At 37.3% G+C, this 72,089-nt stretch overlaps 1 protein-coding gene and 1 long non-coding RNA gene across 2 annotated transcripts; one reads left to right on the top strand and one right to left on the bottom strand.

Annotated features, from left to right (window-relative positions):
- Nucleotides 1-49,705: 49,705 nt before the first annotated feature.
- LOC128317680 (uncharacterized) lies at nucleotides 49,706-54,463 on the bottom strand. Its single transcript, XR_008301220.1, has 2 exons — nucleotides 53,406-54,463; nucleotides 49,706-50,108 (listed from the first exon to the last, which is right to left on the bottom strand). It is a non-coding gene; the product is annotated as an uncharacterized LOC128317680 (long non-coding RNA).
- Nucleotides 54,464-62,956: 8,493 nt separating this feature from the next.
- Nucleotides 62,957-66,461, top strand: sox4a (SRY-box transcription factor 4a). The gene has a single exon (XM_026942102.3). The coding sequence runs from the start codon at nucleotides 63,403-63,405 to the stop codon at nucleotides 64,408-64,410; it is 1,008 nt and encodes a 335-aa protein (XP_026797903.1). The 5' UTR covers nucleotides 62,957-63,402; the 3' UTR covers nucleotides 64,411-66,461.
- The last annotated feature ends 5,628 nt before the right edge of the window (nucleotides 66,462-72,089 follow it).

Genomic DNA, 72,089 nt, shown 5'->3' with positions numbered 1-72,089 from the left:
TGAAGTTATGGTCATTTGGAGCTTATTTGTCAGGAGGAAAATTAACGACTTTTAGGCACTCAAGCTAAAGTGTAAATTAATTATGAATTTATGTTAGTGTACATGTGTCACATTTGCACACTTCATCTTTCATCATCATCTTTTTTTTCTTTTCTTTTCCTTCTCCCATGGTCTTCATCCCCCAAACTCACAAGATCTCTAAAGACTATTAACACTCACTTGTTCACAGTCACACTACTCCCTTTAAATAACCCAGACTCTCAGAATTGTTTTGTGAAATCTTGCTTCACAAAACAATTTTTGTGTCCGTGATGAGTCCAAGCCTTCGTTATCTGCCTGTCTTGATTAGTGTTTTGACCATAGCATGCTTCCTGCTTCCTTTTTACTGATTTAGTGTTGTCTGGTTTATTTCTGTTTGTTAATTTCCTGACCATTTGCATGCATCATGTTTGTGAGTATTGCTTATCCCTTTAGTTTGCCTGCTACATTAGTTTTAATAAAACCAGAAACCCTGCACTTGTTGAAGCACCATGTATACCATATATGAGCTTAATGTATATAAATGAAAGAGATGCTTTGTAAAAGACATCTCATATTTTCACAAATGTGCTACCAATTGGTCACATCTTATTATATTTAACAACAAAAGAAAAGACCAAAATCTTTTTTTTTTCTTGAGTCTGCATTTTCTATCCCTTATTTTTTTTTTCAGGCTTAAAGGTAAGTTCTTGTGCTCAGATCAGTAGTTGTCAAAGTGGATATGATTTTTATTTTCTTGCAATGACTATTATCAAAGTTCATATTTATGATTGAGTTCTTATAGTTTTTAGCCTGTTTGACTGGTCAGTTGAATTAAATGGGTTTAATCCAAACTTCAATAACTCAAAACGCAAGTAGGCCTAAAATAATGTCAGCTTCCTGTATGTGACCTAATGAGTTCTGATGGTGGAAAGTGCTGGATTCAAAATATAGGCATATACGAGTTGGAATGTATTTTTACAGTTAAAGCAGAATGGACTACCTAGAAAATCAACTCAAGCACATGCTTAACCCAACTCTGAATACTTTCTCTGAGTAACTTTCCCTGAATAAACTTTTGCACATAAGTATGGCCTAAACTAATCACTTTCAAAAGAAGGTTAACAGTTTCAAAAATGATCCAGAATCTATTCATAAATGATTTGTACAATGCTAAGAATGTGTAATGCATACACTTTAAATTAAGGGTTACCAAAAGACTTGCAGTTTATGCACTAAACCCAAAAGCTGGTGGCTGACCAAAACTCAACCCTTACAACACAAAGTTAACTGGAGGCAAGTCCAACTTAATCAATATTAAACATGATACAAAATCCAAGATGCATTTCAATGCAGTATCTTTATTTGTCCAGAAAGCTCGGTCAGTAAGAGTGTTTTTATTCACGATTCGAGTGTTATGTATCAGACAGTTTGTTCTGCTGACGGAGTGTTTGGTGTGTGCTGACGGAGTGTTGTGTCTGAGTCTGTTCTGCCCACCTGCCACATGGATGACTCCGATGTTGACATTCTCCATGGATAAACTGTGTTCCCATGGGTTTGGGGACTTGACAGTGTGTGTGTGGGTGTGTGTGTGGGCAGGACGCTTGCATGTGGTAAAGGTTGGCTTTTTATCTCTGTAAAAGCATGATGTAGCTGGAGAGTTGCATTGCATAATGCTTTAACTCACATACCACAATGTGTGGCTGATATTTCATTTTTCCCACAGTTTCTTGGTTGCCATCAGCTGGATAAACTAACGCCTAATCCCCAATTAAGTACTGTAATGTATATATATATACATCTCTCCATCTGAGTGAGTAATCATGCAGGTGTTACCATAATTGGGGTGCCACTTGTGTCCCACTGATATTACATTTATAAATATGTATGCATTCACAACAACCTATGCACATGTTTCAGATAAACAGCTTAAAATATTAATGGAATCTCTACAGCACAGCATTCTGCCTGTCTAAGCCCACTACAACTACACTTCACCTTGAAATAATAATCATTATAATACTTCAAAAATAATGCTATTTTTTACATAAATGTGAAAATCCATTACCACCTTGTGCTTAAAACATCATTTTCAACAACCCAGACATTATATTATGAAAAAAATGTACATTTTAGTTTCACAATATTCACTGAACCCTGTTACCTTAACACATGCACTCTTATGAAATATTTGGAATATTCCACAAGTCACATGTTTAACCTGAAGTTTCATCATCTGAATTTCCTAAAGCTCATGAGAAAGAAGAAAAGTAAATTATCTCATTCTTTATTTGTAATTTTAATGGTATTTTGTTTACTCTTTAATATCCTCATGCCATTATACAGCCATTGTTGTCAATTAGGTTGTTGTCTGAGATGGGTTAAGACAGTTTTGAATGGCTAAATACATATTTTAAGATCGAAAATTGAAAAATTCTAAAAAAAAAAAAAACCCATATAATTACTTGTTGGAGTTACAAGGGCTAAATGGCACTGCAATGGTGGAATCACTTAACAGAATGAGTTTTAATGAGATATCACTTGAGCCAAATCGTCCTAAGCCTTAATTACCAGAATTCATTTGAAGGATGGTTTTTATTTATAAATTAACTACCAATTGAAGCAGTACACATCCCAAGCACATAGTTGAGCAGTTAAGGGTTAAATGTAAAGCAGAGTGAGTCAGAAGCAGATGGATTAGAAAAGTTGTTTATTAAGGGATCAGTAAGTTACAGGAAGAATTAACATAGCTGATCCCTTCGCTAGGTCAAAACGAGGCAGGCTTAAACAAGTTACATAGAAGACTTTGTAAAAAAAAAAATGCAAAGACAAACGAGACTTTACAAGATTAATTAAAAGGAACAGGTAGGAACAAGCTAGAAACAGGCACTAATGTGGATAGGAAGGAACACAGGCAAGAACTAGAAATAAAGGAAGTAGACAAGAAGCATTTAGGGCCTGAAGATAAAACATTAAAAATCAATGTAAGCTGCGATGAAGAGTGAAAACAATCTATGAATAAATTATGAAATTGTGAGTGTGTGTTACATGACTAGTAAGGTATGTACCTGCTCCAGTTTAGAATATTCACATTGTAGAAATACCAAAACACACTGAAGACTGAATAAAATTGCTCTGAAGTTGCCATAAAATCCAGTATTAATGGAGACGAAAGCTTTAATGGCTCCAAACGCACCTGAATCAGTTAGTTAGCTGGCCATCATTAAATACTGTATATTTAAATAATTAAAATCTGAGGATGATTAAATAATTAAAATCTTTTAAAATTAAACTGACACTATGATGGCTGTCTTTCAGAAAATTATGACAACATATCTATGTTACTTTTCTCTTGTATTATAAAGATGTTTAAGTGTGTGAGGGGGAGTAATTATAATCGATATAATCTAAAATATGGTAATATAAACTTGTCAGACAAAAAAATTAGTGATGGCTGCTCATGGTATTTAATGGGAAGGCTATAAATATTCACCTACCCAGCAAAACTCTGTGTTACATTATGAAACCATTATGATTTAGTCTTATAGGACAGAGTCTTATCATAAGTATAAAACTATTACGCTTACACAGAGGAAAAAAAAAAAACACTGAAAGACAGATACACAATACCATTATCATTATAAAGCTATTTTTTAAAGTCAAGCCTGTAATCAGGCCATGGCTGTGAATAGCAAGCACAGTAAACAGAAAAGCTACACTCGTCATTAACCAGCTACTGCGTTCAAAACACACAAAACTGTCATTGTTCAAGAAAGTAATCCACCTTGGGCATGTTTAATACACCCACTATTGCATTTTCAATGAATCCTATAGTCTGGGCTAGAAAGAAATCAGCCCCGAATACCATTCTATGTATTTTTTCTTTTTAATTTCTTGCTTCCAGAAAAGTAAAAATTAATCCATTTAAAGCCATTTATTAACAGCAAATATAATTATGTATGTGTCAAAAAAATTGCATTATTTTTAATCTTCCTTCAAATAGAGAGAGAGGGCTTAGGCCTGCTAGCGCATTTGTACTGTACTATTATTTAATGATTACTTTATATGATTTTCTTATATTCTGCTTTAAATTTGTAAAACATGGCTGTAAAACATAACCTTTTCTCCCCAGCCTTGGTGGGTCAGTACTGGAGCTGTGTCTCAGCCCTCAGAGCAGATTTATGTCTCAGATTCATTAGAGTAATGAGTCCTTTTTTCCAGCGTGAGTGTGAATGGACTCTTTTTTTTCCATCCATTAAGCAAATATGACATCTGGTGACCTCAATAGTGGAAGACTGACATTGTTTTTAATGTGGTGTTTAATCATCAACCTCATGGAGTTTGTTACTAGTCACTAACAAGTCACTGGGATGAAAGACATTTCTCCACGAAGGCAGCCCACTTATGAAGATTTGTAGATTTCATGCAAATGTCATGTTGATTATGATAAAGGCATTATCATCAAATTCCATAATGCTTGAACGCATGCTTAAGTATGCTTTTTTATTCAATCTAGACGCTGATGTCTGCTGTATGTTGCTCGGTCTGCACTCTCTGTGGCCTACTGTGACATTTTAGCATGTGATTTTTCACAGTAAAACTTAACCTTGGTCACCAGCTTTCCCCTTCAGTGTTTAATAGGCGTCCCTCACAGCTAACTGTGTGATTAGGCTGAGTTGGTGTGTGTGTGCGTGTGTGTGTGTTTCTTAGTTGCCTCTTACACCTCAAAGGGAGCACAAGCAGCAATCAGTGATGTGTGTTTTTGATGGATGGAGCAATCATAAGGCACAAAGGACTTCATTACCATCGGACGCACGGCTCCTTAGAAGCAATCATAAATACACACGTTAGCGAGTGGGCCGGAGGATCTGAGGCAGGTTTTCACATCATGGCAGTTATCACAAAGTCGCCAGAAATTAGGCAGATGCTTTATCAGCTGGACATGGCTATATGGAGGTCATATGGGTCTGCTTCAACTTTGTGGGCTTCGAAGCAAAAGAAAAAAAAAAAACCAACAATCTGCAAATCTGTCATGCGGCTTTCTTACACTCTACAAACACACATTACTCAATGTTTAGACTTCAGTTTAGTACTATCCATATAACATGACAGTAGAAAACCTAGAGAAAAATATGGTCCAATTTTATATTAAGTATGGAATAAAACATGATGGGGCATGCTGCTATAGGAAAATAATCAATGGTGAGGTGGTGTGATGCAGCCCAAAGCACATCCTGAAGTGTGTAATTTACCTTACACAACAGTAATTTGTCAACAATTACAATTTTTGTATTTATTTAAAGATGGCATGTCATACATCTATCAATATATAGGTACATTTAAAGTTGAGGAACATCCGTGCAACAAGTGTGCTGCAGGGGGTGGCTCCACATGGACGGCCTGAAGATCATTGGGATTGCTGGGGATGGTGCCACTTGGGGACTGTGGAGCTGGCTTTCGACTGCGGTTCATATAAGCAGTTGTACTGTGATGGTTTGGGGCTACGATTGCTGTGGTAGCTTTGGGGCTGCAGTTGCTGCGAGCAGTTTTGTACTCGGGTCTCCATCAGCGGACAGTGGATAGGTTCAACAAAACAGACTTCATGTGAAAACTGTGATGAATTTACTGGTTGCACAATTGCACTATTTGTCCACGTAGTACACAGTTATAGAAGGGATTTATTTTTAATTGCACTATCCGTTATCACCCAGATGAGGACGGGTTCCCTTTTGAGTCTAGTTCCTCTTCAAGTTTTTCCTCGCCACTGTCGCCTCTGGCTTGCTCATTAGGGATAAATTCATACATTTACAATTTATATCCTGAATGTATTTATTTCTGTAAAGCTGCTATGTGAAGATGTCCATTGTTAAAAGCACTATACAAATAAAATTGAATTGAATTGTGTTCTTGTTATCATTTATGTTATAGCAGCTATAGACAATTGTTCCCTTATCAGACTCTCTTTCTTTCTCTGTCATGAAGTTAATAAGAAAAAATACAGAAAAGCAGCTTCAGATAGTATGTACCGCCCTCTGTTCTGAAACCTTTCCCATGTTAGAAAACTTAAAGGAACAGCTTCAGCTCTGACTGTTACAAAGCACGGACACTGGAAACTCCTTCCTAAAAGGCTACGTAAACATCTCCGCAAAGAAAACTTAATCATACCAACAGCTGCACATTTTTATGCTGTTTATGTAGAGCATTGACCATACAAGTCCCTGTGTAAGTTGTTACTGTTGAAACAATCACATATTACTCATTATTTGCCTTACAGTGACTGTAAATATGCCCCTGGTCAATTATTGCCAAATGAGAAAAGATGCTCAGATGTTTTGAAATAGAAGAAGAAAGCTTTAATGCCATGCCAGACATTTAAAAAATACATGAAGGGGTCAGCTATCTAGCTAGTCTTGTGTTTAAATTTAGTACTGGTTGTCTTGCTTTTCAAATCAATTTCCAATTATTTCTGAAAGTTGTTGATAATAATGATGTCACATAGCATTAATCTAAATGGCTTGGGGAAAAAAAAGAATGGCAGTTTTACAAGCGGGATTATATTGAGGACTGCATTTCAGAAAATTGTGACTACATTTCACTTTTACTTCTCAGTTGTCTTGTAAAGGGGTTTAGAGGGTAAAAATTAATTACATGTTAAGAGAGAAATGAAGTTCTAAAGTGCAAAATTACATAAAATAATGGTCTACATTACAAAACATGACATGTTGAAGGAAGGGATGAAAAGATTAAAAACCTACACGTTTATCATCTCTTTGATCTTTTGCAGTATAATAATATAAACTATAGTCTCTGTGGAATATTCTTAAGAATACCATATTCTTTTTCCTGTTTTGAAAGCCCTTCATTTCTTTGACCCATAATCTGACATATATGATGTATGTTCTCATTAGGTTGATAAGAATGTGCTGTTTAATCTGTCATGGTATTCATTATTAATTGTAATTATCATACTTCTGAATCATCATATTATCTGCATCCCTGAGCAGCGCTTACTGTTATTTCAGTGAGAATAATTAATGTTGTCCTGTCAGTGTGTCGGCTCAGGCTGTGATCTGGGGGGTATGATGAGGATGATGATGACTGTGTATGTGTTTGTGTGTGTGTGTGTGTGTGTTGGATGTTTCATGGCTGTTGTGCGTGTTTCATCACTGCTAACTGAAGTAGGCGGATTAGACTTCGTGATGAGGACTACAGCGTGTAATTTACTGTGAAAGGGCTCACATTTGGTACACACAAACTTACACATGCTAAGATAACGAAGAAACTCTTGCATACACACTTCGACATAGGCGCTTCATATTGTCCTCTGTCTCCCTGTCTTTCTCCCTCCCTCCCTCTACCCGTCAGCAAGAGTGCAGCCAGGATGGATGCGATAATTGTGATAAAGCCTGTCTGTAATGGGCTGTGTTGGCCAGGCTTTTGTTATGCTAATGCCGAGCGATTAGAGGCCTGCTGCCGAGCTGCTCGGTCTAATCTATTCTCCGTCTCCTGGGGGGAACACACACTGGGGATATTACACCCAAGCCACGAGGTCAGAAGCGCTCCTACACTCTTCTATTCCACACACGCACCAGTGCTGTGTGTGTGCCAAGGCAGCTTGCCGTGTGTTAAGATTCAGAGCCAGAATGTCTTCTTAATGCATTTCTCCTATGGAACAAATTTTTGCTTTAATCTGCTCATATTAGCTTTTCATTTGGAAATCTTAGTGGGACTTACTAACTCTGAGGTAGTTTAAAGCGTTGCTGGGGGTCAAGTTCACTGAGATTGGAATTGGTCAATATTAATGGTGTTTTCTTGCGATTGTGCTGCATACTGTGTGCATTACTGTTGTCTTTGTAGTGTTTTATTGGTTATGTATGAATTCTGTTTTGATACCCAGGCTGGGATGAGAAAAAGATCAGATCTGATCCCCTACATTGAGAAAGCTATTTATTTTAACAGACTGTGTATATGCACCTGGGAATTAGCTGCAGAGATTGCAACTGTATGATAAATAAATAAATAAATAAATAAAGAGAAGAAGTGTTCTTGTGCGTTTCAATTGCCACATACTGATTTTGATGAGTGGTGGAAGTCTCTGAATCAAAAAAGGCGGAGTTTAAGCTAAATTAATTCAGTCAATCAGGGTTGCCAGGTCTGTGGATTTCTTCCTGAGTTACCATTTGACTCGCTGCCATGGGCTGTTTCTTTTTTTTTTATTGGTTGGAGGCTTGACAATTTGCATATATTAAAATTTGCATATATGTTTTATAAGCCAAATAGGTAAGATGGAAGTGTTTTAAAGCAAACAATTAAATATTCTCTACTGTGTATTGTGTGTATGTGATTATAATTAAAAATGTAGTGAATTAACAGGTTGAATGATAAATCGTAACAAATAAGTAGAAGGTGTTGCAACTATGATAGTGCTGTTATAGTCAGTGAATTGGTTTACTAACTATCATCTATATTCTTTATTTATGATACACTATATGTCCAAAAGTATGGGGACACCTGACCATCACACCCATATGTGGTTCTTCCCCAAACTGATGGCACAAAGTTGAAAGCACAAAATTGTATAGAATGACTTTGTATGGTGTAGCATTGCAATTTCCCTTCACTGGAACTAAGAGGCCTAAACATGTTCCAGCCAGACAATGCCGCTGTGCACACAGCAAGGTCCATGAAGGTTTGTTAAGGTTGGAGTGGAAGAACTCGAGTCTCCTACAGAGCCCTGACCTCAACCCCACTGAGCACCTTTGGGATGAACTGAAACACTGACTGCACCCCAGGCCTCCTCACCCGAAATCAGCGCCTGACCTCACTAATGCTCTTGTGGCTGAATGAACACAAATCCCCACAGCCACGCTCCAAAATCTAGTGGAAAGCCTTCCCAGAAGGGCGTGATGGTCAGGTGCCATATAGTGCATGTGTAATAATACAGGAGCATTTTAAAACACATGAAAATAATTCATGCACCAAAAGAGCAAGGCTATTGTATGAGGTTGCTTTGTAAATATTACAATATATTTTGGCAATAGTAGTCATGATTTTGGATTTTATTTACTGCTGGGTAAGTAGTACTTGTAACTGTATGTTCAAAATGACCTTATCAGTCAATATCATAATGTCATTGAAAATAATGAAATAGAATGAGAGAACTTTTTTCTTCATATGACCTTCAAGGAATTCAGCTGCATCTTCCTGGACTTTCCAAATATTTCGTAGGAGTGAATGTGTTCATGTAACAGGGTCGAGTGAATGTTGTACATTTCATAACCTATAAAGGACGGCTCATGGAAAAAGAATGAAATGAATTTTAAATTGATTCACAAAGTATTTTAATGATTATTTAATGACTTGACTCAACTACTGATATTTTGGTTAGCCTGCTTCCAATGCACAGAACCTCTCATTGACAAATTTGTGTAACTCTCCAGAGCAGCTAGGAGTTGTATAATCACAGGCTTCCCCACATAACACACTTACAAGGTGGGCCGGTGCAGTTTGTCTCCTGACACCTTTGAATGACTACGTTCTCCATCAGCCCCTAGGAGAGTGTAGTGCTCCTGTCACAGCTCGCCAAGCCAAACACACACAGTTAGTGTTGGAGAGGCTGGCTGGACACACTCCACCAAGAAACAGCCAAGAGAAACTGGCATCAAGCTGTGCTCTGCCCTGCCTCAGAGGTCATCACAGCTCACTGCTGAGGTGTGTGTGTGTGTGTGTGTGTAGATAGTAGGCATGTGTGTTATTATGTACATTTAGGTTTTGTGCTTGCAAAAAAAAAAATTTGTGAAATAAATGCAAGCCAATTCACACATCAACCATTATTCCAGGCTCTATATTTACCAGCCTGCTAATGCCTTTTTTTTCTTTTTTCTTTGTATTATACTCGTTATTTACTTATTATGACTCATTTTCTACTTGTGACTCACATTCTTCTGTTGTGGACGAGCCCACATGAACACCATAAAGATTTGCACTTCCCAAAAACAGTATAAGTCTCATCATTGCTTCAGCGGATAATTAGGGGCCAAGCACCAAAGGTACACCAGCACCCTACTGTAATTATATGTTTTCCTCTTCTTGTTCTTGTTATTATTAGTATTATTATACTCCCATGTAGACCCGTAAAACACTTTATACTTTTTTAATGAAATTTCGCGCAGTGATAAAGGCCAGTCTCAGCTACCTACAGAGCACTGTAGTTCCATCAACAGGGCAAAACTGGACATTCATTTGTAAAAATAACTCCATGATATTGCCATAACATCATAGAAGTGCGATTTCACTTTCCTCTCTGAGTTTCTTTGAGTCATGCCAAGTTCAGTGATATTTGCACTACATTTGAAATTAAAAAAAAAAAAATCTTCTCCTATGAATTTTGTCCAATCATAACAAAATTTGGACCACAGTTTTGTGAGACCAACCCGAAAAAAACAAACACTCCACTTTGTGAATGAGTGAAAGACCAGGACCCAGGATGCTGAGAATTTTTCTCTAAATTTACTTTAATTCACAAATTAGTAAAACTGCTTATAACTTTTGAACCACTCAACATCCCATCATGATTCTTCTTTCTGATGATTCCCTGACAGGTTCTTGATGTAACAAACTGTCATCATGAGATAAACTTGTTTCTTGGATTTTTGATATGCATGACTGTTCATCCATAATATGCAAACAAATATAATGGTGAAGTCGCCAAACAGGATTTGAGGCCATTTCAGAGCAAAGCCTTTATGTATTGACAGCAAACTTGGCACATATGCTTAACTACATGACCTAACATCAACAATCAAGCTTCACATTCATTGGCCACTTGGGAGGGCTACTGAAAACAGGAAGTGAGGCAATATCTCAGCACCAGCTTACAGTACAGTATTGCCATCAAATGTAGTATATCTCCTTGGGGAAAGGTGCTTATGGTACCAATGGTTTCTCGTTTTACTCCACCAGTAACGGACGGGGCCAGAAAATGCTTGGCCCCTTAATTCCTTTTAAGGTTTCTTATTGATGATGTTTCAGGGAGTTTTTCTTTGCCACTATTGCCTCTTTCTTGCCTATTGAAGATCTAAATCAACAATATCCGGTTTTATCTACTGCACTATACAAATAAAGTTGAATTGAGTATTTTCAAAAATCTACAAAATATCTACATTTATTTATTTATTTTAAAAAAAATTGTTATGTTTGCTTATCCCTCAGTGATGTCCATGTGTCAGTGGGTGAGATTGATCATCATGTGTGTTCGGTGTGTTTGTGCTGTCTGGAGCAGCAGAAATTGATCTTGTGTCCCAGTGAGCAAGTAAACAAAGTAAAAGATGTAATTCCTCCTCAAACAGTGCTGTGATATCTTCAGTGTCTAATGCTCTGTCCAGTAATTAGCATTCGCTGTCCCATTGATCTGATCACTTTTGATTTTATAGTGGTACAGTTGAAATACCCAATATATCCCACCCTTATTTTATTTCTTGTAATAGTGAAATGAAGCCCTTATCATGGGGATCATTCGGGTGGCAGGTGGGAGTGTGAATAACAGATGGAATGAATGTATGTTTAGGAGTACAAAAACCTGCAGTTTTATAATTTATATTTGAATTTGTCACAATCACCTCAAGATTATATAAGCATGTACTACGTACATTGTGTACTGTACGCAGGTCAGAAGACGCAGTGTAAAATGCAACTTGACGGGACCATGAAATGCATTTACATTGTGTCTGCATTTGCAGTTTCCTATGGCTGTAACTCATCATGCAAGCCACTTCTATTAAATACAGTCTTCATTAAATACAACTTATAGCATAAAAATTGCTGTAAAGTGGTCTAGTCATCTGACAAAAAGCTTGGGACTAACGATAATTTCAGTAACAAAGATAATATGCTAATTAATAAAGTTCTTATTAAGTAAAGACTCTAATGGCAGAAGAAGTTAAGTGTGGCAGTAATGCCGCTGGTATGTTATTTAAAATTCTATAACATTTGGAAAATTAGCAATGTGGCAAAAGTACTGTGTAATGTGTTGAATTTTTTTATTAGACATGAGGAAATTAATGTATATGTTTGTGACATATGATCAGATCTGAGTGACAAAATCTTAAAAGATGTAGTTTAATGAGAATTTATATAAACATATATATATATATATATATATATATATATATATATATATATATATATATATATAAAACAACCTGTGCTATAATTTACATAAGCGTCATATGTAAAGCATGCAATCGGAAAGATTGAATAAACAACTTATTTGTATTATAGTATATTATTCAGTAGTGTAGTTATGAGACTGGCCACACTTTTAACCACAAATCTAAGAATTTAAAGGGTTAACTTCTCTATTTATGTTACTTCCAACTAGGTTCCCAGTGCAGACAGACTGTGACCACTCCATTTTTATTTTTTTTTTTGGGCAAATAATTCATCTTATTAACATCTTAATAGGGGGAAGGTGTAAGCTTTACGTTATAACTTAATACTATATTGAAACTGTGTTATACTGCGCAGTCAAAAAATTTTAATAGCATGTAAACTCATATGTAGTGCCAGTTAACTTTCAAGCTAGGCTATGTCAAAATTCAACTGGTGCAACAGACTATTGTGAGGGGATGAGTTAGCGAAACATCAGCTAATGCTTGAGATGTAGCTTATTCTATCCAGCTATTATTAGCTAAAAGTTAACCTCATTGGCTTCTCGCAAAAACAAAACCCAAAATAAGCTTCTGAAAAGTAAAGATTTGACAGTGTCAAGAACCCATGTTTATTAAATAATCAAAAGTATTATGTTAGAAAAATGATGTTTAATATCAATTTGAGTGGTTCAGTTTGACGTAATTGGACCATAATGGTTAAATCTGACACTAGCCATGCTTAATGGTCCTCACTGCTAACGTTAAACAAGGACAGATCTGCTCTCTCAGACTCAATCGCATCTATGATCCTGATGTGATATAACTGTGAAGATTTTGCTTAGTAAATAATTCATTATTTTTCCCTTGTGCTCCCGTCTTCCTCCATCTTTCTCTAGCTCAACATAAAAGAGTCATCTTCTGCTATCTAGTTGCATTTTTATCTATCATTCTATCAAAGCCTTGAAAGAGAGGAGTAGGAACTGGGAGGGAGCGAGGGGGCCCTCGCCAAAAAAAAAAAAAAAAAAAAAAAAACTATTTTGCCAGACGGTCCCTTTTGGCAAACGCACATTAAGTTGATTTCAATGGACCAGATGCTCCCTTCCTCTTAAAGCAATTTGGATTCACAGAGCTTCGCTGGCCTTGCTGAAGAGTAGGCTCTTCGTATTTGATTTGTAAGTGGCTCAAATCGAAGCTTTCATTCGAATGTGTGTGCATATGGAGTGGCCGTGTGCCTCAGCCTGCAAGCTTCGCACTGTGGGCTCCCCTTTTCCCCAGACAAAACCCTCATACAGCTCTTTCAGGGTGCCTAATGGATGTGGATTTGAAGAGGCTTTGGCAGAGACTTCACACTGATTCATGTGCTTCACTTCCTTCATTTTGTACCTTTGTGTTTTTTAAAGCTTTTAGACATGACTTCTTTTTGGGTGCGCCAATGGATATTAATTAGCGATTCACTTCTATTCGAATGATAAAACATGCAAAAACATGTGTGATGGTCATGTCATCATTGGAACCCTCATTTTTTGTATTCTGTAGAACAGGAAGTTGGCATTATTTTTACATTCTGCTTTTTGATAAATATGTGTCTTGTTTCATACAACAAGAGTATGAGGCATAATTGTTTGGCTGAACTCTACCTATCTGCACTATCTGCAGTGGTCTGGCCAAGCCTATTTTTTACTCTGAAAACACAAAGTTGTATAATAAATAGCTGATAATAAATAGCTGATGCTTTACCTTTCCATTTAACACGTTATTTTAACACATTAGTTAACACATTAGTTAACACATTAGTTAACATAAAAAAACCATGAACTTCAGCATTAATATACCATAAACAACATTAACTAAGTAACACTTATATTACTATAATTTTTTAATAAGCCAAATAATCAACACCTGCATTAATGAGTTAAATTAAATCCACAATGGCCAATTTATATGGTCTTATTTTTAGTCAAGGATTGAATAAATATTATTCAATGCAAGTGTATTTAGTTAACATTTAAACAAATGTTATTAATGTATGTGTTAGCTTACTTTATTATATTGTTTCACAGTACTTACTCTATTATACCACAGCACTGTTTGGTATTACAGAAGTGGGTTAAAGAATTGTGTAATTCTTCATATGTTTTTCTATCAGGAGGTTTATTTTGCATTTTTGAAGGAGTCTCCAGTGTCAGCACTTTGGAACAGTCAGAGCTAAAGCAATAACATTAATGTTTCAGACTTACAGAGCTTTTTGGACGAGCTTGTTTATAGTTGCTATAATGTAAGTGAGAACAGGAACTAACTTGTTCTGCAACTTCCACAAGAGTAAATGTAAGTTTAAATGGATAAAAAGTATGACACATCATTCAAATCTTAAATAAATAATCAATTGTTAATGTTGCCAAATTGTTGTGGTATAAGAGGAATAAAACACTTCAGAATGTGCTGTTATTGGAAAATGATCGACTTTGGGGTAATAACAGTAACATCACTTCTCATCAGGCCACATCACACCACCCTGTTGTTGATTACTTTTCTATAAGAGCATACCCTCGAGTGTTTTATTACTTACTTAATGTTGAGGTTTATCATGTGTTTCCATTTCCTAATGGAAAATATGAATGCTGGGAACATAATCTTGGAGTTCCCAGGCCTCCTTTTGGGAAATTGTTTCTCACTAATCTGATGCTTAGTGGGGTTTTTCTACGAAATGAGTCAATTTGTGTACATTTAAACTATGCTAGCATGTAGCATGCTATAGTGAACACTAATGTATTGTTTGTAACCAGGTTCTCAGTATATTGAGAAATGTACAATGAAATATTTGTCCAATTGATGCCATTTTTCAAAATATTTTAATATTTTAAACGTTTTAATATTAGGCTTTAAGGATTTAAATTGAATTGTATCTGGGAATAAACTTGTGTTTTGTTGCTGAACTAGTTATAAACCATTAGTTAAGATTAAATTTCTTTTTCAGTTTGAAAAGAAGGTAAAAAACACAAATAATGTATCCTGATAAACACATGCATATTTAAGCAGTCTAGCACTTAAAGCCATATGCTGTGATCCATTTGAGAGCTGTTTTGAGTGAAATGACAACTCTCACCCAACTCCCAGTGGCGCAGAGTGGCAGAAAACAGCAGGCTGGGAGACAAGGTGAGATATGAAAAGATAAATGTGGTGTGAGGGAGACGGCGGGTAGCCGTACCTGTCAGTTACATGAGTCCAGTGATCATATTACTGCCTTCATCGACAAGAAATAAATAATAAAAAAAAACAGACAAACACTTCAAAAAAAAAAAAAAGCTACATTAACTGTATATGCTGCTTATGCGTGAATGTATGGTGTCCCCCATGCTGAGAGTAAAGTGTGCATCTTGATTGGTGCTGTAATTAGACCATGAGAGGATTATGAAGATAAAAAGCAATTTGCGAAGAAATGGAAGCGAATCTATTTCCCCGTGAACCATTATTACAACCCAATATTGCAATATTGCACATTGGTACCTGTTTATATTTAGCAGCCGGCTGAATACTTATTTAACTCATATTAGCTCACAGATTTTAATCTGCCTTCCAACAATTCACTGGTAACATTTCCAAAACATCACTAGACACAGAGATCCAATTACTTTACATGTGTCTAGAGTGTTTTTTTTTTTTCTTTTTCTTTCTTTCTTACTTTCACCTGAAACACAGCATGACTTTATGCTCTTAAAAGCTCTCAGTCTAATAGCAGAGGTTAAGAATGTAGTATTTTTGGAGAATGGATCCAAAGCCTTTTATTTTAGGAGTCCAGGGAGGCCAAGGTGTAACTACAGGCTTGTGAGTGTTTTATAGCCAAGCCTTTTAAAAGGAACCTTTGGGGGTAAGTAAGCAGCAGAAAAAAAATGTATTGAAAAGTTATTTTCAGTAGCTACTTGCAGTGAGGAGAGACTTAAAGCTTAGAGTGGCTGCTTCAAGCTGCATGGAAATCTCTACGTTAGTGGTGAAACACAGTGCAACTATCTGTATCTCTGTCCGTTTAGCGCTCCAGATATCTGTATCTGTATTTAAGTTGAAACCTGTTTAATTAAATATGAACCACTATCCCCCTGGAATCACTGGAACAAGCCCAGAGGTAGAAATGCCGACTGTCAGCAGTGAACTCTGTTGTTGTCCACAGGAATGTCCCTTGAGTTATGTCTTTCAGTCATGATTCACTCATTTATTGTTCAACAGTTCAGTTAAATCAAAATATCTCTTGGTCATGAGTGACATTCCCTCCTCTGGTGTTCAGAGGATCAGCGTTTGAGTCAGTGAATCCTTTTGGTGATGATTCAGATTCGCTTATCTTTCATTTAGCAGATCAATGTTTGAGTCAGTGAATCCTTTCAGTCATGACCAAGACTTGCTCATCCTTTGTTCAACAGATCAGTGGTTAAATAAGCAGATCTCTTGGTCCCGAGTGAGATTCCCTTCAGTGGATCAGTGTTCGAGTCAGTGAATCCTTTCAGTCATGTCCAAGATTCACTCTTCTGTCATTCAGCAGATCAGTGGTTATATCAGCGAATGTCTTGCTCATAAGTGAGATTCTCTCCTCTAGTGTTCAGTGTGTCAATGTTTCAGTCTTTGAATCCTTTCAGTCACCAACATTTGCCCATCTATCTTTCAGCGAATCTCGTGATCATAAGTGAGATTCCTTCCTCTAGCATTCAGTGGGTCAGTCATTGAGTCAGTGAATACTTTTGGTCATGTCCAAGATTTGCTCATCTATTTTTCAGTGATTAAATCAGCGAATGTCTTCCTCCTGAGTCTGTGAACCCTTTTGGCTCATGACCAATTCTCATCAAATGGATATATACGTATGAAGAATAATTTTATTTTTCTAAACACTGCCTTAACTGATTTGAGTCACTGAAAAGATTCAGAAGATTCATCAATATTTTTGAATAGCCAATTCTGGTACCAGCATGTTTTTGGGAGACAAGATTGATCCCTGGACCAGGGAGTTCGGCTGGGCCAAAGCTACACTCTGGGACACCCTATTATTATTATTATTATTATTAGTAGTAGTAGTAGTAGTATTATATACTAATGCTGGTGTTCTAGAATGACAAATACACAACAAGTCATAATTTACTTCCTGTGTTTTATTTATATATATATATATTTATTTATTTGTCGCTTTGATAATTGAGTCGAAATTAAAAGCCTCACATTGTTTGTCTGTTAGTATTGACATGCTCTCATTATCAGATATTAATTATGAAGTGCTAATCCAAATAAAGATTGTGCTGAGAATGTGTGTGTGTGTGTGTGTGTGTGTGTGCTTTGCATCTTTTGAATTTGTGCTCTATAAAAATGCAGGTGTTACTGAGAACGCTCTTTATGTGTTTGGATTTAATTAGAGCAATGAAGTCACTCTTTCTACCATCATCATCTCCAGGCCTCTATATTCACCCTTTTACAGATTTCCACAAAACCACATTTTATGGGCTTGTTTCTGCTTTAGTCCACTGGGTCATCCAAAGTTAACATTTTTCCCTGTTTTTGTAGCCACTATAAAAGTGCCACCTCGTTTATTACTCGCCTCATTTCTATGAGATGTCTTTACCTATAATTGGAATTCCAGTGGTGAGGTGTATGAAAAACCAGTGTAAGGCTTAAAGTCCATATATGAATATTCAGTGTGTCACATTTATTGGAGGACTTGCAGATGTGAACAATGTGCGCTATTTGGTTTTGCAGCTCAGTCATGACAATTTCAGAGGCTCTCTCCATATCCCAGCACACCCAATTTAATAAGGTCTCCATTAAAGGAAAAGCATCACTGATGCACATCCCGCCCGAGACACAGGACACAACTGAATGAATATTGTCTTATGTGTTAACGATAATACTAATAATTAGGGATGCATCAATACCGATACTGGTATCGAGGATCTATCTAATACTGTGCTCATTTACTCACACATGAACTCGTAAAAATAAATAAATAAATAAAAAATCTGATACCACGTGATACTGTGTGACATATGTGACGTCACGCTAATGAACATTTGAGACAAAATGACAGAGATCTGGCCATATTTCATGATTAATGATGTCATTCAAAGCAAAACAGGCTGCAAATAGTTTTCTACCAAAAATATCAAGAGGAGGAACTATAGCATCTTTCTACAACAACCTGAAAAACATCTTAAACATAAAACTCAGCACAAGGAGCTCAGAGCTAGAAGCAAAAAACTATTTCACATTTTTACAAGAGCCCCATTGTACCAAAATGACTGTTCTCATAGCAAAGTCTCAGCATGAACATCTTTAAAAATATCAGTGAAGTTATTGAAATTAGTCTTATATATATATATTGAGTTGATGATTTTTTAAATCCAACAGTTGTAATTTAATTTAATAATATAGCGTCCATGCTCATTTTTCAGCAGCATATAAAAATCCAGCACATCCTATAATTATGTCCAACTGTTATGCAGAATGTAGATTTTTTGATTCATTGTTTTATGTTGCTAAATTAATAATTATTAACAATGATTATTTTATTTTTTATTATTAACAATGAATACATTAATCACTTGGCAAAGCATTTTATAAGTGAAATTGGAATTGTCACTTTATACATCACATGGCTGCTTCTGAAAACTTCACCACTTCCAAAGTAAAATGCCTTTCCTCGTCCCTGCACTACCACTTTGTCCCGAAGCTCTCACACTCCTGAAACCTGTCAGAATGACAACACCAGGCTTGATCATCTCTTATCAAAGAGAGCCTCCTTCTTCTCGCTTTATGCCTTGAGGTGGTGAAGAGGGGAAAGAGAAGAACTGTCAAGCAACTAAAGAAATGTACAGAGAAGGACAATGAACACAAATCTGATCATAAATAGAGGAAATGATGGGATTTTTTTTTTATCATTATCCTCATATGGAATAATAGAATAATATTATCCAGATTAAGATGGGATATTTTTTGAGAGATCAGAATTGTGCCTGATTGGGTCCTTGGATACTTGTCATTTCATTTATTTGAGATGTCTTTATATAAAATCTATACAGTGTATGAAATTCATTGGATGAGGTGGTGATGTGGACTATGGCATTTTTCATTTTGTCAATTACTGCGACCACCGATCCCAAAATTCCCTTCACAATATACATTTCTACCGTGGTGCACTTTGGAGCATGATCAGCTCCACGTTCATATCCATAAGCATACCTTTTGTGTCCTTTCCTACCTTCTGTTGCTTGACAGTTCTCTTATCCCTCACTATCACCCCGAGGCATATTGAAAAAGTAACGAGGTCCCCTTTGATTGCAGTGATCAAGACAGGCGTTGACATCCTGACAGCTTTCACCATAGTGAAAGAAACGGGGGGCTACAGAAACACCCATTGCCTGACTGATGAGAGCCAATCTAACCGGGCAGTGCTGAGTACAGAGCAGCTAAAAGCAGTGTCTGTGCTGAACAAGGTGCTCAAGAAGACCAACAAACAGCACACCATTCTCTGCCGTTTTATCATTGGTGAGAATGCCAAATTAGTTCTCTTCGGGTTCAAAATGGTCCTAATAGCCTCTTTAATGAACTTAGAAATAATAAAATAATTAAAGATATAACAGTGTTAATTTTTACCTTGCAAGTTAACACCAAACCTACCACAGGAAGCTTATCTCACGAATCATTAATATGAACTTGAATATATAACAAGCAATGTGGATGGATTTCATTCAATTTCATCTAAATTGAATCATGTGACTTGTTACCTGGTGGTACACACTTACCTGCAATCATGAGGACCAGGACAGCATTTGTGTGTTTATTTCCACCTGCATAGTTTCTAAACCGAAGAATTTCTATGTATTTGAAAATTAACTTTGCAACTGTTCTGTTCTTAAAAAAAGAAAAGAAACTGCGTAACATATTAGAGGCTTGAAGCTTGCAGCAGGAACTATGGTCTGAGCTGCTGGTAGAGAAAAATAAATCAACACCTTCTGACCAATCAGAATCAACAATACAACAGCGCTATGGTATAAATGTTTGTATGCCTGTGTTGTATGTTGTATTTTGTTACATATTTTGTTATGCAGCATTTTGCGTAGTTACTTCCTGTATATTTCCTACATATGGTGAATAAAAGGTTTTTTTTTTTTTTCTGATGTCTGGTTCTTCAATTTGAAGGAGGTACTCTTCAATGATGAAAGCTATCAGGCTGGAAAGAGTAGAAAAGGGAAGAGTGGACGACGAGTGAAAAGCAGCAGACAACAGAACAAAAGGACATGGAGTGCTGACTGGACAAGGCATCATGAGACCAAAAGGAAAGTGAACGATGGCAAACATGTGGTCTAAAAAGCATCTGAGAACATAAGTGCAATGGACATGCACACATAAGCAGGCTAGAGACGCTGATATAGGCTCTAAAAAAAACAGAGGCAGCTCTGACTGTAATTGCGGCCATGAAATATTGCGCTCATAAAGCGGTCAGTCGGGCCACTTTTTCATCAGCCGTTTTTGAGAGATGGTCCCTCTGTAAGTGCACACCATATTGAGGCAAATATAACACTTTATTATCCCATTTCTTCTCCTTTCACTTGCTGTTTATTGTTGTTCTTACAAAACATATTTGTCTCCATCTCCATCGGTTGTCGAAAGATGGAAGTAACTGGAAGTGTAATCAAGAAATTCAAAGTGGAGGAAAAAAGCTTCTTTAGTTTGAGTTAGATTTTTTTTTTTCAATCTGGTTTCAATTTTCACTTTAATGTGCTTTATGTCCTCTATTTTCATGAATGTTTTAAATGTAATTGCCAAGGCGATTGCACTTGAATTATAATTACATTAGTAATTACAGAACAGCAGTAACAGTGTGACAATGGCTTAATATAAAAAATAACAACAGTATTTTTATCATATGCAATTATAAGTGCTGTGGTTGGTAATGTGTAGTTATTGCGTTTGCTAAATTTTATTTCTACTCATAAAACTAGCCATGAGAAGCAGAAAAACCACACCTAAGCAGCAAGAAATGTGAAAATTAATTTCAGTTAGAAAGCATTTGTTCTGATTCGTCCTGAAACACATTAAATCACTGACTACAAAATATTGAGTGAATTATTTATTCCTCTACTGACAGTCTGAGTCATCTTTTCCTTTGTTCATTGCATTGGAGTAATTTTATATTAATGATTTGTTCTCTGTGTATTGAGGACGATGTATAGAGGCGTGCTATAGACTATTATTTAATAAGACTCAACAAAAAGCTGATGTGTATCCCTCAAACTGTGTTCTATGTTTGTGTGTTCAGTGCCAGAAGTAACTGTATGTGTACTAGCGATCAGCGTCACATATCCCTTTACGACTAGCAGACCCATGTTATTTTTCTAAACATCCAGTTATTGGTTATAACACAGTGTTGTTGAATTCTGTGTTGTTTCTGATTGGTTGAAAGGTGATTAATTTTCTGTAAAAGCAGCTCTGCAAGGCCAATCATAGGATTACATTAATGTTCACTATTTTTCTATAGCGACTTGTGTGGTGGACTCTCCACATAATCAAATTTAAAAATGTGTGTAATTGCTGATATGATGAGGTTTTATGTGAGGAGATGTTTATTTAACACTTATAGGAAGAGCTTTGCACTTTGTGGTTTCTCAGTAACAAGCTTGACAAGCTGCATTTTTTTTGTTGTCTTACTAACTTCAAGAAAGTTTGAATCCAGCTTGTTTTGCAGCTGTAACTGTCGTAACTATTACTAAACATGGCCTAAGTTAAGCTAAAAGTCTAGAAATGTGTCCTGTGCAATGTATTATAATCCATAAATCCATTGTTAGGTCCTTTATCTGGTATATATGCAGAGTTTATGGTAGTCATAAGGTTTTCAGGGAAAATTAGTTGCAGTTTGGTGTAATGTGGCAATGCACTTTCCCACCACTAAAAAGGAAAAAGTATTTACTCAAATAACCTTAGCCAAGCAGGAGATAAGTGCTTTATTCCCCATAACAGTGTGATAGTGAATCAGTTTTCATGAGCTAGCACTCTGTACTGCTGAGCTTAAAGCTCTCAGATATATGCACTGTGTGCTGTATTCAAATTGAAGGATTTAATACAGAAACTGACCTATGGACTTAACTTCTATTCAGAAGCTGCGTGAGAGTTGTGTATGTGGGATGGAGTTTGAGTAAAACAGAGGACTGACTCAGTTATGTGTGATTCTGAACCTGGACTCATTTCAGCTCAAATGAGGAGCAGTATTAAGTCCAGCGTTACTGTGTCACATTTTGAACCACAATAACTGTTGGCGCACAATATGCAAAAATAAAACGCAAAATAATACTAGGTGCTGGATCAAGTGCTATTTTATAAGGTGCTAAATAGTGAGGGTGGAAGTCATACTGTTAAATTAAACCAAATCTGCAGTGATTAATGTGATAATTACAACTACGGCTAATCATGCAGCAATATATTGACAATATACTAGATTCCAGTTAGAGGTTTATTTCAATGCTTGCCATCTTCTCATTCATACATCACTCTAATAGTCTTTTTTTTCATTTTGACATCTTATTTTCATATTTGACAGAAAAAGAAATAAAAACACTATTACTTTCTTCATCTGCATCTTCATCAGTTTCTATCCCTGATTTTTATTTATTATTTATTTATTTTTAAGGCAGGTGGTTGCGTTTAAAGGCAGTAGACTAGACTCTACTGAAAAACCCAGTTTCAGACAAATATGGCAACCCTGGAGGTGGAAACTATACTGAGGTAATTTGCATAATATAAACAGGGAGCCCAGAAAATTGTCTTGACAAGGTGTGTAACTCAACTCTGAATACACAGATATACAGATTCCCTTGTGTAAATATTGTCATAACTTTTGAACTTAATTTCCCAAATCTGCCTGCAGCCTTTACTGTATATCTATATGCATCATGACGATATCATTCAGTACATTGATGTTAGGAATGTTTACAGTGATCATAACGCAGCTGCAAAAAAACAAGGCATATGACTGCACTGTTGGTGTTTGGTATTTTCAGGAGCAGCAGAATTGTAAAAAAAAAAAAAAAAAAAAATGGTTTGAATTAATATTCTATTAAATTATTTTATTAATTTTTTATTAAAATTGCATGACATGTTACAGCTGTTAAGGTTAGGATGAAGGGTTTATCACTCAAGTACTCATGCTTTGGATTTTCCTGAAATCCAATGAAATCTGGCAAAACTGCTCTATCTTACTAGATCTCAGAATTTTAGCTCGAATTTTGGGCACAAGTAGGAGATGGTGAGGAAGGTGAACTTTAGATAAAGGTGAAAAAAATAAAAGAGAGAGAGAAGAGCAATAGAGAGAGTGAGAGTTATAGAGTAGAAGAGCCAGAGCGCAACATAGGATTGCACTCCGATTGCATCAGTCCTCAGTAACGAGATGAGGAGATGCCAGGCTTAGGTGCACTAATAGGTTTTATGCCTGCTGGCTGGATCAGAGGAGGAGGAGGAGGAGGAGGAGGAGGAAGAAGGGAGCAGACGCATTTGTCCCTGTGACATTCCATAGTCCAATCTTTTTCTCGGTACCTTTACTGCACTCTTTCACTCCTTTCCCCCCGACTAACAACACCTCCCACCATTCCCTCCCACCCGTCCTATTAGTCTTTTGTACATGTGTGTGCTTCCTCTCTGACCTGTTCCTTTTGCATTTTATCCATCACCAGCTCCCTGGAAATAAGACCAATTAATAAGAAGCGGCAATCTCGCCTAGTAAACAGAGAAATCTGGGATGTCAAAGCCAAACACAAATATGAGGGTGCACAAAGGAGATGGAGGCCAGTGAATAGGCGAATCAGCCAAGCGAATCTGCGCCAAGGCCATTCTGAATACATGTTTGTTTGGGCTGAATGGTGCAGCACATTGTGAGCTTCAGAGGCACGTTCCTTTCATTTCATAAAAAGCCAGCAGTAAGAATTTATTATAGTGAAAAAAACAGAATTACATCTCCTTTAATGTGTCAGGGAAACAGTACGTGTCTCCTGTGCGAGACAGATTGGAAGTGGAGCGCTTGCTGTGCCGTCGGTTCGTGATTTATTATTTTTCTGTCATAACGGGACGCCCCGTTCAGATCATCTGCCAGAGTCGCTCGAAACCCCGGCAACAGCAGGAGTTGCTGGAGCGTTGCAGCATCCTCCATCAATTAAGAGCAACATTTCCCTGCCCATTTTTCATAAACTGGCAAAAATTACGTAAACATGCATCATTAGAGTGAAAGCTGACCTAATCCTGTACAGCTATTGATCCACTGAACAGCAGCTGGTCTTTCTGAGTCCACAGTCTTCTCAGGCTTTCTCAGAGGTCCCTTGTAGTTGTTTTTTTCCTGCTTCAATAAAAGGCATACGTCACATGTTCCATGATGAGAAAGCCAGCGGTTTGCGTTATGCATTTACTGCTCCATTGTAATATCATGAAATAACCTGTTGGCAATTTATTTGACCCACATATAATCATAATCTATATAAGCACATTTCTTGTCTCTTAGGCAACAGTTTAAACAGTATACTATGCAGAACGTTGATGTAATGTACTTAGGTCATTTGTTTTAGCATTGTGGTGAGCAGTACAGTAAATTGACCATGCTATATTAGCCCATGTGAGGGACTTGTTTATGGTTATGCAAAAGCTCTTCATTCGTCTAATGAAAACCTGCAAAATGAGAAGAACTTTTGGCACTGACAGATTATTCTGCTAATTTATCAGCCAATTTGTGTGTGTGTACTGTATATCTATGTAATATATAGTCTATATATTTACTCCTAGTCTTCTCAGCTACTTCTCCTGCCAGTTATCTTATATAGTGACTTGATATAATAGTTATATTAAGCTTTAACTATTCTCATCTGTTAGTCGGTGTAATTAGTATAATTAATATGAATAGTTTTCCCCCACCGGCTTCTCACTTTTTCTTTCTTGATGTTAATAAGACAAAGAAATACAGCTTGTCACTTTGCTGAGAAACCTCAAGGTCTAAATATAACCATGAAAAGAATATCTATCAGTCTACAAACACACATACAGATGTTGATCAAGACAAATAAAGTAAAGAAAAGGTTAGCTATGAGATAGATAGTTGAGATAGATAGCTTACATCTGGTAAACAGAATAATCGCAATTACTAACTCTGCATGCTATATGCAAGAGTTATTGCTGCATGCAATATTTTGTTGAAATTCAGCCAAAATGATGCACTTTAGAAAACAATTATATTAGAAATGGGCAGACTTTACCTCGGACCCTTACAAATCCTAAAATGACTAAACGTAACCAATACTTGTACTGAAATAACAGTATATGGTAGCTTATTGAGAAATATGTCAAGTAAAAGTTAAAGTAACTCACAAGAAAGCTGCTTGAATAGAAGTTTTAAATTATCTGATATTATGTATACTTAAATATCTAGCTAGTTAACTTGGGTACTTATTTAATTTTCTTTACATATAACAATGTTTAGCCAAATATGTCACTGGAAAACTAGCTTACATTTTAGATGAGACATTACATGTCGAAATTTTTACGATTTTGGTCATGTCAATCATTTTTCAGATTTTTTAAAATAAGTTACATCTATAATGTCTTCTGTTACAACATTGTAAAAACTCAACATAAATATGTTTATTTCAGCATCTTGTCTACTCCACTACTTGCATTTTCTAGAAGTTAGAGACTTTTTGACAAAGTTTTCACTCTGCACATTCACATCATATCATATAATCCCTGAAAAGCGTGACTCCTGCTGCATGTGCCAATTTACGTCATTATAATTCCCTCAAAATTATTGTTGTTTGATATTCAGAATCACAAATTCCTATATGACCTGCATTCGTTACATTTGACATGTTCAGAAGGTGTCTGACAAAATTTGCTGCAAAGTTATGAAATTTAAGTGAGTTGTGAGTAAAGTGATCACATGAGTTGTGAAATTAAAGTTAAAGCAATACTGTATATACATAGGGAGTTTCTTGAAGGGTGTTTTAACAGATAAGCTGGAACATACTTACTTAGCTTCCTAAAACCCTACAACAGTGTTTTGCTAGCATATATGAGTTCAAGTAGAAGACTTTTTGGAAGCTAAGAACCTTTAATTTTAAGAGTAAAGTGCAAAATAGAAATATTCCCAAAGCATACAGTAACAAAGGATTTCTAGCTAGTTTCTAGTTAGTGCACCACTGCTATATTCCTCTTGAATTCTAGACAGTGGATTTCAGAGAAATGCCTTTTCGTCCTGTCTCTTGTGTTCTACCGGGCGCTACATGCTTAAGTGTTTGACGAGAGGTGTCTGCCCTGCACCCAAATGCACTCAGGGCCATGACCTTTGTCAGCATTTGGGGCAGAGGGGAAGTCTGATCTGTACATTACTATTCCAAGCGCCTCCTCACTGGCATTTGATCAAATGCATGTCCGTTTCAGGATGCAGCTCTGGGGTCCTGTGTCAAAATGTCAACTCCTTTATCTATTTGGAGACTGCTGTGTGCTAATGCTAGCAATATTTATCGCACATTCGTTAAAAGGACATTGCATTTCTGCTCACTGCAACTGAAATGATAGGAACGGCTCCTGTAGAAGTAGTGTCTTTAAAGCTAATAACTTTCCCAGGCTAAGCTTCCACATGATTTAAGCAAATAGCCTCTCACAGAACCCACCTTACTCCTTATTTAGGACACAAGGAGAAAAGACTGACATACCAAACCATTTCTCCATTACAGGGATAGATGAATCTATCTTCTCATGTCCACATTCATTCACATCACAAAGTATATTATTCATTTCTGGTCAGTGGGATCATGGTAAATGAAGTTGGACTGGGTTGAATAGAAAAAGTCCTTATCCATTGGGAAGTGTCCATGAAAGAGTGGAAGAGGTAGTGACTGATGGCTATGTGTCTGTCCTGTATATATACACTGGATTGGTTTACTAAGGAACAACATGATTAGGAACCTGCCAAGAGAACAGAAATTCATTATTCCAATTCAAATGTAGTTCAATGTTATTTGTATAGTGCTTTTAACAATAGACATTGTCACAAGACTGCTTTCTAGAAATCCGGATTTAAATTTAGATTGAAAACTCCCTGAGAGGAATCAGACTCAGTATAGCTCTCCCACTCACATCACAGTTGCTGGTCATACGAGTTGAGAGAGTAGGTTCATTTGATACACCACCAGTGAGTAGAGTCTGACTAAGACTGTGCTCATGTAAGCTGATGTTCCCAAAGACCAATCACTGATCACTATTGTTCCCAATGACCAATAACTGATCATTACTGTTCCCAATGACCAATAACTGATCATTATTGTTCCCAAAGACCAATCACTGATCACTATTTTTCCCAAAGACCAATCACTGATCATTATTGTTCCCAGTGACCAATAACTGATCACTACTGTTCCCAATGACCAATAACTGATCACTACTGTTCCCAAAGACCAATCACTGTTCACCATTGTTCCAAAGACCAATCACTGATAACTATTTTTTTCAATGATCAATCACTGATAACTATTGTTCCCAGTTACCAATCACTGATCTCTATTGTTCCCAAAGACCAATCACTGACCACTATTGTTCTCAATGACCAATCACTGATCAATATTGTTTCCAACAACCAATAACTGATCACCATTCCTTCCAAAGAACTGTTCCCAACAGTTAATCACTATTGTTTTCCAATGACTAATCACTGATCACCATTGGTCTCAATGACTAATCACTGATCACTGTTGTTTATCCAACACATGCACTTCTTTGTTCTTCATTTTAAACTCTGTTTTTTGGTAATATTTAAATAATAAATACTAATAGGGAGCAGTTATTCTATCCATAACTGTTTCCTTTGTGTCTATTTCCCAATTACGCACTGTCACTCCATCTTTATGTATTATGTAAATAAACAGGCAGATTGTTTGGTTCTATGACCAAAGACAACTTCTTTATATAAGAACTATGTAATAATCTATTATTTTCTATGCTTATAAAATGTAATTTTATTCCATTCTATTTTTCAGAAAATCTTTCTTCATTTTGTAACATTTTTTTTGCTGTGCATATGATCACGATGCAAATAACAAATGCACAAATTAGTCTGTGGCGACTTCTAATGACTTTTTCAGTCTGCATTAGCTCCCTTCCCCTGTGAAGATTTGGCAATACTGGTTGTGAATAAGTTCTAGGATGAAAACAGGGATGTCTTTATGATTGCAGCTGCAGTTCTACAATATCCAGGTGAGATTATCCACCGGATAAGAACGAGACTTTGGACATAAAGTGTTTTTGAGTATTGTAAATCTCTAAGTTTTCCATGAGGGACCATCCACAAGAACTGAAGGTAAGACACGAGTGCAGAAGCTCCAAGCAGAAATAGAGCATCAGCATGATTCATTATATGCTCAAACTGACACATACACATGCCTCAGAGAGATAAAGAAGCTTTTTCAGCTGTTTCTTAAAAGCACCACTTACGCACCATCCTCCATATTGATCATGGGATATTTTTTCTGAATTATGTTCTGGGATGGTAAGTGGAGTGGACCAGTCCATAGCATGCTCCCCCTGCTGAGTTTGCACTTTCTCACTGCACTTTCGTCTGTTTTGATTTGCTAGCATTATTTTCATTTTCATTCAGATGAAATCAGAATTGGTCCCTTATTTCCACCCATATCTGAGCACTTATGTTATTTCTGCTCCGTGTATATGTGAAAATTGCCAGTGACCTCTACTTCAAGCTTTTTTTCCCCACATCCTAGTCGTCTGTTTCGTGGAGATGTGAGCTTTCAGAGCTTTTGACAATGGCTATGTAGTTTGGTGTGTAATGAGCTGTAGAAAGACATTACCTCTGTCTTTCAGGATGACAGATTAATGTCACTTTTGCTCAATTAAACACGAGGAGAGTTCAAGAGCACTGGGGACTCAAAGCACATGCTTTCTGAAGGTACAGATTTACACACAACTTGTAAAATGGTACAGGTTCCATACTGCTAGTTTAATATAGCATAATTGGCTTCATTATGGTGTAAACAATTAGTTTGAGAAGACAAAGCTAATTTGTTTATGAAAAAGTCACATACATTTCATGTGATAATATGTTTTTCTACATATGATTATGAGAGTAATATGTGAATAGATGATAGAATAGAAATTTGCATGGGAAAAATAAATTAATCATGTGTAAAAATAAATAAATAAATAAATAAATAAACAAATAAAAATATGCATCCCCATGTCAAGTCCCCATCTTAAAATATATGAAACATAACATGGTGTGTAAACACCATGTGAAAAATTGACATTTACATGATATTTACACGGGAAGTTCATGTGACATTTCTCTAAAGGTTTTTCTGCATAAATGGAAAATATCTTGAATATGCTGATTTTTTTTAACTTAGGAAAGTGTTTTTAGCTTCAGAAAACTTCTTTGACTAATTAAGTGTTCTTAGATTCATAAAGTATTTTTAGCTTCATTAGGTATTTACATATTCTTAGCTTCTTTGAATAGTTATTTGTTCTTAGCCTCAGAAAGTGTTTTTAGCTTCAGAAAGTATTTTTAGCTTCTTTGGATAGTTAGCCATTCTTAGCTTCAGAAAGCATTGTTAGCTTCTTTGGGTAGTTAATATTCTTAGCTTCTCTGAATAAAGTGTTCTTAGTTTCAGAAAGCATTGCTAGCTTCTTTGGATAGTTTAGATTTCTTAGCTTCAGAAAGTGTTTTTAGCTTCAGAATGTATTTTTAGCTTCTTTGGATAGTTTGCATTTCCATTTGTATTTTTACATCCTTTTTGTGTGTGTGTGTGTGTGTGTGTTATCTGTATGCACCTAGGGTCTGAGAGTAACATAATTTCAATTCTCTGTATGTGCTGAACATGTGGCAGAATTGACAATAAAGTTGACTTTGACTTGACTTTGACTTTGACTAGTTAGCCATTCTTAGCTTCAGAAAGCATTGTTAGCATCTTTGGTTAGTTAAATATTCTTAGCTTCTTTGAATAAAGTGTTTTAGCTTCAGAAAGTATTGCTAGCTTCTTTGGATAGTTTAGATTTCTTAGCTTCAGAAAGCGTTCATAGCTTCTTTGCATAATCAATTGTTCTTAGCTTCAGAAAGTATATTTTAGCTGCTTTGGAGGGTTAAGCATTCCTAGCTTCAGAAAGTGTTCTTAGCTTCAGAAAACTTTCTTAGCGAGTGCGATTGAATAATCAAACCCATGCATTGTTTATCTGAATCCATGTTTTCTATAGTGTTATAGAAATAGGTATAGGTTAGCAGTCTTTTCTGTTCTTTTCATAACAGGAAGCCATTTTCACTGATGATTTCTGTGATTGCATCATGTGAAACACTGAGGTTTTACCTGCTGTAGCAGCTGGCCTCCTCTCACAACGTGTCAAAAAAAAAGCTGAGGATTTTTTTTTTTCTTTTTTCTGAACTTGAAGATTCTCTCTTTTTTGCACTCCATATGCTGACCTGATGCATGCAAAAAAAAACCAAAAAAAAAGCATATGGTTATGAATTTGGGAAATTTCCATGAATATGTTTTAGTATACAGCAGCTGGAAGTAAGAATGCAGTTAATTATTGCATTTCAACTGGAAACTATTTTGTTCAGGAACTTGCTAATTGTGTTTCTTTGTATACACTGAAAGCTGGCTGGTGGAGGACACGGCGTTGAGACACATGGCTCAAAGTAATGAGTTACGGTAGTAATTTCATCAGAAAATTGAGTTTTACCAAGTGATTAGTAACTCTGCTCCCTTGCCTTAACCATAACCATTCTTAACCATTCACAACTTTTCATATATAGTGGCTTTGTACTAATTTTCCAATGATGAGGCCATGTTACTGTGAAGCATGGTGGTGGTGTACACAACAGAAAACAAAATGAAGATTCATCTGAAGAATACACGTCTCACGACTACCTTTCCTGAAAATAAATTCCATACTTTTACAAAAAGAGTTTATACCCCAATGCTGTTGAATTCTCAAATCTGATTGGTCAGAAGGTGTTGATTAATTTTCTATAACAGCAGCTATGATAGATGTGTTGGCTGCAAGGCAAATTACATGTTTATGTTAGTTTTGGGACAGAAGAGCTTGTGGTTTCTTAGTAACATGACAATATGTTGTTGATTATTTTTCTATAAAAGCATGTCTCCTTATACAGGTTATGAATGTTATCTATCTAATGTTCCTGAAACAGCTGTTGCCAAAGTGCATCTGTATTTATATGTATCTGTGTCTGATGTAGTGTTCCTCAGCCCTACTGATTGCAAACCTGAAGGGACTGATTTACTAGCATTAGCTCTGTTTGTTAGCATTAGCGTTAGCATTACACTGCTCTCCAGGGCCTGCTGCATGTGCTCGAGCCGTGTTTGATGTGCAGGTTGGCGTTCGCTGCCTCGATGTCCCTGGAGCCCCATGCTGGATGGATGTAGAGGCTGGGCAAGATGCCAGCAGGTGTGATTAGCTTGTCCTCTCACATCAGTGTGAACAGGCCTCCTCATCATGCGCAAGTGTGCCAGGGGAGGCGTACGCCATCTGCTGCCATCTCCGCCGCCAGGAGGGTGCCAGTCGTACACACAGGCATCACACCCTGGTGCCCGGCAGGCAAAGAGATTGGGATGGCGACCAAGATTGAAAGTTTTCACCTGAGAGCAGCCTCAGATAACTCTTAAGCTCAGGTCATCAAAAATAAAACATTTTTTCCCCAACATGACACCAAAAGTGTTGTGTTGGGTTAAAGTAAAAAATAGTTAATAGTCTCAAAATATTTCTTGTATTTTATAAAATATGTAACAAAAAGGTTAGGTTGGTTGTTCTTTACATTCTCCTCAGCCATTACCAGAATCTCCAGTCTGGGAGGAACATCTGTGTCTGTTTGTTTTGTTTTTTCCATTATTTGCTTATATTGTTAATAAATGATATAAAGGAATAATAAAGTGAGTAGTGTATGGTTATTAAATCTAAAATGATCAATAATATACCAAAGTAGTGAACAGAAAAGAGGGTTAAGAGTCCAAAGTGTCTGAAAGTTTAGCTATGACCTTGGATGTCCCCTGGTCCCTTTGTCTGTTTCCTTGACTGAGTTAAGCATGTGTGTGTGTGTGTGTGTGTGTGTGTGTTTGTGTGTCGTCTGTCTGATTGAGAGAGCAAGCGTCTCCTGAGGTCTTGAGCTAAAGTCCAGTATGGCAAAGGGCATGCTGAATTAGGTTTGCTCAACAGCCAGGCAGCCTTGGCCTTTTCAAGTGCTGTTACATTGAAAAGAGATTCTTTCACTTAAAAGCATCTATGGGAGGCCATGCTGGGACTTTCAGTATGTGTGTGTGTGTTTGTGTGTGTGTGGGTGTGGGTGTGTGGGAGGGTGGGATCTACTTTCATTTGTCTTCTCAAGCCTTCTGAGGTGTATTGATTACAGCATGTCTGAGCTTGTGTGTCTGGGTTGGTGTGTGTCCTGCTTGTGCTTGCAGGCACTGTCTCCCATGCTGAGGCAAGAGTGTGTCTCCTCCTAGGTGGTGTGCTTGGACTACAGATCATCAACATCAAAAGTATTGTGCTTTGTGCATGTGTGTGTGTGTGAGACAGAGACGGGGGGGATATGGAGATGAGATTCCGCTCCATGAGATTTCCTTATTCCACACATACCCTTTAATCTTGGCCTCCATGTAAATCCTCAGTGCCTCTAACGACTTGGCCTGCACTGATGAACAGAAATTAATCAAAGGTAATGCTGTCTCTGTGCACGGATTTTTCATGTAAACATGCCAGATACAAGCGGTAATGCTCTACAGAGGATTTGTTAAATTCCAATTACAGTAATGGTCAACCTCATTCTGAAAGTAAGATCCATTATAGATCACTGTTTTTTATGTCTTTAAATGCTCGGCTTGTTTACGGAGCTTATGCTTTAAAATATTCTCTGTTATGGGTTATGTTTCTATCCAAATTAATATTCATCAATCTGGCACCAGCTAAGCCATTCATGAAACAGTCATGAAAGAACTTAAGATTCACCTCCACAATAAATGAAATGAAATAAAATAAAATAAAAACACCCCCTTTGTAAAACAATGCTTTTTTCCAATTACCTTCGGATTAACGTCATTATTGATATTGATATTATTGATGTATTAATTCAATCCGTATATGAGATTTTTCAGGATGTCTCCCTGTTCAGGTAGACCCCTGAAAGAATATTTGCCTCGGATTCTTTGACCATTTTCTAAAGTTTGATTATTCATGTTCATCTCTGACTCACTAGTTTTAGGGTTAAATGTGACATGTCTCTGAATATGTTGTATTTCTTATTCCCTGTGTTTAGGTATGGTGGTTCACCAATGCTACCATCATTTAAATCTATTTAAACCTCTTTTTTTTCTGCACAATTTCTTCACCATTTTCCGTATATTTGATCTTTCCATTTCTAATTGTGAATACATGATGGACAAGTATTAAATACCAGGTGTTGTAATCAGTACAGAAATCAAGAACATTAAATTTATTTTACCTTTAAACTAAAGGCTATACTTATACATATGTGCAGACAGAAAGAAAGCATTCAGGGCTTCTATCTATTCACAGCATCCAAGCCTTTCAATATAACATTCAAGTTTATATATATATATATATATATATATATATATATATATATATATATATATATATATATATATATATATATGTACACAATATGGCCAAACAATTGTGTAACATCTGACCATCACCCCATATTTCATTCCACAAATTTGGAAGCACACACTTGTATAGAGTGTCTTTGTATACTGTAGCATTAAGATTTCCCTTCACTGCAACTAAGAGGTCAAAACCTGTTCCAGCATGATAATGCACCTGTGCACAAATCCAGCTCCATGGAGACATTGCTTGCCAAGTTTGGAGTGGAAGAACTTGAGTGTCCTGCACAGAGCCCTGAACTCAACCACACTGAACACCTTTGGGATGAACTGGAACACTGACTGCACCCCAGACCTCCTCACCAACATCAGTGCCTGATCTCACTAATGCTCTTGTAGCTAAATGAACACAAATCCCCACAGCCACACTCCACAATCTAGTAGAAAGCCTTCCCAGAAGAGTGGAGCTTATTATAACAAATAGCAAAGGGGGACTAAATCTGGAATGGGATGTTCAATAAGCACATGGGTGTGATGGTCAGGTCTCTACATACTTTTGGCCATATAGTGTATAGAGTATGTGAGCAACAGTCTGGGGAAACTTGTCTGCTGGCAAACTAAATGAATGCCACTCTTTGATCAACTTGTTTGATATGTGCCATAGTGAAATGGACATAATTGTAATCAACTGAGTTTATAATCAGATATAAGAAGTCAGAATGTCCGAGATGCTTCTGTGCGAGTCAGAGTTTTGCGGGTAACCAGATTTTAGAACTTGTGTGATACATGCAAAATTATATATAGTATAAAATAGATATAGTAGAAAATGTCATACTTTTACCACGGGAAGGGTTTTATATATATTTTATTTTTTATATATTTTATATATATACATATATATCTATATCTATATCTATATATATATATATATATATATATATATATCCCAATTATCCAGCCCAGGCTGTCCACATATTATATCCCCCATTCTTGTGATATGCCACATATCATCGACTCCTCTTTTTTTAATGAGACCTTTATATGTTGTGTGTGTGTCTGTGTGTGTGTGTGTGCTCATGGGAAGGGGTCTGTATTTATCACCACTCTCACCACAGACGGTCAGAAACAAACAAGGCCAATTAGTCCAACTGCTACACACTAGAGAGGGATGAGAACTGTCCCCAGAGCCCAGAGCCACTGCGGCTGTGATTTCCCATGGTGCCTCTGTAGCAAGTCCACCTGAAGTACACTGATGCAGTAATGGGCCTGCGAAGACGTGTAATGAGGTAATGATGATAACAGGCTGGCACGCCAATATTGTCATTCCGAGCTGTGTGCTAACAGACATTTTTTTATTATTATTATTGTTTAGAGGAGAAAACGGGGAGTATGTTTAATGCTAGCTAGCTAACATGAGCAAACTTAGCGGGATACTGAGAGGATTTTAAAACTATATTCAGAAAAGTACAGTATATAACATTAGCATTATGGCCAAACAGACATTGTGTTTAGTCTGTTGTTATTGAATATTGAATTAGCTTGACATTGAATTTCAAGGCCTCACTTCCTGCTATCTGTTAGCAAGATAACACAGGTGTCAAAGTGTAGCTTCTGTATTTCTATTCTGTATTTCTATTTTTCTGTATTTCTGTATTTTGAATTTCCTTTGCAATTTTGAAGATCAGCATGGTGTGTATGTGTGTGTTGGTGTATGTGGAGTAGTGTAGTGCAGTGTTCCTCATTGCTTTTCCTGTTTGTGCCAAGTAAATGCTACTGGGACTGTACATGAGATTAAATGAGATTTGCTGTATGAACACACTGACATTAGGTTTGAACTTGAGACCTATGTGTGAAATACACAGTGAAAGCTCAGTATTGATGTTTTTTTGCCCTTGGCCTAAATCACTGATGCTTCAAATGTCCATAAATGTACTTAAATGTCCTTGTCTAAAATCAATAACAGTGCATGGAAGCATGGCGGATATTTCCATGTGCTTCAAATGTCAATACATTCTTCAATCAGAGGCAGGACGGAGACGTCATTAGAATGGCTTAAGCTGTGTGGCTACAGTAAACATCATGTCATGCCTTACTGATGTGTGGGGATTTAAAATGTCAATATATTCTACTGGAATCCATTTGATTGCATGTCCAAACTGTTTAAGACTTTGCTATATGGTGTGTGTGTGTGTGTGTGTGTAGTTATTACCGCTCATTAAAGCAGTTATTGTGCTCATTATTTTTGTAAAGATCTGAAATTATTGCTTACTATAAATGTGCCAAGTAAGGAATAAAACACAATGGGGCATAGGAAAATAATCAATGACGGATTTACTTTTACCGCCCCAAAGTTGATTATTTTCCAATAACAACATATCCAGATGTCTTTTATTCCTCTTATGCCACAACAACTTTTCAACGGCAGCAATCTTTTAATAATTAAAGGACAACACGTCATACTTTTTTAGCCGTTAACAGTTACATTAATGTTGTGGAATGAAGCAAGTTAGTTCCTGTTATCACTAATGTTATACAGACTACAGATAGGTGTTCCATCATCATTCTCAATCTTGAAATTAATAATACAAAAAATAAAATCAGCAACCAGAAAGTGCAAAGCTTTCCATCCTGAAGACATTTCCCCATGGCGGAAAAAATTCTGACCATTACAAAGCATTGATACTGAGACATGTGCGCCATTCAAGAGCCTGTCAGTGAGGTAAGATTGTTACTTTAGAAACGCTAACATATTTGAACAGTGCTTTAATATGAACCTGTGATTTGAATTACAACCAGAACTATTGTCAGAGCTGCTGATATAGAAAATTAACTAACCCACTATGACCAATCTACATGATAAAGCCTGTCCCATTCAGAAGGACAACCGTGTTTTAAGGGTCCTGGACAAATTGGAGCATTGCATGTGTTATTCTTTTGCTAAAACTGAGTATTTTTTGTGATCTACTAACATTTTAAATATTACCATAAACAATGATAAAGCGTTATTATTTATTATGATATAAAAATTGTACATGGGCACATGTCTAGTTTACAGTGTAATATAAAGTCTTTATATTTCATATTTACATTTTATGTTTCCCCATTCATCAATCTAATGAGATGTTTTATAATCCAAGCTGCTGTGGTCCTTTTGAGACGAAGCAACCAGCAAGTAGATGTCAGGCGGTGGAGATGGGGGCAGTGACAGTTGCAGGTTAAGGCAAACAAATCCATAATAAGAAGCAGGGTCAACGTCAACAAACAGGCAGAAGTCAGGCGATGTGCAGACAGAGTTACTTGGGCAAGAGACGAAGACATAAACCAGAAACCAGGAATGTAGTCGTAACCATAAACACTACAGCACAGAGATTTAAGGCTTGGTATAGACAGGTACATGACACTGAGCATATACTTCGCAATGAACTGTTGAAGTGAGAGTTTTTAAGTAGTGGAACTGTGATTGAGTCCCGCTGTGCGTTCTCAGATTGATGGTGAACGTGAGTGTGACAGACGACGTGAATGGGTGTTGGAGTCTGCGGCGGCCATGTTTGTAGGTCGCTTTGCATTCTGGGAGTTGTGGTTGGCAGCCCTGTTTGTAGGCCACTCTGTGTTACGTGACCTGAAGAGCAACAACGCTTCTGGCATTGATGTGACAATAGAAAAACCATAAATTACTCCGTCTCCAGTGTTCCAATATTTCACATATTTAACACATATTTCAAAAATGTATTCAAAATGCAAAATATTGCAGTAATGTCCTTAGTAAGGATTTAGGGGCAACTATTAAAACTTTTTAAAGGTTTTAGGAGATTGCTGTTCATCCATAGTTTTGTATGTGTAATAAGAGCAGGTGGTGGTATATATGGTAAATTCTGTGCATACATACATCTGAGTATCCTCAGCACAACAGTGTAAACTGAAACTGTGATTCTGTATAACGTAACTCAAGGGTAATGTAAATGGTGAAAAGAAAGGGGGCTAAGAACTCATCCCTAGGGAACACCTTGAGCTACAGTAGCAGTGGTGGATTTGTGATTGATTGCAACAAAATGATCTATGTTAGTGATCTGAACCTTGCAATAGTCAAGCTTGTACCCTCAATAACTGAGAGACAGGAAATAAGTATGTCATAATAAGTAAGGAATAAAACATGACGGGACATGAGGTTATAAGAAAATAATCAACTTTTTAGACTTTTTTTGCTGAAAAAAATCTCCATTGGGCAGACCCTTCTGTTATTTGCGGAGAAATACCCCTTGAACCACACAGATCACAGCTCCTCTGCCACCGCCTGTTTAGCATTAGCAGGTTAGCCTGGGAATACAGCTCTCTGCAACACTGCTATGCTAACAAGATTTAACGGGTGATTGTCAGAGGTGTTGAACAAATAACATGGCTTGCTAAGCTCATGGCTAATGTAACTAGCTAGCATTATTTGTGGTAGGGACTGAATTTGAGTGTCAGTGGGACTGCCTCTGTTTTGATGTGCATTCCTGATTGGACTTTCAGAAAATAAGAAAAACACAGTGCTGTCATGGAAGTCAAGCATACATAAGGTTGTGGCTGGTCAGAATTACACTACAATCTGTCAGTTACTCCAATTGACTAAATTTTTTTACACACTATAAAAATATATGCATATATTTTTTTTCTGCATGGGAGCATCATCAGATACAGCTTTGAGAGAACAGGGCATGTCATACTTTTTACCCATTTATAGTGGAATATCCACAAAACAAGATTTGCGTATTGCAGTTTTTTGTTCATAATAGTATAGTTTGTACTTAAAGCACATAATCCTCACAGGTTTTTCATGCTCACTCTGTCTACCATTATTCAAACAGTCTTTTTGTAAGTAGAGTCAGAATTCATTAAATGTGTGATGAGTCAATGTCTTGACCATTTGTTCATTTCATACCCATTTTTTTAAGTATTCCTACATATCAAAATAAGATCTGATAAAAAACTTTATTAATCCTAAAACAATGAGTATTTTTGGTAAACAATAAAAATAGATATATTCATATAAATACTTTGGATTCATACAATGATCAACTCCTTTTTTTGTTACTGTATTTTGTAGTATGTTTTGGTAGATTTTCATTTGGAGTAGTGTGTATTTTTGCCCATCTGTGGCTAAAGAGATCAGTGATTTTTTCTCACTAACAGTCCATGACATTTATGATAATAACCAATGAGTGGATCAAGTGTGTTAAATTGGAATGAATGCTAAGCTTTACAATACTGGAGTCTGAATGCATGCAATAGCACTTGTCGAGACACTTATACAATACTGTATATGCTATATTGTATTAGGTTGTTTTAGCAGTGCTTGCACACATATATAACAGTGTTGCTGCTGAAAATTAATGCCTTCTATTGATCTCCTAATGAACATAAGCAAAAGGAGAACATCAGCGCATATGTGATGAAGGAATTCAATGAAAGGTTCAGGGTTGAATGAGAAGAGGCTTCTGGCTAAATGTATTCATAAAGAAAATGTGAAAGGATTTTTTTTTTTTTGCTGCTGCAGTCTTAATAACATTGCATGCTTTCTATTGTTATTCATGTTTTAATAAAGCTGCTCCTTTCATACATTTTCCTGAGACATCAAGTGGAGGGCTGGAGGGATTCCGATGAATACGAACAAAAGTCAGAGTACAATTTTTATTTGATTAATTATATATAAATATATTTTTTTCCTGTCAAGTAGTTCTGATTGACTTAAATTGAAAGTAGAAAAGTTAACACAACAATGTATGTGTGTAAGCTAAAAAATGTAGTGTTCTTTTTAGGTTTTTTTGTTCTCTTTTGGCCCAAAAAGTGCAATTTTTGACTACTTGCTGCCAAAACTTTCAGTGTCATCTTTAATAAATATAGCTAACTTATGTTTAGTATATACTTGTCTAATGTTAACTACGTTGTACATATGTTGATAGATTTTATTTTACATTCATAAACCTAAAACATTCTCTGTTTACCTTGACAGAAAGCAAGGCTTCTGCATCAGTGCGTCTTTCAAGCAGGAAAATCGAAAGATTATTAATGTGAGATAGTAGAAGGGGGAGGGGCTTCCAGGGTGTCTGTCAATATTAGTGGGTTCAAAACACCTGAGCAACTGTCAATCATTCTAGATTCACGTGTCAATTGGCACATCTGCAATTTTTTATTGGAGAAAAAAAGAAAAATGATCTTTATGCCTATTTTTGAGTGATAATTCATAGCAGTGTTATAATGACAGCGTTCCTAAGCAAAATGTGTAAAGTTTAGCAGGGGTAGAAATGAAAATCACTATATAATACTATGATTTAGGATCATCTACTACCTTTTGAAATGCAGTACCCTAGAATGCAACATAAAACTTAAATACGTTTTAAATACAGAAACATGACTGACTTGTCGCTTGATAGTGTGAATGTAGGGATAGTAAGGTGTTGAGCCACCACAGGTTCAATATGCCTTGACTTAGAAGTCTTGGGAACTGTACTGGAGGGATGTTAAAATATTCCCTCAGTTGGTGTCTGAAAGATGGTGGTGGAGATCGCTGTCTAACACTGTCTAAGTACTGCCATAGATGTTCAAATGGGTTGAGATCTGGTGACCGTGAAGGCCATTCCATGTCATTTACATTAGTTTCATCCTCATCAATCCATTCCACAGTATAACAGAGCGTCAGGTTTTTTTTCCTTTAATTTGTCACCTATCTATAGAAGTATCTAGTATACTTATGAGGATTTTATATGAGGATTTCATATTATATATTCGCAGACAACTAAAAAAATATTGTATTCTTGAATAATGAGAGTGAATTTTGTATTAGTCTTTGATATGCAATAAAATAAAAACAGACATCTATAGACCCTAAGGAACTCTTTTCCCAGCCTTTGAAATGCCACAGGATCAACACATGCAATCAGGTTAAGAAGCTGCATTTATTACTTCAGGATTTCAGGCTTAAATGAGAAAACACTCCTGTCGACGAAATACAGTAGCAGGAAAGAAATTATATATGTGATTGGATTGTATTGGATTCCAGACTGCATACGGAAACACTGCTATATTGTTCATATTCTGTGACAAAAAGACAGGGAATTTAAAGTAATGATGACTTTTTTTATTTAATTTTATTCCTGTGCACAATAGGTAGCACAGTTAACGCTGGCAATATTGGCAACAAATTGGCTAGAGATGATGTTCTCTATGGAAATGTAAAGCAGCGAGAGAGGCTTAGCTCAGATCGAAGGACATGCTTTTCATTATTGCTCAGATGAGGAGACAAGGCAAATGTCTGAGAAGGAGAAAACTCAATCATCAAGGCCTACTGATGGATATACCATAAACAACAACAAGGCAGATATAAGACATAAAGCGTCTCATTTTTAAACATCAATATTCCTGGCCATGAATGCTTCTCTGACAGGATAAATCCCCATGCTGCCGTGCGTCTGTCTTGAGGTTGTCTGATTTAGATTTATAGCAGCACTCATGGCAATGAAACACTGATTAGTGTATGTGTATATAAGACATTTGAACACACACCTGACTTGGAGTTCAAATCTTCTCTCCATAACACTCAATACACAGACAAATGGCTCAAGACAGATTTACCACAGTGACTAAAAGCCCAGCGATAACACTAAAGAGTGACGGTAACCTTGACTTGCCTACTGAGAGTTTCAAAAGTCACTCAAAGCATTGTAGGATGTGCTGAGCTGCGGCAACCATCCAATTAGACGTAAGGGTCTCCTTCTGGTGTCCCGGACCCGATCTGCTCCCTCTGGGATCTCTCCTTCCTTCCTCCCGATCCTTCACCTCCCACTGAAGTACATTTTGGCTCCGTCTCCTGAACTCCATTAAATCAGCCTCATTTTCCGCCTGTTCTTTATGACAGAGAGAGAGAGGTTGAGTCAAGTTGAGCCGATAAGGCTGGAGAGAAGAAACTTTTTTTTTCCCCTTTCCATCTCGTTTCAAAAGGTCTTTGTGCAAAGCGAGACTCTTTGAAATGCTGATTCAGTGGCCTCGGCAGACGTAACATTCCCTCGTGGGTAATGGTAGCAGAAGTTCAAAATGAGAGAAATGTTTGACTAGGAAAAGGCCGACTTTCAAGTGTACATCAGCGGATGTCTGCAATACAGGCAATCAGCCAGAGAGTACAAACCATCGGGAGAGATATTTCAATAAAGTCTGAAACATAAGCATGTCCTACATATTCTTTTATTTGATGAAAAGTAACCCAGATAGAAAAAGCTCAAAAATGTTTAGAACCTCCTGCTGTGTTATTCAGTTAAGAAGCATATTAGATAACATTTCCTGTATGACTCTTGTGTCCATAATGCATTATAAATACTTTAATGCACATTATACAGCTTACATACTATCTTGTATGAATAATACTCGTACAAAAACCTTCATAATTGCCCATCAGCAGTTACATACTTACACTTGCATAAAGAAAATCTGTTAAGCAAAGATTTATATTAATAAATAATAAGATTTATATTAATAACAGAGTGAGAGAATCTCTCTGTTAAAAGATTTATATTAATAAATCTTTATAAATAGCAGTGGAAAGTAAAAAAAAAACATTAATGACAGAAAAAAATCTCTTCTTTATGTTAAATAAATGTTTTAAAACATGTAAATTCTGTTCTTTTCTACTGACAAACTAATACAAGTGCAAAATAAATATTTACAGTATGACAAAATGTTTTAAAATAATTAATGGATGTCTAAGACTTTTGCACAGTACTGTACATGTTCAGAAGAGTATTATACACGCTAAAGTGCATTATAACACTATGGTATAGTATCTGTATTGCATATTATATATATTATATTTTCTTTTCTTTTATAGCACATTACAAAATGTTCTATGTTATGAACATGTATTATATTGCATTATGTAACCTAACTTAATATTATCATGTAATTATATCTGTAAAGTCTTATGTACTGCATGTAACTGTAACTACTTACGAGCTGTTATACACAATTATTCTAGGCATTATAGGGTATCTTCTATATGCTATGAAGTATGGAATTGTCATTTATGTAAGGAATGAAACACGACAAGAATGATTATTTTCCAATAACAGCACATCCCAAAGTGTTTTATTCCTCTTATACCGCAACAGGTTGGCAAAGCAAACAATTTTTTTTATTTATTAAAGAATGACACTTAAGTTTAGTGGTGCTATATGCTATAACGATCATTCCCTCACCAGCCTCTCTTTTTCCTTACTCTTGAAGTTAATAAGACAGAAAATGTAGCTTCTCATGTTACTGCAAAACTGCAAAGTACAGTGTCCTCTGTGTTGAAGACTTTCCCATGGTGGAAAACCTAAAGTTAAAAGCTTTATCTCTGACTGTTACAAAGCACTGGCACTGGAGACTCCTTCCATAAATGCCCTTACAGAAAACATCACCATATCAACAATTATACACTTTCTTATCTGTTAATAGCTGATATTCAATTCACTATACAGTACTGTAGTGCCCAGGCATATACAGCAACTATGTAATGTCATATTGTTTACATAGGCAAGGACTGAAAGAAATAGAAAACATTATGTTTTATATGTATGTGTCATATTCCCCAGTTTTATGAGTGCAGAGAACTGCAGACAGGCTAACATTAAAATACCCTTTTTTTTCTCTTTCTTTACCTTTTTCTAAAGGCATTGTTTAAAGGCCCATCAATGGCTCTCCAGAAGTGCTGGGATTTAAATAATTATCCCTTCACTACCTCACTAGCTCTTAAACATTTTAATGGGGTTTAATGGGTTTATTTGCATGACTGTTATAGATGCAGTGTTTAGAAAGCAATTACAAGGTGAGGGGTAAAATTCAAAATAATAACACAGGCATAACAGCACATTAATATATAAACATCATTAAACAGCAAATGTATGATATATTAGCATCATATAAACATATATAAACAAAATCATCTCTTTTTTATGGTTTTGTGCTTTGTGTGTTTACGTAAAAAATATCTTGGTGTGTACATTACAAGTTGCACGACTAGTCATTGACAACTAGTTGTCTTTTCCATAGTTTTCCACTGATTCAGGACTAATTGTAGGCTGTTTTATTAGAGCCATTGAATGCTGATAAACAGGAAAAAAAGAATGTGTTAAACCACATTTCAAATAACAGCCATATGCAGGCTATAAATTACATTTACAGCTTTAATGCTTTTTAGGCTACATTAATAACGGCAAATAAATCAGTGCAATAAATGTGCAAAATAATAAACCTGTGTCTCATATTACACTATTTAAAGACGTACCAATTCTTAAAACGCGCTTAGCTGAGAGTGCACAGTAAGGAAGCTCATGTGCGTCATCAGAGCCGTCCTTGACTGCTCAATGATTAGCCTTATCTGGATGGAGGATATTATGTCTATAGCAGTGCTGGGAAGATTTTTCCAGGTTGATAATGATCCAGGAGCTGAAACACCATGGTCAACTCTGGCTTCAGGAGCATCCAAAAACAAGTCTGAATTGGCCTGCATCAACCGGCACGCTCCACTCCAAACTTGCTGAATGGAATTGGATAGTGACTTGCAACCCGCGGCTCTGGATGCATTCATTTGCACAGCACTGGTCATGACAGAATTGATTATGCCCCGGTGCAAGGATTTTATTTTATATAGCTTTAAAAGCCAACAAAAATAACTATGGGAGCTGATAGGAGTGGTCAGAATTCAAAGACTAGTATAAAATAAAAGTGGGATACATTACATGCTATAATCACAATCTACAGTACATCCCTGAGTATCAGTTATTCATGACATATTATAACAAACTGCAGTAATAGTTGCAGTTTGTCTTATATGCTAAGCTTATTTATTCCATATACAAGGCTAATTCTAGATCACAAAATGTCAGAGGCACAGATTGTGGCCTTGCAATTCAAATAGACTATTCTGTGTCCATTCCTGTTATATAAGCAGCATGTAAACAGCAACTGAGTGGCATTTATGTGCCTTATGATCTGCTTTGATTGACTATTCAGCTTCTATAAGTGTATTTAGTCACAGCATGCAAACAACTAATGAGACATAAACTGCATGACAGCTCCTTCATGCTCTCTCTCTCTCTCTCTTGGTCTAATTACCGCCTTACAACACTTGGCCGACTTTGCCTTGTTGCAAAAGGACATTTAGCTGGCACGGAACGATCTTTGCTTAAAACTCCAGAAATGCTTGGCTAGTAAACCCATGGCATTGTGCCATATGTCTCTGATATTCCAGTAGAAACATCGTATTAGAAATTAGATTTAAGGCAGCTATCTCAGACACACCAATCACATCCAGCGTCCTGTGTTAGCCCCACAGTAGCCGCAGACTTATCACACCAATGGGAGTTGAAGAAGCAGAAGCTGCCTGTGGGTTTGGAAAGGCCTGTCTGAACAACTCACATTGGATCATTTTTCATCTTCCTGTTTACAGAAAACATGCCAGAAACAGGCAGGCTGAGCAGAAAGTGAGCCTCTGAGGGAATGGCTAGTGCAGCCTACACTGTGAAACACTCTAACTGAGCCCTTGGTCTTCCTCACAGTACTATCCAGCGCCACTTCATCCACCAAGCACAGATTCTATCAGATGAATTTCTTAAGATTAACAAGGACACAGTTAACTAAAGAAGATGTTAGTACCTGTAATAAATCATCATAACATTTGACAACTAAGAAAGTTCCCACATTTACAGATTTAGTTTTACAGTTCCCCCAGTTTAGTTCATTCTCTGGGTTCTCAAGATTCAAAATTAACTATTAGACCTCCATAATGAGATGTTTGGAAGGGCTGACCAAAACTAAGCCTTTCCTAAGATCAACCTTAAAACTTGTAGTGCTTCAAATATCAATTGCAGGGGAACATAGCAGAATGTAGTAATTTTCATTAATCATGGTCTATCATTATATGAGAAATAAAATATATGCCAAAGGTGTGAAATCTTCATTGTATAATCTGACATTTTCAATTAGAAGTTTTATATTCTTATTCTTATTCTTCTTATTATTATTATTATTCAGCCTGCAAGCCGTCTGTTGAATAGGTCTGAATTATACCAGGTTTCCTTATCTATACATATTTTCACTGGTTAAATTCTTACAGACACACACACACACACACATATATATATACAGTCAGGTCCAGAAGTATTTGGACAATGGTGGAGTTTTTGTGATTTTGCATTTATACACCACCACAATGGATTTGAAATAAATCAATCATGATGTGATCGAAGTGTAGACTTTCAGCTTTATTTTAAGAGGTTCCACAAAAATATGGCATTTACCATTTAGGAATTATAGCCTTTTTAAGCAAAGTACTTCCATTTTCAGGGGCTCAAAGGTATTTGGACAATTGACTGACAAGAATTTAACTGACCAGGCGTGGTCCATTCCCTCGTTACTTCAAGACAAATGAAGCAGATAAAAGGTCTGGAGTTGATATCAGGTATTGAGTTGGCATTTGGCAGCTGTTCGACTGGAGCTACCAATACCTCCTTGGAGAAGTCCAAGGAGATCTCAATGCAAGTGAAGGAGCCCATCATTAGGCTGAAAAAACAACATAAATCTATAAGAGAGATAGCAAAAACTTTAGGTGTGGTCAAATCAACAGTTGGGTACATTCTTAAAAAGAAAGAAAGCACTGGTGGAGCTCAACAACATTGAAAGGCCTGGAAGACCACGGAAGACAACTAAAGTGGATGATCGCAGAATCCTTTCCTTGATGGGAAGAGAAAGGTATGGTGAAAGAAAGGAACAGCTCATGATTCAAAGTATACCACATCATGTGTCAAACATGGTGGAGGCAGTGTTATGGCATGGGCATGTATGGCTGCCAATGGAACGGGCTCACTGGTGTTTACTGATGATGTGACTGCTGACAGAAGTAGCAAGAGGAATTCTGAGGTGTATAGGGCTATACTCTCTGCTCACATTCAGCCAAATGCTACAAAACTGATAGGATGCCGCTTCACAGTGCAGGTGGATAATGACCCTAAACATACTGCGAAAGCAACTCAAGACTTTTTGAAGGCAAAGACATGGAATATTCTTCAATGGCCAAGTCAGTATCCTGATCTCAACCCAATAGAGCATGCTTTTCACTTAGTGAAGACAAGACTGAAGGCAGAAAGACCCACAAACAAGCAGCAACTGAAGGTGGCTGCAGTGAAGGCCTGGCAAAGCATCTCCAGGGAGGAAACTCAGCATTTGGTGATGTCCATGGGCTCCAGACTTCAGGCAGTCATTGACTGCAAAGGATTTTCATCCAAGTATTAAAATTATGGCTATATTTACAATTATGTCACTTTGTCCAAATACCTTTGAGCCCCTGGAAATGGAGGTACTTTGTTGAAAATGGCTGTAATTTCTAAATGATAAATGCCATATTTTTGTGGAACCTCTTAAAATAAAGCTGAAAGTCTACCATTGTGGTGGTGTATAAAGGCAAAAAACTCTGTCATTGTCCAAATACTTCCAGACCTGACCGTATATTCTGGTGGCCATATACATTTATTACCCAACAGGTTCTACCTTCATCAATAAATGTTTGGCCTCTCTCAAGAAAGCTGGGCTTCTTTTCACAGAAAGCTGTTTATATTTACTGCTTATCTTCACTAGTCATGCTGAGTATTTATAACTTCTTTTAAAATGTGAGTTATGTCTATTAATAAAACTCATGTTCAGCTGCAATGATCCCTCTTCTTCTACATCTTGTAACTAAATATTTAAATAAACTAAAGGTGTTACCAGTCATGTGCAATATCCATGGTTTACAGTGAGCCTGGGTATAAAAGTGGTATATGTGTACTCAAGTTTCATTGGGAAGGTAGTAGTGATTCTTCGTATTGCTACAAAAAAATAAATAATAATCTTAAGCAGTACTAAGTGTAAGTTAAGTGTACTAAAATGCCTTGCAAGAGTTATTTCTCCAACAAAGATTTATTTCTCCAACATTTTATAAAGTGGACAGAAAAAGAAAACAGTGTAAAAAGAAGTTTATGCTACAGACAGGTGACATGGCTTGGGTCCACATGTCCCATTAGAAAGAAGTGTTGCTGCAAATCAATACAGAGTTCTTCTGGCTGATCATCTTTATCCTATAATGAAACATTTCTATCTTGATGGGCGTGGTCTCTTCCAGGATGACCCCGCCCCATCCACAGGGAGCAAGGGCTCACTGAATGCTTCGATGAGGATGAAAATGATGTAAATCTTATGCCATAGTCTTCACACTCGCCAGACCTCAACCTAATTGCACACCTATTGGAGATTTTGGAGAGAGGCGTTAGACAGCGCTCTCCACCTCCATCATCAAAACACTAATTAAACGAATATCTTTTGGACCAATATTGTTCAATCCTCCAGTACAGCTCCAGAAATCAAGATCTCTTCTAGCAGCTCATGGTGGCCCAACACCTCTATTACATACACTAATATATTTTTTCCTTTACATTAATATGGATCAAGGTGTAGCCTAATTGTTGACTAGGCAGCAATAAGACAGTTTGATGCTAATTGTGTCTAAAATCTAAAATGTCACAATACACTAGGTGATAACTTATAAAGCTACATCTCAGATGCTAAGGTGTTTATGTCTGATGAGGGACGGCAATAGTTCCCAAGAAAATAATGAAATCAGTGTCTATGAGGCAGTGTGGCATTTCAGCGTTTGCCATATCAGCTTTGAATATTAATATATCCTCAGGGAGATATGAGATGAAAATGAAGAACACATTTCACACATTTTTTCACTTTCAATTCCCTAATGAAGACTATAAATAGAAAATAAAAACCTTACGACTTATTTACACATTCATGAGGTACATCCCAAACTGATAAATATTAAGCATGCCTGGTCAAAACATTCACTTATAAATTATGTAAGAATCAAAATGCAAACCAGTATAGAGAGGGTGTGTTTTGGCATTTTGACAAGAAACCCATTAGTGACACACACATTCTGACTACAGGCTACATTGGATTGCCTGTACTGTATATCTTCAGGTGTAGAAAATGTCTCTACAGAATATATCCTGTAGGTTCTATAATCATTTGTCTGTTATTATGCCAGTGACCTACATCCTGACAAGGGCAGTTTGCAGATAGATAAATAACATGTAATGGAGTTGGATTATCTACCTGGGGTCCGTGAAGCATAGTCAGCGGGTCTCTTTTTTTTTTCATTTTGTTCCAATACAATGCAAAAAACCACATTCCACTATTATGAAAGTTACATTTATTATTGAGTTCTTCTTTCTGTTAGTTACTTGGATTGAATTAGGTTACTTGGATTGAATGGGTTTAATCCAAACCACAGTACTCAGTACTCAGTATGCAGTTACTTAACTCAAAACAAGTAATCTATACATAATGTCAACTTGAATCTAATGACAATTTTAATAAAATGTGTTCTAATGGTGGATCATCATTGTTTAAATCAGTATAATTGTTTAAATATCATTATATAAATAAGTCTAATATTTGAATAGTTGGATTATGTTTGTAAAATATTGTTGTTTGTTGTTGAGGCAGGTCTGTGGAATTTACTAAAAGTTGCTAAAAGTTTGAAAAGTCCTGATCTAAGCAATCTAGTCCTAACCGAAAATTTGCAGGAACAAGAATTACAGAATATAATTGGATTGCATGAGATTTCATTGGAATTTATATTAATCAATTCATAGAAAAGGAGGGAATAGTAATGCCAGTCTGCACTCTTAAGCCTTAACCCTTAAGGGATGGACAAATGATCAATATGTATGATTTGCAATCAATATCAGTTGCTAAGGTTAATGTTCTTCTTCTCTATGTTGTCCAGAGCTTAGCATAGCTACACTAATAATAATAATAATAATAATAATAATAATAATAGACACAAAAAATATGTTGATATAAAACTAAATATTTATTTTTACTACAGTTATCAGTTACAAAATACATTTACAAATATGTAAAGTAAAGGTTAAAGACATTTTAAACACAGGTAAAGTGCCCTTTAAATAAATAAATAACTTAAAACATTCATAAAACAGCAACTGACCAACTCACTATAAATATCCACTATATTTTAATGTAATCATTAAAATAAATCAAAATCTTACAAAGTGTGCATTTAATATGTGACTCAATTTAACATCTCATGCCTGAAACACCCTTCCATTACACATCATGGAAAAAAACAAAGCTTCACACTATTCACTCAACACTGTTACCTGAACACATTCACCCCTGTGGAATATTTGGAATTTTCCTCAACAGGATGTTGCATCATCCAAATTTCTTGAAGATCCTGGGAAGAAGAAAAGTTAGTGCACTTTTTCTTTTTTATTTATTTTCAATAAAGTGCAAAGCTGTTACCCAAATCATACATTAAAAGTAGATTATTACTTAAAAATACAGTAAAAGTTACTCATTATAATGTCGTTAATATTATTAGCATGGATTCTAGTCAACCATTTTGTACAATTGCTAATTCTATTTTTTAAAAAAATAATAATAAATTAAAAAACTCGACCCTGTTGCTCACTTAAGAGTTAATGCAAAATGGCTAACTGGAGCCTGTTAGCAAAGGCTTTTCCTTGTGAAAATTAGATATCTGAACTGGGTTAAAATATTTTTGATTGGTTTAACGCATATTTTTTTTTTTTTACTTCAGTGTTGGGAAAATGATAAAGAGGATTTTCAGACAGAGGGTGCGTGCACTGTAGGAAAACTCAACGACCTCTAATAAACACTATAAATCCCAGTGCCATCTGTGGATTGAATCTCACATTCCAAGTTTAATAAGTAATCCACAACATAAGGAATCCTTTTGGAAACCGGAGAAGAAGTTGGTTAGGCTATTTAAGACTTGTTTGCCTGTAAACTCTCAATTACAGTCTATGGACTGAGTCTGAAGTGCAATCAGATGTGCTCTGTTTGTAATGGCATGGTGCTGCGTGTGAGATGGGTTGAGGACATTTAAGTTCGCTTGTGCGTTTGAAGTCACCGAAGTCTGATTGAGAACAGTAGGGTTTGGAATAAATGAGGACTTTGGAAGCTTGCCAAACATCAAAGTTACAGCACTGTATTAAGCTGCAAAAGATGCACAATAGCCGCGGTGCATGCTGGAAAATTGGCAAATGGAAGCCCTTTGCGTACAGAGTGAACATAAGGAGGCGAGTGGGGTTTGGCACAGAGAGGGCAGGGTGACCCACTTTTTTTTTTTTTTTTTTTTTTGCTCTGGACAGCATGAGCCATTATAGACCTGTCAAAAACACAGTCCATAAGTCGAGGGCATAATGTAAGCACGGTGTAAGTAAACGTCCAAATTAAGGAGATGTTAAAATTATCTATATTCACATGACTTTCAGCAATCGCAGCTTATAATATACAGTATATCATAAATAAGTGGCATTACTATTACTATCTTGAAGCTGATTGTTTTTCTATAACAGCATACCCTGAAGTGTTTTATTGCTCTTATACCACTACATTTTACCAACAATTATTCATTTGTTAATGAAAGACACATACTTTTTAACCATTATTACTTAGGGTATAACTTCTACAAAGACCAGCCTTTCTTCTTTTTGTTCTTGAAATTAATAAGATTTAAAAAATAATAATAATTAATTAATTAATTAAAAAAAAAAAAAAAAAAAAAAAGGTTTGTCATTTTATCAAGAAACCAGAAAGTTCCCATGTTGGAAAACTTACTGACAATTACAAAGCACTAACACTGGAGACTCCTTCACAGATGATAAATAAACATCTCCTTACAGAAGACATTTCAAGGATTATATGTTTTTCTTTGTTAATTATTATTATTATTATTATTATTATTATTATTACCCTTGGATTATGTGAGCATCCACTATACTAGTCCTTGTATAGGTTGTTACTATAGAAATGATAAGGAATTAGAATTAGTGCGTTAATATAAACCCGTGATTTGAATTCCAGTTGGAACTACTGTCAGAGCTGTTGTTCTGGCCAATCAGATTCGAGAATTTGATGGGTGTCTCCTAAGACAGTACAACTGACCTGATGCTATGGCTCCCGGGCCACAGGACATGAATCTACTACACTACCAGTCAAGAGTTTAGACTCAAGATTGAATATAGTTTTCACTGCCTTATTGAATGTATTTTTGATAAGTAGTTACTAAAATTATTTTCCTTAAAATGACTTCCCTCTCCAAACAAGTAGCTTTCATTTAAAATTTAGGACAAGCAGTGAGGAGATCAACCTATTTAAGAAAAGCTAGTTGAGAAGATGCCAAGAGTGTGCAAAGATTGAAGATCATTCATGTTCAGTAGCCACTTTATCCTGGTCAAGGATCTGGAGACTATCCTGGAAACACAGGGCGTGAGGCAGGAATGCATCCTTGATGGGAGCACCATTCACCCACACTTCCAAACCTTGGGGCAGTTTAGAGTCACAAATCCACCTAGTGGTGTGTTTTTTGGAGGTGAGAGGAAACTGGAGAACTCGGAGGAAACCCACACTGACATGGAGAGCTATCAGGCACCAACGCTACCCTCTACCCCACCATGCCACCCAGTAATAGTGTAAAGAGTTTAAAATATAACGCATTTCTTCATCACTGCATACTTCCATATGTGTATATGTCTTCATTATTATTCTGAATCCCTTCTATGAGTAGGTATGTCCAAACTTTTGACTTGCACTGTAAATCATACTAGTTCAGAAATTCAGATTTCGCAATATAACATACAAATTGGAGTGGAGCAAAGATTAAAACCATCTGCTCTGCATTTTCAGTGAGAGGAAGAGAGAATGGATTCTTTGTCTGCACAGTTTGACTGAGGACAACTTCTCTGGATCATGTCTCCAATCATTGAGTTTCCTTTCGCAATTCTACTCCACTTCACCTTTAGTTAAGTAAATACCATCAGTGTGATAGCACGGCATTTCCCATATGGAGCTTGGAAGCATCTTCTTTTCCATGGGAATCCTGGATGCTTCAACTTTGGCCAAATTGATATAAAATCTCAAAAAAAAACATCACGTTGAATTGTAAGGCTAATCTTACTTAGAGCAAATTCAAAACAAAGAAAAAACATTGGCAAAAAATGTAAATTTAGTAAATACACCACCACAAAAAGGAATTTGATTTAATGTGATGTGCATATAATTGAAACATACAAAATGTATGTTCAGATCAGCTTCCAAACTCCATATTCCTATAGATCGCTAAGCTAAAAAACCTAGCGACTCATAAGATCATGATAAAGCCCTTCGTATCTGGTAAGCAGGAAAAACAAAAAAGGTGAGTCAAGTGTAACAGATGTTCGAGAAGCCTTTCTTTATCCCCGGCTCTGAATGTAAAGTGCTTGTTTAAGGATCGCCGAGCAGGAGAACCTGATTGACAGAAGGCAAATTGCTATATTTGCTGCGATTGATGTCTTGACTTTGAAAGCACTGAACATCTGAATAGAACATTTCCTGCTATGAGTAATGCATAAATTAGGTCTTGTTTGGAATTCTTACCTAAAAAGGCTGCAATTAAATCACGATTTAAAACAGTGCGCAGACTAGCAGGCGAATCTATCTGATGAAAACCGCATCTCACTACACTTACACAGTCATCACATGCTGACATTTTCAGTCCGTATATTTGCCCCGAGTAGCTGTCCTGATGTGCCTGCGTTACATCACCAGAGCCGTTCTGTGCCCTTTGTTGTGAGGACAGGAGCAGATTCACTTCTACGCAATGCCGGAGCTATGAGCAGCCAAGCAGTGACGGCAAACCAGGAGAGAAAGTGGCGTCGCATTGTGATCTCCTCCTCCTCCTCCTCCCCTCCCACGCTCTTCTCCCGATCCCTACGGCAGACGGATAACAGCGCAGCCACAGACGGGCAGATGAGGACACGGAGGAGACTGGATTACAGGGAAGAACTTCAGAGCTGAGGGCGCATTTTCTACCTAGGCACTTTGCAGGCTATTATGTCTGGTGTGTAAATCTAACTATGTCTCGTGTTCTCGTTCTGGCTGCACCGTTCTCGCTCAGTCGCCGAGCCAAGACATGAAGGAGACTGATTTAGGTCAGCATGTCTGGCTGGCTGAGCGCTCTGCGCTCTCTCAGTGGCAGCTTCATTCGGCTGCCTTTTTGGGTTCATCTCGATGAGCTCCACATGAAGACGAAGCAAACTAGAACCAGAAGCAGGACCGGCCCATGCACACAGGCCCGGCTAGACCAGTCGCAAAAAAAGGGCGAGACGGCACAAGTTCTTCTACGGCTCCAGCATCCTCTCTTTGTCTGAATGAAGCTTTCGTTCCCTTACAGGTCCCCAAAAAAAAGTCCAAATTCTTTGTTCCTCCTCCAAGATGGAGCGTAATTCCGAGTTTACGAGTGTCGTTTTGCTCCACTATCCCAGTTCTCAGCCGTTCCACCAGGAGAAAATTAGCCTGCTTCGAAGGAGAATCGAGAGGAGCAGAGCACTTTGGGAGAAAAGTGTGCGAGTCGCAGCAGTACGCTCCTCTGCCTCCTCTGTCTGCAGTCGTCTGCTTGTGCCGCACTGCGTCTGTGAGAAGGAAGGGGGAAAAAACTCAGCGTCTCGGCACACTCGTGAAAAACCAGCTCCGTGACACAGCAATCAGCTGACCCGCTTTGTCATCATTATCGGTCCACGCAAACCAAAAGGGGGATGCTGGGAAGTTTTTCGGGGTGTGGCGCCACCTGACTACGCCCTCTCGCTTTTTTTTTTTAATGGTTATGATGGTGATGTTTGAATGTCGCTGTTTATCTCTTTGTTTCCTCTTTTTTCTTCCCACTTTTTCTGCTTATCTCTCTCTCGCTTTAAAGTTAGTCGTTTTCCACAGAATATACTATTGACCTGTATCCTGAGCTGTGAATCCCCTCGGTGCGAGAAAGGGGGAAGCGCATCCTCCAAACCTCACATCAGAGCTAATAATCTGTTGTTTTCCACATCTGGATGTGCACATCTGCATTACGGACATTCAGGTCAATCATTCATCCACTTAGTGCATTACAAGTGGTGCAGTTTGTTCTCTTTCTACAGCAAGAATGGATGAAATTGTTTCTTATGACAGAAAAGCCTTGAAGGACAGACATATAAGCTGCTGAAATAAAACCTTTAAAATTCTTTCTCTGCTGGTTTCCGTTCACAATTTCTACCACATGTTTTTCATATCCTCTATTTTTTTGCTATCTTTATTCCTCTTTTGTTTGCATTCTTTTCCTTTAGCTACTTTTTTACACTCTCTCGAGACAAGTCAAAGCATTAAATCTTCCTGCTGCAGGTTGACTGACGTGATACACCACCACGTCGTAATCACCCCGATTCAGACGCTGAACAAAGCAAATACGATACGCGGAACAAAAGAGGAAAGTGTTAAACATGCAGCACGAGTAATCAGAGTGCTCTAAGAGCAGTAATTTCAAAGCATCATTTCCTGCTGAGGCCATTTCCATTGCAGCAGCCATTTAATTTTCCATTACATTGCTGATACTGTTGATTGTTTTTCCTTCCCCATTCTGTTCTTAACTCAGGTTTACAGCCACACACACTGACTCTTTAAGGATACTGGCAAGATTTACCTTTTCCCTCCCTTGTGTTCTGAACCAGAACATATGGTTTAAAGTCTCATGATTAGATGGTTTAAGTATACTATTGTGATGCCAGATGAGCAAAAGCAACTCGCTAGGAAGCTATATAAGCTTAACTTAAAATCCACCACATATACATAAAAGGGGGTAAATTCAGGTGAAGTTTGTGTATACATTGAACAGTTATCCATTATTTATGGGAAAAAGATGACTCAATAGTCTTCTAGACAGAATAAAATATGTGATGTGAAAGTGAAAAAATAATATAGCAAGAGAAAAGACTGAGATTTAAAGACAAAACATTAAAATAAAACCAGTTTCCAGGGAAAGAACAAACAAAATAAACATGTGCAGTATCTAAATGTATGCATACTGTATATACCCTAAGCAATTTCACTGGTTGTGTATATTACTATAATTAGATAATATTGTTCCAAAATATATGAGATGCTACATAAAAAAAATCTAAAATAGACCTTTGTTGTTTGGTTTATGTAAATCAAAAGGCACAGTTTGTAGTGAACTAAATATTATTGACTAAAACATGAGTGATGATTATTTTTGAAAGGAGATATACAGTATATACTGTATAATAAGTCAGGAATATATCAAGACAGAGAAAGTAATCAGCGATATGATATTGTGACATGGGAGATGTGACTGGAGCTGTCACAATCTGATGTTGATTATTTTCCAAGACCAGCACATCCCCAAAGTGTTTTATTCCTCTTACACCACAGCAAAATTCTAACAATTACATTTTTTAAAATTTATTAAATAACAGCTTACCATACTTTTACCCATTTGTAGTTGCACCTAATGTTGTACTTCTGCAAAGCAGGTTAGTTCCTGTTATCACTTATGTTTTTAGAGCTATAAACAGTCATCCATCACCAGCCTTTCTTTTTTCTTAAGACAAAAAATGCAGACAGAAAACTTAAAATTACAGCTTTACCTCGGACTGTTACAAAGTATCGACACTGGAGACTCCTTACAAGAATGCTAAATAAACATCTCCAAAAGAAAAACCTCCCCATATCAAAAATTGCACTTTTTTTTAATCCATTTATATAGAATGTGTAAATTATTACTATGGAAACGATAAGTAATACATTAAAACAAGCACATTAATATAATAATAATAACTACTGTCTGAGCTGCTGTTATAAAGATCAGAATCAAGACTTCAACAGCGCTGTAGTATAATGCAATATAATAATGTTGCACTCATATTTTCATATTTTCAGTTACTTTCAAGATGTTTTTTTTTATTATCATGATGCACTTAAGCACTGAACTAAGGTTACATCTACATTTATGCTTAATAAAAAAAGTCTGCAACCTTAAAGCTCTGTTTTAGTGCTGATCGACTGTATGATTTTCCTCTTACTCCTTTGACAGATCCAAAGTTGAGTCTCAGACAGTCCTGAGGGTCAAACACATCATTTTCTAATAACTAGCATAAAATCTTGAAGCAAAAGATCTATGTTGAAGGAACTGAACGATCCATATATCGTTGTTCTATCTGCAGGTATAGTGGATATGTTGGTGTAATCATTTGGAACAGTCTGGGAGTGGAGTGTGTTAGCCAATATTCATAGTCCATCGGTCAATAACAACCAATACCTCAAAACCTCCAATCATTGATCACAAATAATGTGTCTGGGGTCATTCTAGATGTATGCAAATAATTCTATAGACCATGTCAATCAGGTACATTACTATGCATGTCCATTCCTTATGCATGTCCAATGGCACCAGTTTTAAATGTAAAGCTGTCAAAACAAAACGACTACCTCGTACAAGGACATGTGTCTACCAAAGAGTAGTAAAAAAATACCAAAAAAAAATACACTTTGTTGATACAGAGTATATTTACACCAGAGAGATGATGATGGCATTTATATTGTGTATAGTGGAAGTTATCAAGGAAGTGCAGAAGTTATGATGGAAATCAAACACTGTATAAAACTTACTCAGCATGCCTCATAGGAAACTGTTAACCAAAGTGAAACTAGACCAACATGCTGATGAATAAATTTAAAAATAACATTAGAAATTAATATTGGATGTCAAATGTCAACTATAAAAATTAATATGCAAGTCATTCAGAGTGGATATTTCCTTTGAAAGAGCTCCTACGAGGTATAGCATGGCACTGAAACCATGGCAGCAACATTAAGTTTTAACTGGCAAAGCCATATGTTATCGGGAAGAATGCCAGATCTTTAGCTACAGTCATTGTTAATCATTGTAAATAGCACATATGGTATATTGTGTGAAATGATCCCATTTGCTACATGCCTGAAATGAAGTGTTGTCATTATGAAGCCTGTAGATCTGCAAGCTTTCGACACTAGTGAAAATTTAAAAAAAGAGAGATGAAAAACAAGATTGTCTGTGGGCATTGCTCCTGATTTATCACCGAGCCGAGAAGTGCACCTTGGGGAGAGATAAGCGATCAGCCATTGGCTCCTGAACTTCTGTCCTTACATCTGTCCTCTGCTCACAGGGGAACACAAACTGCTGAGCTGAACAAATGGACGCCCCTGGCAAGCTAAGTGAGGTTTGAGTGACCTTCTGAGTGAAGTGAGAGCTGGAAAACTTCTGTTTTGAAGGAGGGAATGGAAAGTCCTCTCTTGAGTGCTTAGAAAAACTTGATTTGAAAGAGACCCTCAGCTTAGATGACATGCGGCTGCAATGCAATGCATAAAATCATGCAGATACAGGGCAAGAGCTTCAGTTAAAGTTCATATCAAATATGAGGATGGGGAAAAAATGTGATCTCAGTGACTTTGACCGTAGCATGGTTGTTGGTGCCAGATGGGCTGGTTTGAATATTTCAGAAACTGCTGATGTTCACACACAACAGAATCTCTAGAATTTACACAGAATGGTGTGAAAAACAAGTTCTGCAGATGGAAACCCCTTGCTGAGGAGAGCGATCAGAGGAGAATGGCTAGACTGGTTTGAGGAAGGCTATGGCAACGCAAATAACCACTCTCTACAACCATGGTGAGCAGAAAAGCATCTCAGAACATGACCAATCACTGCTCACTGGATATAAACACTAGAGACTGTCATGGAGCCCATATTGCACCAACAACCATGCCACATGATTGGCTGATTGGATAATTGCATAAAATTGTTTGAATTGGGATTTTATGCTAGCCCATTGGTCGATAATGGTGTTTAAATAGTTCAAAGTAAACAGATTGTAGAAATCCTCAAGCAAATTGCTTCAACAAATGTCACTGCTCTTGGAAAAAGAATTTTTTGGTTGGTGAAGTGACGTCTAATCACGTGAGTGGTAAGTTAATATGTATATGTATATGTCAGTGGGGGAAATACCTGCTAAGGTCAGGTTAGACCTCAGCATCACTAGAGCTTCTCCGGTTCAGTTTAACAGCCTCACTGGAAAAGGTTGAGGGTAAAACACATGCATACACACACACATATGTATATATACACACAAAAGGCCCATTGTGCTGGTGAAAGGTTGGTAATATTAGACAGGTATTGAGGAAGCTGGTGTAGATTAGAGAAAAAGGTTACAATGCATCACTTTACCAGACCGTGTCCTCCAAAAAACACACAGTACTGAATGCCTACTGAATTATTCACACTGTGTCTAAATGATCTAACCACCCAATGCAAATGAGCTCTTTACACTTCATGCAATATGATAAAGGACAAGAAGAGACAAAGAGCAGGAAAAACATGAGGGAAGACGTTCAGAGGTTTCCTCCACAAGGTTGAGGACATTTCTGTGCAGTCACATTAAACTTATTAAATGTGTTTGGAGAGGGAACAGCGATGGTTGCTACGGTAACGCAGGCCAAGCAGGAGAAGTGTGTTTTGGATAACGCTGTGATAAAATGCACTGGATGATCAAACCTGGTGTAGGTGAAACATTTAAATTCCTCATAAGTGCTGGATATAAGAGAGCCAAGCGATGGAGCAACTCGTCAATTTTACACTTTATATAACTTTATTTCTTTAAGTTTTATATTTGTTGTGTAAGATGGTATAGTGTATATAATTTATATTTCTTATTGATCTATCTCTCTATTACATGACAAATAAATATAAATTATATATCAATTAATATTAAAAGTATTACAAGTAATATAAAAATTAGTTATTCATTTATTAAAAAGATTTGATTTATAATTGATAAGTAGTATTATTTGACATTATATCTAATTATTGTCGTTATAATTGTTATCTACTCTATATATGTAAATAAATAAATAAATAAATAACAATTATATATTATATACAGTTATTCTTATTTGCATTAAATATTTAATTGTAGTCTTTCAGTGTTTTTGTTTATCTGAGCTCTAATTTCCTGCTTTACTGTAATTTTCTCTATTATTATTATTATTATTATTATTATTTTTATTACTGGTAGTAGTAAAAGTCTTCAGATTCAGTCTGGTACTTCTTGTGCAGTCAGCAGAATAAAAAAAAATCTATTAATTTCTCAGCGCAGGACTAACCTGACTGGATTTTATGCAAGTGCTGAGCTTGTGAAATGTTTGTTGACAGTGCTTTAGGGCAAGCAGCTGCCTGGGTGCTTAATGCACAGGACAAAATAAATGTTTCAAAGGCGTTTGAAAACTTGCTGAAGGTAATCTGGCAAATATGTTAACAGGGTGTCGAGGAGATGTTGGAAAAGCTAACACAGTGAAACATTAACAGTGTAGGCAGTGTAGTTTTGTTCTAAAAAGGATATCGTAAGCAAGGGGTTGCGCACCAAAATGGACTCATGATGTGATGTTGAAAACGAGAAACTTTAGGATGCTGGGTGGGATAAGGATAGAATGTTGCAGAAGAGCTAAATGCTGTATCCTAATGATTTCCTTGAGGGACAGACAGAAACGTTGCTCACCAAAATGAGGTGCCAAATACTGGACAAATCGTTATGTAGGCACATATTGCTGCTCAGAAACCATTTTATTTTTCATATAAAGACAAAGAAGCAATGCTGAGTACACTGAGGACCGTTAAATGGTGCAAGAACCAGAGGCAGAAAGTCTTATGGATTCCAAATGTGAGATTTTTCATTCACTAAGGTACCAGTGTGTCAGATGGTGAGTTTGCGATTCACATGATGATGCCATTTTGCTGGTTTCTGTGTCATGCTCTTGGCTATATTTCAGCAAGTGCTTTAGGGGATCTGATCAAAATCAACAGAATGATGAATGCTGAGTAATATAAACAGATTTTATGATCATCACTCTGTATCTTTGGGGAAAATAGCTCACTGGTAAAATCAAACCCCAAACACAATGCAAACATGCACAGAGTGGAAGTCTAATAGGACACGTGCAATAATTGGACAGTGTTGGGACTCTAAGTGACCTAAGACATTTGCACAGTATATAACATTTATTGTCTTATGTTTGACTCTATTGTACAAGTCCTCACAGTTCAAGGATCCCCTGGAGCTGAGGGTCCTGTCTGTGTAGAGTTTCCCCTGTTCTCCCCAGGTTTCCTCCAGATTCTCCAGTTTCTTCTCATCTCCCAAAATCATGTACATGTTTTGACAACTCTAAATTGCCCCTAGGTGTGATTGTGTGCCCTGTGATGGACTGCTGTCCCATCCTGTGTGTATTCCAGCCTCATACCCATTGTTCTGGCTACAAGCTCCGAATCCACCACGACCCTGATCAGGATAAAGCGCTTACTGAAGATGAATGAATGTATTGTAATTGTGTAGCCTTGCGTGTAATGCTCTCATGTTGTGCTATCTGGTATACTGGTACTGTATGCAATCTCATGCACTGTACAGGTACATTTTGGTTCTCCAAAGCACAAACATTATAAATGTGCTTTCAAAGGTACACTAGTATTTCTTAAAGTTCAATTATATACCTGGAATGAGCTTTAAAGCTACTACTTTTACATTCTATGTAAGTGAACATATATCCTTGAATCTTGCACCCCAGTTGCAAGTTTAAGGCAAAGTCTTGGAGACAGGGAGCGCTTTATTGTAAATTAATGTTTATCGATGCCATCAGGACAGTTTTATGAACATAATCCAATTATACAAAATATTAAGATCATTATATAAATGTGTACAATAGTAATTTGGCTATTATCTGCAACTTTCCACCCACAGAACACATTAGGTCCAGACTGACATTATTTACAGGCTGATTTTTTTTTTTTATTATTATTATTATTTATTGATATTTGGATTTGATTTAAATATCTTTGATAAGGATGGGTTTTACAAGACCCCACTTTGAGGAGTGCTGCTTTAAGGTATAGTTTAGAGTTCAGCACTTTTTTCCCCCCTATAAGTATATATGCACTTACATTTATATATGTGTTTACAGGATGATGTCAGAATCTTTTCAATGCTTTGTTTCAGAAAAACACTTTCTAAACCCTGGCTTAGAGATGCCTTTTTTAAAGAAAGAATTGATTATATTTCTGAAATGATTTTAAACCTGTTTACTGCAACTGATGGATTTAAGAAAACACTCTCCTCTAACTGCATTACGTAATGCATATTCACATATATATTCTCTCTCTCTCTCTCTCGCTCTCTCTCTCTCTCTCAGATTAAACCATGTCGCTATAGGCTCTTTGTAAGAGCCTTCATTGGCTCTACTGCGACATCTAGTGGAGAAAATTGCATTTTTGACTCGAGTCCAGGAGATTAAGGACCTGGAGTGAAGTGCTTCTTCCTGATTTTGGGGTTCATCAGTGTTTGCAGACTGCAGTACTCTGGTTAGATGTTGCTGTATAAAGTGATCTAACTCACTCTGGTTCTCATACATACTCCTATACATACTGCATACTCTTTAACAGCACCCTAAATAGTAGCTTATGTCTAAATAACATTCGACACAGTGGGCTACAGTGTTTACTTTGATGGTTTACATATTATTCTAACTTCACCAATTCTGGGGGGGAAAAAAAAAATAACCTGACATTAATCTCCTTATGTTATCAGTTATGTTTGGAGCTCACGTGTCTTCTCCTATAGAGTATGCACGTGGAAGTAGTGCACTCCATAAACATTACTCTGATCATAATCAATCAATCAATCAATCAATAAATAAATAAATAAATAAATAAAGGAAAGGTACTAAAGTGTTTAATTAAAGAATACTACTCAATTTTTATACTACTCAATAGTTAATGCATATTAATAAATAGTCTAATCAATTAGATAATAATAATAATAATAATAATAATAATAATAAAGGTGTTAATGAGTTAAGAGAAGGCAATGACTTGACCTAACAACCTGGTCATGTTCGTCTACCACAAGTCACTTGTCGTTAAATTCCTGTCTTCTGATCCTGTCTTTGAGGAAAAAAAAAAAAAAAAAAAAAAAACATGTACCTTTAAAACCAATTTTTGCAGTGTAGACAGGAATGAGGTCAGACATAAAGCTCCTCATTGCACGCGCCGATTATTATTAGCTACTATATTCAGCCAATGGGCGTTAAGGGGCGTGGTTTCGGCCAAAGACAGGCTAGCGACAGCAGCGGATTGGCTGTTTTCCTCTCGCCTTGCCACTGTGGGGAGGATAAAGCCGAGCGGAGGCGCCGAGCTGAAAATCTTAAAGTTGTGATCGGTGAAAGAAAGATCCGGACTATGAAAGAGCGCAGTGGCTCAAACCTGCCGCATGGTGCTGAGACGAAGCATGCCGAAGAGTTTTCTCTCTTTCCAATAAAGTTATTATTTTTGCTTCTTAACCTGCTTTGCATTCAGAGCGGCTCTGGTCTCGTTTTCAGTCGCACTGGCAGCTGAGTGCTATCATTTTTTAAAAAAACAATTTTTGAAGACATTTCCGAAACTTCCCTATAATCTCCAAGGCGCTGAGAAACACAAGGAAAAACAACGCGCCTCTAACTTTTTTTTTTTTTTTTGCCTCCACGCGCCTTTACGCACGCGCTCCACTGAAGTGTGGAAGAACGGACAGACAGTCGAAGTGTACAGTGATTTTATTTCACCAGCAGGATTTTAAGAGTTTTATTGAATGGTTATGGTGGCGAACAACCCAGACTTGCCGCCCATCGACTGTGCCGACTCCGGTGAGATGGAGGCGGACGCGGACGCCTCGCGGACCCCGGGCTCCCCGCACGCGACCGGGGACGTGGCGTGGTGCAAGACGCCCACCGGCCACATCAAGCGGCCTATGAACGCGTTCATGGTGTGGTCGCAGATCGAGCGGCGCAAGATCATGGAGCAGTCTCCCGACATGCACAACGCAGAGATCTCCAAGCGGCTGGGAAAGCGCTGGAAGCTCCTGCGAGACTGCGACAAGATCCCGTTCATCCGCGAGGCCGAGCGCCTCAGACTCAAACACATGGCAGACTACCCGGACTACAAGTACCGGCCGAGGAAGAAGGTCAAGACGTCCGCTGGTGCATGCAAAGCTGGCGGGGAAAAGGGGGACAAGGGGGTCACCGGAGGCGGGAAGTCATCCTCCAAAAAAAGCCACGGCTCTAATAAATCTCCTGGCAGGACGCACAAGAAGTCTGGCTCTCTCGAAGCCGTCAGTGATGCGCTCTATAAACCCAGAGCAGCGTCTTCTGCAAAGCAGATACCGGACAAACCGGTGAAGCGCGCGCACTCCGGCTCAGAAAGCCTCGCCCCCTCCGCCGCCGTGCCCGCGAGCCCGACACTGAGCAGCTCGGCTGAGTGCGCAGAGCCTCCGAGCCTCTACGATGACGCGGGGACGCGCTTCAAACACGCCCGCGCCTCGTCTCCGACCCCGTCCGCCTCGCACTCCTCCTCTTCCTCCTCCTCGCACTCCTCGGATGAAGAGTTTGAAGACGACCCGCTGGACTTCGACCCCAGTCCCGGTGGCTTTAGCGGCGGATTCGGGAGCGACACGTGCCTGGACCGAGACTTGGACTTCGGTTTCGAGTCGGGCTCCGGCTCGCACTTCGAGTTCCCGGACTACTGCACGCCCGAGGTGAGCGAGATGATCTCGGGGGACTGGCTCGAGTCCACCATCTCTAACCTGGTGTTCACGTATTGAGCCCAGATTTTAAGACTTGGCGTTGAAAAAAAAAATCCCAAGCGTCCTGCGACGTGCACGACGACGCGACTGAACGACGCGATTCCCACCTGTTTCATATTAAAACGCTGTGGGCTCTCACACGCAGATGAAAAAACATAATTACAGAAAAGGAAAGAAAAAAAGAGAAGAAATGCTCCTTTGGAGGAGGATGAAAGATGCTACAAGTTGTTTGTGCGAGCAGGAAGAGCTCAGAAGTTGCACGGAGACGTGTGGAGGCTGAGACTGTGTCTGAGGGCCGTTAGAAATCAGTGAGCTGATCTGCTGGACTGGAAGGTGAGCGGTTAGCTTAGTGTGACTACAGCGGGCTCCCACATGAACTGAAGCGCATGATGAGGACGGTTTTGCTTGTGAAGCGCGAGCCGTATCGGTTTTTAAGAAGAAACAAAAACAAACAAAAACAAAACTATCACCAGCTTTTTCCCGTTAAAGAGATGTCAGGTGTTTAAGCGCAACTCAGACGGTTCAGCTTTTTTTCCTTACACTACAGATCAGGACCAAAATTCGTCCGAGAAGCGTGTTCTCTCTCTCTCTCTCTCTCTCTCTCACACACACTCTATCTCTCTATCTCTCTCTCTCTCACACACACACTCTCTCTTTCTCTGTCTCTCATACTCTATCTATCTATCTATCTATCTTTCTCTTTCACTCTCTCTCTATATATCTTCTCTCTCTCTATCTTTATCTCTTTCTGTCTTTCTCTCTCTTTCTCTTGCTTTCCCTTGCTATCTTTCTCTCTCTCTCTCTCTCTCTCTCTCTCTTGCTTTTTTTTTTATTTGAACCTCTCCTCCACCCTGTCAATCCCTCCTTTATAACCCATTTGTGCTCAGAACAAACAATTTTATACCAATGTATTTATAATGCTCCAAATGTTTGCATTTGCATTTTTCCTTTTGTGTTTGTTTTCAGACAAAAAAAAAAACAAAAAAAAAAAACGCTATTGTTATGATATTGTTGCTAACCAGCAGTTAGCACCTTTAAAATGACATCATGCTAATTGGTGGCTATTGATTTCCATTCACTGTTAGCCACATTAGCATGTGTGGTAAAGCTCCTCTTTTTTCTCTACAGTACACCAGTCTGTCTTGTCGTGTAGCCTCCAGATGCAACATGTACGTCTCTGTTTTTCTCAAGGGCTAGAAACTGCATCGTGTCATTTAATGGACGGGAGATGAATCGTTGCTGTTATTTTCTACGTGTATTTTTGTACAATTAAGATTTTGTCTCGGAAACAAACAAACAAAAAAAAAATAAACAATCTGTTTACAGTGTCGAGCCGCAGATTTCTTAAAGACACACTATCACAATTTCTCAACCAGCCATGCAAATGAGACTGTATGTAGCGGAAGCATCAGTGTCCTTATGGGAAATACTGTTTCCTTTTTTTGACGATTTCTTTGTGCTTTAATCAGTGAATCCGTCATTTTTTTAAAACCACTGGATGTAATTTGAACACGCTCTAAAATGCCTATATGATTTCATGAAGTAATGCTTTCACTCCTAAATGTTACAAGGATATTTAATCTTTTTCTACTTGTTGGCTAAATGTAGCTAATCGTTTTTAGTATGTTACGGCATGGCAACTAGCGTTTCGTATTTTTTAAAAATTCAGGTTCACGTAGAGCTGTTGTGTTTAAGGCAAAAGGATCAGCGTGAAGATTTTTTTAATGTACATTGATTGTATAATAAAGTAAAAAGACTGTGTGCTTGTGTGGCAAAGACCTGCCACACCAGGCACTTTGAACATATATCTTTATACGTCCCTATGTTTAAAGTTGTTGTTCATGACTTTTTTGGGATAAATAGGCCTATATACATTTTAATATTGTTTCATTTTGTGCAATATGCTGTGTACAATATTGTTTTGTCTTGCCATACCATATCACGTTTGAGTAGAGAATTCCAAGCCAGCCAATTGTGTCAAGTCACTGCCTGTCAGACCTCTGTACAAAAAATAAAAAAAAAAAACTTTGTCTTTTTTCCAGAAGGAAATAAAATCAGCTGGAACTGAACTTCTCTTGCTTCTCTTACTTTAATCATCTCTGTGTCCTCACAGGAACCTCGTATTATCTACATACATGGTTATACTGCTTACTTATCTTATCACACAGTCCTTAGCAAACATGCACATTTAAACATCTGACGTCTATCGCAGGTATATAACATATATTTCACTTCATGCCAAACAAACCCAATTTGTTTATAAAATGTCCCACATATCAATCAGCACAATCATATATCAGTACTGTTTAATATATAATCCTGGTTGTGGTCAGGGGAAAGGGGCGTGGCCTGCTCTGGATAATATTGTTAAATCATTGATCCACTCCTGCAGCTCGGATGTAAATAAACACAACTGCCTTCAATCTATATAAGCATTATAATTATAAATTAAATTAGTGTTGATGGGTAATAATCATCAAGCTATCCAGGCTGTTCAGGCCATGATTTCAGAGTCACACTAAATTTTATTGGCCAAGTAAGATTTCACTTACAAAGAATTTGACTTGGTATTTGCGCCATAAACACAGACTTCATGAAACAAACAGTGAATTAGACAGGTGCAGGGAAAAGTCAAACAAAAAAGGATAAAAATAGAATATTACTGGATACACTTGATTTTGTTCATAAAAATAAAGTCATAATTCAGCTCCAGTTAAGCCGTGAGCAGATCAGGTTGCTGTAGCGCAGCATGATAACATTTCTAATCACCTTTGAGTCATCACACAGGATCATTAGAGTTGGCAGGACAAGGTAATGGCTATATATTTTGAATAGGAGGTTCAGACTGTGTGTGTGTGTGTGTGTGTGTGTGTGTGTGTGGTGGGGAGGAGGACGAGACGCATGAGAGCGTCTCGACCCAGAGGCAAGTATATAAGAGGCTGCAATGGTGTTTTTGGCCGGGTGGCATTGAAGGGAAATGAGTGTCTAAACATATTAATTCCTTCTCTGAGTGTTAGGATCAGGCATGAGCATGGAGATCAGGAGGATAGAGGAAATTTAGCTTTGAGACATGATAGCTACATATATATAACTACACTGTCCAAATCTGAACATGAAGGGTGTTATGACATTCTGGGTGAAAGAATAATAATAATAATAATAATAGATATATAAATGTAATTACAACTACATTTTGATCTGAATCACTTCTAACATCCAATTCCACCTCCAAATTTTGGGACTCACCTCCTACCTGAGACCAAACTGTAATGAAGAAGAAAGCGATTTCATCTTTATATAAGTAGAAGAATTAGTAATTAGTAAAGACCGTATTATTTCATTTTCTCCCTCAGGATGCAATAGATTTGTTGATTAACTGGATATCTTATAAAATACTAATCACTGTAAGTCTACTATTTAAAGATAATTCAGAGAACCTATCCAGAAAATGCTGAAAGTGAGACATGAATCCACCCTAGATGGGACACCAGTTCATTGCAGGGCACGATACACACACAGTCTGACACACTTATTTACTACAACGGGCAATATAGCATAGACAGTCCACCTCCTGGCATGTTTTTGGACAGTGAGACCTTGGAGGAACCCCACAGAGGCATGGGTACGCAGTAGCCTCATAGCTCCGGGGTCCCGGGTTCAATCCTGAGCTCACTGTAGAGTTTTGCTTGTTCATGGTGTTCTGTGGGTTTCCTTTTGATCTCTCCTCCCAAAAACATGCCTGTAGGTGGACTGGCTGTGAAACACAGCCTATGTGTGTGAATATGAATATGTATGTGCATGGGGTCCTGCGATGGACTGGCATCCGATCCAGGCTGTGTATCCCACCTTGCACCCGGTGTTCCCAGGATATGGTTTGGATTCACCGAGACCCTGAACGTTATAAAGCAGTTACCAAAGACGAATGAATGGATTGTAATCCAGTGTATGATGAACTACAGGTCATGCAACTGTGGATGCAGATATATTTATTTGTTTTGTTTGCATGATACAGGTGAATGGACTTAAACTTATTTATACCTTCAGACGTTTATTGTATGTGTTTTCCCCAGGATTGGTGGTGAATGTTAAGCCTTGTGAATGAAAAATATGTCACCCGCATGTTAGGGTAAATAATCCTTCTTTAAAAGTTATTTCTAGTCAAAAAGAGCAATGTTTTATGTTGTATATGATGTGTATTAAATTTACAGGACAATGGAATATTCTCATGAACAGACAGGAAGCCATTACAGGTCAGTAGAGTGACTGTAGGTGTGCTGTTTAGGTGTACTACTTAGGGAGGTAGTGTGCGGTTTAGGACGCAGCTGTTTGTTTGAATAAACTTCCGTATAAGCTGTGCGAGATGAGTGGGCGTGGCTATGAGTAACAAAGGGGGCGTGTCGAAAGTGCTGCGTTCGCACGTGCAGACAAAGAGCCGCCGCTCCATTACCAAGGAAACATCCAAACGCAGGAAGTTTGTTTTGCTTTTTCATGTGGAAGCGGGACGGAAAACTACAGCACAGAAAGACATGGATTACTAACGTATTTGGGATGATACAGTTTGGATATGTTTTAACAGGAGAAAAGAAGTGCACTGGATGTTAGAGGAACTTTTTTGCGAGGATGGCGCTCCCAAAGTTGCGCACAAAGCAGAGATGATTTCCTTTGTTCTGCTGCAGCTTTGTGTGTGTGTGAGGATGGAAGAAGGGAAGAATAAGACACAAATGGGATTTTATTTATTTTTCTTTAGTTTCATTACACGTGATTTAGATCATCTGCGTTGTTTTGCATGGGAATATCACCAGGATTTATTTGATCTGGAGCATCTTTTCCACCCTGTGTGCCCTGGGATTCATGTTGCACTAAATAATAACTAATAAACTCACTCCATCCAGACTGGAAGCGTGGACTTTTCCTGTTTCCTGTTTTTAATCCTTAGTTTGAAAGCTGGACAAGCAACAGGTTGTTTTGATTGATTGTCGTTTCACTTTAAGACAGATCAGATTTGTCTTTTAGGCTGTCACATGGTGTTATTTTGCCACAAAAAAAAAAAAAAAATCAGTCAGTAATCCATCAAATCAGACCATTATTAAATTCCTTAGATGCATATTATGGTTGAGATGTGTTCTTTTATTATTATTATTATTATTATTATTATTATTAAAAAAGTTTTATTGTAGTTACGCTACATTATGATTCACTTTGCTTTATTAAGTTCTGTTACTTTTAAAGAAGAAACATAGGTAACTTTATAAAGAGAGCTATTTTGGGAATTTTATAGTCAAGAAAGTTTATTTATTTATTTATTTTCTCCCAGTGTGTATGTATGGATACAGTGGGATCAAATATTGTGCCTCCAGCATCATGATGCCACATCTAAAAAATATGTTTAAATACAGCACTCTGGTCAACAGACACTTTTATTGTGCCTTATAAATGAGTTTTATTTACTCACTGTAAAACAATATGAATAGACATGACTACATATGAGACATATACAGAAAGTGTGACAAGTGTAAGACAGGAGCTTTAAGCCAGGCCTGTGCTGAAAAAAATTATATATATATATATATATATATATATATATATATATATGATAATGCAAAGTATATAGATAAGTAAAGATAACACGTAGACTGTGGTTCAGGAGCATTGATAAGCAATATTGGGGAATTTCTGGTCCTTTTCAGCCATTCTGATGCTGGACAGCGGCTACCTGAGACTAGAAGAGAATCTATCTATCTATCTATCTATCTATCTATCTATCTATCTCTTGGTTCAGGAGTTGGACTTTCAAAAGCCATTAATGACCGTTCCAACAATACAAACTATGTTAGTAAGCTTTCGGTCCGGCATCGATTCTACATGTCTCTGAAACTAGAGCTAAGAACAACATGGTTCCAAAAGATTTTCCCTCAGTTGGTGTTTTGATGTTAGCGGTGGAGAACGCTGTGTCTCCAAACACGTTGGTTGGTTGAGATATGCTGAGTGTGGCCATATCATATGATTTACAACATTGTCATCCTCATCAAACCATTCAGTGAGTGCACACGCCCTGTGGAACGGGGGCCGAGTCATCCCGGAAAAGACCACGCCCATCAGGATAGAAATGTTTCATCACAGGATAAAGGTGATCAGATCAGTGATTTTCCTTTAATATGTCACCCATCTGTATATCATTTGCATATTTCTCTACATTGCTTGCTCATAAGGACTTTGGTACTAAAAAGTGAGGATAAAAACAGGTATTCTTGGCAGCACAAATAATTAGTCACTTTTATACAGGAAGTATGGTGAGATGATGTCACCAGCAGTGGAGTAATTACTACCCATAAATCACAGTGTGTGAAAAGTAGCAGTGGCACAGTGCGAATGCACATGTTGGCAGCTTTATTGTCTGGAACGGATTCGCCCACTTTGGCTTCCTGTGTAGGAAAGGTGAGCTGCCACTCACAGAGTCAGCTTTTATCTATGGGAAGAGGAGCTTAAACAGTACAGTGGCTCCAGCTGGACTTAAATCAAACCTTTACGTTAATTCATGCCAGTAGTTGTTAATTGAAAACTATGATGTGATTATATTCTGTTCAGTCACCTGTTAGTACAGTATGATGTACAGTATGAAGTAGTTCAACACGGTAGCTGTTAAACACTAGGTGGTAATTTAATGCTGTAAAAGTTCACTGCAGTTGTTAATAAACCAATGAATGTGTTCATTTTACCTAGCAGGGATGTAACACTATGCCACTATCTCTATCTGTGTAGTCCTACAATTAATGTCTGTATCTATATTCAGATTTAAATCCAGTGTAGGTGTGGCCTAAATCAGACTTTTTTTATATTAAATATAAACCCTAGAGATAGAAATGCCAGCACTGTCAGCATGTCTGTGAATTCTGGCTCTGACAGTTCCTCAACCTCAGATACATCACTCGAGTTCATAACTGCTCATAACTAGGACTGTTTTATTAAAATTCTGCTTGTGGACTTATTTTTGTTTGTTCATGTCTGTGATATTTTCTAACAAATTTAGTTGGTTCCCAAACTACAAACAAACTAGTAGCCTAGTTTAAACAACCACAATCCTGACAAGGCAGTTACTATGAATGCTGAACGTGCATCATGGAGCTTCTCTGTTGCTTTATATCTGACAACTCGGTCATGTCCACGTGAAATTAAAAATCTCCTGCCTGTGCAACTTTTTCGTTGTGTCCCACGGGATTTCAGTCCTGCTACACACCAATAGTCTTAACCAGATGCCCTGTGAAACCTTCTACTTTCTTAAAAATAAATAAAAAGGAAATATGAATAGTGCTCCTTCTATTCATATCTATATTTGTATTCATTTAGAACATATTATCAGTTCACTCCAAGTAGTCTTAGTTTACAATTCCCATCCCAATTTTACCATCCACAGTTCAGTATTCAATAAAGAGTTACTGAATAATTTATAGTACTTAATGAATAATAGGCTTTAAGATGAACTAGTGAATAATAAAGCTTTTACTGTACTCTACTGTAAGGGTTAACGACCTTAGAGGTTTAGAGTTAAGGCAGCACTGTAAGGATGTTGGAAGTGATGAAGGAAAGTGATCAACGACAGGGTAGTGTGATGTGGCATGCTGCAAATTGATTATTTTTCTAAAATAGCATGTCCAAAAGTGTTTTTACCCCTTATACCACAGCAATTTGCCAATTTCATT

This window comes from Pangasianodon hypophthalmus, chromosome 29 (assembly GCF_027358585.1).
Source record: "Pangasianodon hypophthalmus isolate fPanHyp1 chromosome 29, fPanHyp1.pri, whole genome shotgun sequence".
Taxonomy (NCBI): Eukaryota; Metazoa; Chordata; class Actinopteri; order Siluriformes; family Pangasiidae; genus Pangasianodon; species Pangasianodon hypophthalmus.
This window is presented reverse-complemented; position numbering and strand designations above follow the sequence as displayed.

Bases quoted from the DNA above. Each gene is read 5' to 3' on its own strand.
- sox4a (XM_026942102.3), top strand. From the start codon at position 63,403: ATGGTTATGGTGGCGAACAACCCAGACTTGCCGCCCATCGACTGTGCC.